The sequence below is a fragment of the Cherax quadricarinatus genome, chromosome 36 (genome assembly GCF_038502225.1).
Source record: "Cherax quadricarinatus isolate ZL_2023a chromosome 36, ASM3850222v1, whole genome shotgun sequence".
Taxonomy (NCBI): Eukaryota; Metazoa; Arthropoda; class Malacostraca; order Decapoda; family Parastacidae; genus Cherax; species Cherax quadricarinatus.
The window spans coordinates 4,073,539-4,145,627 of record NC_091327.1 but is presented as its reverse complement, the minus strand read 5'-3'; positions in this window follow the sequence as shown (position 1 = coordinate 4,145,627).

Genomic DNA, 72,089 nt, shown 5'->3' with positions numbered 1-72,089 from the left:
AAAGCAATAGGAGAAGACGACATGACCCAGCTGGAAAATTTTCGGATAATAGGGGGGTTTGTAAAAAAAAGAACCCAGCCAGTGAAAGTGACCTTCAAGGCAGAAGCGACTCGGACCAGGATCCTGCAGGAGAAAGCACGATTAAGGGACATGCCGGCATACAGGAAGGTGTATCTCGACCGCGACAGAACACAAGAAGAAAGGCAGGAACTGAGAGAGATGGTACAAAGGCGAAAGGAAGAAAGAGAGGGGATGGAGAAGACAGACAGGAGATCCCAGACACAGGAAGAAGATCAAATACAGCCTCCCTCACAACTTCCTATAGAAGCCTCCCAACCAGGTCAACCCCAGTGCAACCAAACACTCTAAATCAAAACACCCATGCCACATCCAATGCCCCCACCCACTATATTACAAACTCCACCCCCACAGCAACCACCCATAGTTCGTTACCAGGTCTCCCACTTCCCCAACCCCAATATACCTCCCAGACCACAGTCTTAGAAAGGAAGTTGAAGGTGTGGTATACAAATGCTGAAGGAATAACAAACAAGTATGAGGAGTGGCACGAAAGAATCAAGGAGACATCCCCAGACATAATAGCACTCACAGAAACAAAACACACCAGAATAATAACAGATTCAATCTTTCCATCCAGATATCAAATCCTCAGGAAAGACAGAGGGAGGAGAGTGGGAGGAGAAGTTGCACTGCTCATTAAAAACCAGTGGGGTTTCGAGAAAATGGAAGGAATGGATGGCACGGGCGAAAGGGATTACTTAGTAGGAACAATCCAGTCTGAGGGACATAAGGTGATAATTGCAGTAATGTACAACCCACCACAGAACTGCAGGAGGCCAAGAGAAGAATACGATGAGAGCAACAGAGCAATGATCGACACACTAGCCGAGGTGGCCAGGAGAGCACACATGGGGGGAGCAAAGTTACTAGTTATGGGTGATTTCAATCACAAGGAGATTGATTGGGAAAACCTGGAGCCCCATGGGGGTCCCGAAACATAAGAACATAAGAACATAAGAAAGGAGGAACACTGCAGGAGGCCTGCTGGCCCATACTAGGCAGGTCCTTTTACAATTCATCCCACTAACAAAACATTTGCCCAACCCAATTTTCAATGCCACCCAAGAAATAAGCTCTGATGTGAAAGTCCCACTCAAATCCAACCCCTCCCACTCATGTACTTATCCAACCTAGATTTGAAACTACCCAAAGTCCCAGCCTCAATAACCCAACTATGTAGACTGTTCCACTCATCAACTACCCTATTTCCAAACCAATACTTTCCTATGTCCTTTCTAAATCTAAACTTATCTAATTTAAATCCATTACTGCGCGTTCTCTCTTGGAGAGACATCCTCAAGACCTTATTAATATTCCCTTTATTAATACCTATCTTCCACTTATACACTTCGATCAGGTCTCCCCTCATTCTTCGTCTAACGAGTGAATGTAACTTAAGAGTCTTCAATCTTTCTTCATAAGGAAGATTTCTGATGCTATGTATTAATTTAGTCATCCTACGCTGAATGTTTTCTAACGAATTTATGTCCATTTTGTAATACGGAGACCAGAACTGAGCTGCATAATCTAGGTGAGGCCTTACTAATGATGTATAAAGCTGCAGTATGACCTCTGGACTTCTTTTGCTTACACTTCTTGATATAAATCCCAGTAATCTATTTGCCTTATTACGTACGCTTAGGCATTGCTGTCTTGGTTTAAGGTTGCTGCTCACCATAACCCCCAAGTCCTTTTCGCAATCTGTATGGCTAAGTTCCACATCATTTAATTTATAAGTACTAGGGTTATGGGCACTCCCAAGCTTCAGAACCTTGCATTTATCTACATTGAACTGCATCTGCCACTTTTCTGACCAAGAATAGAGTTTGTTTAAATCCTCCTGAAGTTCCCTAACATCTACGTTTGAATCAATTATCCTACCTATCTTTGTGTCATGAAGATCATTGATATATATTATAAACAACAACGGGCCCAAGACTGATCCCTGTGGAACGCCACTTGTTACAGATCCCCACTCGGATTTAACCCCATTTATGGACACTCTCTGCTTCCTGTCAGTGAGCCATGACTCGATCCACGAGAGCACTTTTCCCCCAATGCCATGAGCTGCCACTTTCTTTAACAGTCTATGGTGCGGAACTCTATCAAAAGCCTTACTAAAATCTAAGTAAATAATATCAAATTCTTTATTGTGGTCAACAGCCTCAAAAGCTTTACTGAAGAAAGTTAATAAATTAGTTAGACAAGACCGGCCTCTTGTGAATCCATGCTGAGTATCATTAATCAAGCTATGCTTATCGAGATGGCTTCTTATAATCTCAGCTATAATTGACTCTAGTAATTTGCCTACAATTGAGGTCAGGCTTATTGGGCGGTAATTTGACGGTAACGACTTGTCCCCTGTTTTAAAAATAGGAATTACATTAGCCATCTTCCACATATCAGACACTACACCTGTTTGAAGAGATAAATTAAAAATATTAGTTAATGGTTCACAGACTTCCATTTTGCATTCCTTAAGAACCCTTGAAAAAACCTCATCAGGACCCGGCGACTTATTTTGCTTCAGTCTGTCTATCTGCCTCACAACCATCTCACTAGTGACTGTGATGTTACATAATTTATCTTCTTCTAGCCCACTGTAAAAATTAATTACTGGAAAATTGTTAGTGTCTTCCTGTGTAAAAACTGAGAGAAAATAATTATTTAAAATCAAGCACATTTCATTTTCTTTGTCAGTAAGGTGCCCATAGTTATTTTTAAGGGGACCTATCTTATCTCTAACTTTTGTTCTATAGACCTGGAAAAAACTTTTTGGGTTAGTTTTAGAATCCCTAGCAACTTTAATTTCATAGTCCCTTTTAGCTTTTCTTATCCCCTTTTTAATGTCCCTCTTAATGTCAATATACTGATTCATAAGATGACCCTCACCTCTTTTGATACGCCTATAAATTCCTTTCTTATGCCCTAGTAGATATTTGAGCCTATTATTCATCCATTTTGGGTCATTTCTATTTGATCTAATTTCTTTATATGGGATAAACGCTCTTTGAGCAGCATGTATAGTGTTCAGAAAACTGTCATATTGATAGCTCTCTTCGTTACCCCAGTCAACAGATGATAAGTGTTCTCTAAGCCCATCGTAATCTGCTAAGCGAAAATCTGGGACTGTTACTGAGTTATCGCTACTATCGTACTTCCATTCAATGCTAAATGTAATTGATTTGTGGTCGCTAGCACCCAGTTCCTCTGAAATTTCTAAATTATTAACAAGGGATTCATTGTTTGCCATAACTAAGTCAAGCAGGTTATTTCCCCTTGTAGGTTCTGTCACAAACTGCTTCAAAAAACAATCCTGAAATACTTCTAAGAAGTCGTATGATTCTAAATTCCCAGTCAAGAAATTCCAATCAACATGACTAAAGTTAAAGTCTCCTAGAATTACTACATTATCGTGCCTTGTGGCCTTAACAATTTCCTCCCATAGTAGTTTCCCTTGGTCCCTATCTAAGTTTGGGGGACGGTATATCACTCCTAAAATCAGTTTTTCATACCCCTCTGAAAATTCTATCCAAACAGACTCTGTATGTGTTACTTCAGACTTAATACCCGTTTTTATGCAACAGTTCAAGCGATCTCGGACATACAATGCCACCCCACCCCCCCTCCCAATACTTCTATCTTCTTGGAACAATTTAAAACCCTGAATATGACATTCCGCAGGCATGTCCCGACTTTTTGAATTAAACCACGTCTCAGTTAAGGCAAATACATCAATGTTACCTACACTAGCAACTAATCTCAACTCGTCCATCTTATTCCTAGCACTACGGCAATTAGCATAATAAACATTGAAAGACTCTCCTTTCTCTTTACCCTTCCTGCTCATTTCTATTTTTCTACTAAACCTATTACTGTCCTTATCACCCAAGGTCCCTGGCTTTTCAATATCTATCTCGTTCTTATTATTACTAGTTCCCCTAGAACTCGTAATATTACTACACTGGGACTTCACTGTTTTCCTGCCAAAACCCATACCACTAACTATTCCTAGTTTAAAGTCCTAACTGCTCCCTCCACTGCAGTTGCCAGTGCTCCCACCCCACACCTAGATAAGTGAACCCCATCCCTAGCATACATGTCATTTCTGCCATAGAAGAGGTCCCAGTTGTCAATGAATGTTACCGCATTTTCCTTACAGTATTTGTCCAGCCAGCAATTGACACCAATTGCCCTGGACAACCATTCATTTCCAACTCCCCTCCTTGGCAAAATACCACATATGAGAGGGTTCCCACCCTTACTTCTAATTATTTCTATTGCTGACCTATACCTGCTAATCAGGTCCTCACTCCTACGTCTGCCAACATCGTTGCCTCCAGCACTGAGACAGATAATAGGATTGCTCCCATTACCTCTCATGATGTCATCCAGACGGCTAACAATATCCTCCATCCCAGCCCCAGGAAAGCAAACTCTCTGTCTCCTACTCCTGTCCTTCAAGCAGAACGCCCTATCCATATACCTAACTTGGCTATCCCCAACAACAACAATATTCGTACCTTCCTTAATGTCTTTGGTCGTGTCGTTCCCAGTAGTCGACTCACATTCGTCGGGTAGCACTGAGAATGTATTGGATGTTTCCACAACAGTTTCCACGGCAGTCTCTTTCTTCTTCATCGTTTCTACCTTTCCATTCGTCTTCTTGATCGTCAACTTCTTTCCCTGCTGTCCAGCCACTGACCAGTTTCCCTTCTTGACCTGAGGACTCAAAACAGGAGGACTACTACGAATCTTCTTGTTTTCCTCGGTCAGTCGCCGAATTTCCATATTCGCCAACCTCAATTCTTCCTTAAGCTGTTGGTAAAGTTGCTCGTTGGAGGGCATCTTGCTTCAATTCTAGAGAGCGCGCAAACAGGTCTTCACAGAGCCAAGTACACGTCAACACTCAACATGGAGAGCCAAGATGATGGATGTGGTACTGGAAAACCTCATACATCAACATGTTAGAGACACTACAAGAGAGAGAGAGAGGAGAGGATGAACCAGCAAGGCTGGACCTTGTATTCACCTTGAGTAGTTCGGACATCGAGGGTATCATGTATGAAAGGCCCCTGGGAGCTAGTGATCATGTGGTTCTGTGATTCGACTACATAGTTGAGCTCCAAGTGGAGAGAGTAGCAGGAATAGGTTGGGAAAAACCAAACTACAAAAGGGGGAACTACTCAGTCATGAGGAACTTCCTTCAAGACATTCACTGGGAGAGGGAACTGACAGGAAAACCAGTACAAGAAATGATTGACTATGTGGCAACAAAATGCAAGGAGGCAGAGGAGAGGTTTGTTCCCAAGGGAAACAGAAATAATGGGAAGAACAGAACGAGTCCTTGGTTCACCCAAAGGTGTAGGGAGGCAAAAACTAGGTGTACTAGAGAATGGAAAAGGTACAGAAGACAGAGAACTCAGGAAAATAAAGAAATCAGCAGAAGAGCCAGAAACGAATATGCACAGATAAGAAGGGAGGCTCAGAGACAATATGAAAATGACATAGCATCAAAAGTAAAGACTGACCCGAAGCTGTTGTACAGCCACATCAGAAGGAAAACAACAGTCAAGGACCAGGTAATCAGACTGAGGAAGGGTGATGGGGAATTCACAAGAAACGACCAAGAGGTATGTCAGGAGCTCAACACAAGATTTAAAGATGTATTTACATTGGAAACCAGTAGGACTCCAGGAAATCAGAACAGGGGGGCACACCAGCAAGTGCTGGATGAGGTACATATAACCAAGGAGGAGGTGAAGAAGCTGCTATGCGAACTTGACACCTCAAAGGCGGTGGGACAAGACAACATCTCTCCATGGGTCCTTAAAGGGAGAGCAGAGATATTTTGTGAGCCATTAACAAAGATCTTCAACACATCATTTGAAACTGGGCAACTCCCTGAGGTATGGAAGATGGCAAATGTAGTCCCAATTTTTAAAAAGGGAGACAGACATGAGGCACTAAACTACAGACCTGTATCACTAACGTGTATAGTATGCAAGGTCATGGAGAAGATCATCAGGAGGAGAGTGGTGGAGCACCTGGAAAGAAACAAGTGTATAATTGACAACCAGCACGGTTTCAGGGAAGGAAAGTCCTGTGTCACAAACCTACTAGAGTTTTATGACAAGGTGACAGAAGTAAGACAAGAGAGAGAGGGGTGGATCGACTGCATATTTTTGGACTGCAAGAAGGCCTTCGACACAGTTCCTCACAAGAGGTTACTGCAAAAGCTAGAGGATCAGGCACACATAACAGAAAAGGCACTGCAATGGATCAGAGAATATCTGACAGGGAGGCAACAACGAGTCATGGTACGCGACGAGGTGTCAGAGTGGGTGCCTGTGACAAGCGGGGTTCCACAGGGGTCAGTCCTAGGACCTGTGCTGTTCTTGGTATATGTGAACGACATAACTGAAGGGATAGACTCAGAAGTGTCCTTGTTTGCAGATGATGTGAAGTTAATGAGAAGAATCAAATCGGACGAGGATCAAGCAGGACTACAAAGAGACCTGGACAGGCTACAAGCCTGGTCCAGCAACTGGCTCCTTGAATTCAACCCTGCCAAATGCAAAGTCATGAAGATTGGGGAAGGGCAAAGAAGACCGCAGACACAATATAGTTTAGATGGCCAAAGACTGCAAACCTCACTCAAGGAAAAAGATCTGGGGGTGAGTATAACACCGAGCATATCTCCTGAGGCGCACATCAATCAGATAACTGCTGCAGCATACGGGCGCCTGGCAAACCTACGGATAGCGTTCCGATACCTCAGTAAGGATTCGTTTAAGACTCTGTATACCATTTACGTCAGGCCCATACTGGAGTATGCAGCACCAGTTTGGAATCCACACCTTATCAAGCACGTCAAGAAATTAGAGAAAGTGCAAAGGTTTGCAACAAGACTAGTCCCAGAGCTACGGGGATTGACCTACGAAGAAAGGTTGAGGGAAATCGGCCTGACGACACTGGAGGACAGGAGGGTCATGGGAGACATGATAACGACATATAAAATATTGTGCAGAATAGACAAGGTGGACAAAGACGGGATGTTCCAGAGAAGGGACACAGACACAAGAGGTCACAATTGGAAGTTGAAGACTCAGATGAATCAAAGGGATGTTAGGAAGTATTTCTTCAGTCATAGAGTAGTCAGGCCATGGAATAGCCTAGAAAGTGACGTAGTGGAGGCGGGAACCATACATAGTTTTAAGGCGAGGTATGATAGAGCTCATGGGGCAGGGAGAGAGAGGACCTAGTAGCAATCAGCGAAGAGGCGGGGCCAGGAGCTATGACTCGACCCCTGCAACCACAAATAGGTGAGTACAAATAGGTGAGTACACACACACACATACACACACACACACACACACATACACACACACACACACACACACATACACACACACACACACACATACACACACACACACACACACACATACACACACACGAGTGGGTCCATGGGGTGCAGACGTGGGTAACAAGACTCCAAGATCCTTAGCGTTGTAAGGCGTGCAATTACAGCTAGCAGTAATCAGTGGTAGTGGAACGTCACTGATCAATACTACGAGTGATAATTAAAGTTATTAGTTAAAGAAAGTGAGAGGAAAGCTGAAATCATAATATTTCAAAGCGCAAACCATTGGGGGTCTTAGGCGCTGTTGCCACATTGGCAGCGGTAGGCCTGAAGAAGTGACGTCACGACAAGTTTTTCCCCATTATACATATAAAGTGAAGTGTATATAATGTGAAGTGTATACTATCATCAGTGAAGAGTGAAATCGCATGAGGAAGCGGGATGTATGAGAATATATGGTTATAAACATCACGGGTGAAGGATCTCCAAAATAGGGATTTAAGGCCTACGTACGACGACTTCGTCAGCAGCAGCTGGCAACTGTCACCGCACCATTGCAGCGCAAGTTTATTCGCCTATTTGTGGTTTGCATGTTGACAGCCCTGGCTGGCCTTGCATACTGTTTGATACTGGTCACTCACTCCTGCAAGTTTTTACCAGAATTAGAATAGAAATAGCATAGACATAGAGAATATAGTGTTGATGAGTGTGAGAAGGTAGGTGGGACAAGCTTTTAAGGGCAACATTGTAAGACAGTGCTAGGGTCAAGTCCCAGGAGGATTGTGTCAGGTCACAAGAAGTTGCAGCCAGTCATTACACCGCACAAGACACTCTCACACACACAAACACTCACACACACACACATGCACACATGCACACAGGCAGTGTTACTACCGGTAGTTATTATCAGTAAGAATACTTAGGAAGCTAGGAAGTCCTCTCTCAATGTGAACAAGGAAAATGATAATAACCAGCAACAATTAATGCGTAAATCCAGAAAGGGCAATAAGTGGAGAGAGTAGCATAATTGGGAAAGATAAATGAGACTAAATTTGTGCCTACACGACGGATCTTTCAAACCACACCACCTACCCCCCCTAACCCTCCCTCCCTCACACACAAGGGTAGACACACACACACACACACACACACACACACACACACACACACATAAACACACACATACACACACATACACACACACACACATACATAACCACATACACACACACACACACACACACAAACACACACACACACACACAGGAGCTGAGTAGGCGGGGCCAGGAGCTGAGTCTCGACCCCTGCAACCACAATTAGGTGAGTACACACCACACACACACACCACACACACACACACCACACACACACCCCACATACACACCACACACACACACACACACACACCACACATACACACCCCACACACACGCACCACACACACACCACACACACACCACACACACACACCACACACACACACCACACACACACACCACACACACACACCACACACACACCACACACACACACACCACACACACACCCCACATACACACCACACACACACACACACACACACCACACATACACACCCCACACACACGCACCACACACACACCACACACACCACACACACACACCACACACACACACACACCACACACACACACACCACACACACACACCACACACACACACCACACACACACACACACACACATACACACCCACACTCCCACACACACCCTCCACCACTTGACACAAACACTTGACATAAACACGTACCCCCCCTCCCCTAACCACCTCTCCCCCTTTCCTAACCACCTCACCTTAGCCACCTACCCCTCCCCCAAATCACCTAACCTCTCCCCAAACCGTCTAAACCCCCCAACTACCTCCCTCCCTCCAATAACCATCCTCCCCCTCCCCCATAACCATCCATCCCCTCTCTCCCTCAAACCATCTAACCCCCTCCCCCCAACTATCTCTACCCCTCCAATAACCATCCTCCCCCTCCCCCACAACCATCCATCCCCTCTCCTCCTAACCATCTATTCCCCTCCCCCTAACCATCCGTCCCCCCTTCTGTGAAGCAACGGGGGAACCTAGAACCAGGATGAGGACAAGGGGCTCCAAGGACGAATCTGGGAGGGAGGAATTGGAGGTAGAGCTCAAAAAAAGGGAGTAAGACTGGGGAAGGAGACTAGATGAGCTGGAAAGGAAGATGGAAGAGAGGTTAGCAGCAGAATGCAGAAGGTGGAAGCAACAGGCCACAGCAGCAGAAATCAAGATAGAGAGATTAGAAGAGGAGCTGAGACATCTAAAACAGCACAGAGACAAAGATATTACAGAAGTAGCATCGGCAATGGCTACATCAAACACAGACAACAGGTCTGAAGGAAGCATGAAAACTAAACTGTAAGCAGAGGTCCTGTCAAACCCACATGGGGCCAAAACAAAGACAGGGAGCACACTAGGACAGAATGAGAGGTTGGAAGACATTGAAGGAACTAGGACATGTGCAAGGACCTTACCAGATACCTGTGGGGGCCAGGAACAGGTGAGCAGGAAGGACAAACCAAGAAGCATAGGGGCCATAACTAGGGAAGGGACTGAAGGAAGGAACACTCCATCGGAAGTAACAAAAACACATCAGAGGATGCAATGGGAGTCACAGTGGGAGGTGGAAAGGGAGAGACCCGTGTTTGTCTATGGGCTAGATGAAGCTAAAGGGGAAACTTATGATGAAAGAAAGCAGGAGGAGAAAAAAGCGATTGAAGATATCATAAAGGTGATAGGCGAGGGGGACATGACCCAGGTGGCAAATTTTCGGAGAATTGGGTGGTTCACAAAGAAAAGGAATCGGCCTCTCAAAGTAATTTTCAAGGCAGAATCAACCCGAACCATGATCCTGCAGGAGAAAGCACGGCTGAGAGGCAAGCAGGAGATCCGGAGTGTGTACCTCGATCGAGACAGAACACAGGACGAAAGGAAGACAATGAAAGAGAGAGTTCAAAAACGAAAGGAGAAATGGGAGGAAATGAAAAAGGAGAGCAGAATAACCCAGGATCAAATGGAAGGACAAGCGCACCCCCCAGAAACATCTGCAGAAGGACTCCAGCCACGACACCCCCAAGGCAACTGAACAATCCAAACCAACCATCACACACCGATCCGTCTGTTTCCACCCCCCTGAGTCTCAGTACTAGTAACCAGTTACCAGTAACCAGTGTACCGTTGACTCAACGACCAACCGTCTCTGCCTGAGTCACTATCTGAACTCATATTGCGCTGACCTGGCATTATTCTAAGACCCTCTATGGGTACGTGGGCGGCCAGTCAGTCAGGCAGTGTTACGAGAGTGAGCAAGGAGGCAGGTCACGGCTGTAAGGGCGCAACCCACCTTATCTGTAATTATACGTAATACCAGCCTACGTGAGTATTTCTTACCTAATCCACGTGTCGAACTCCAACATGATAAATGGTGGCAGCGGTGGGATTGAACTCTTGGATAGTCAAGGTCCATCTGGCTAACCTTCCAGTAGGTTGTTTGTTCTGGAATAAGGGTATCAGTGGAGCATGGTCTGTCAAGACATGAACAGAGTACTGATAAATAATGTCTCAGAAGTGCTTTAAAGACCATACTATTGCTAAAGCTTCTTGCTCAGTTACTGTATAATTACGTTCAGCCTTCGTAAGGACTCGGCTAGCAAATGCAACTGCGTTGTACTTGCCATCGGTCTTCTGAGCTAGTACGGCACCTATGCCAATTGAACTAGCATCAGTTGTCAGATAGAAGGGCTTAGAAAAATCTGGAAATTTCAAAATTGGAGCAGATGTTAGCTTTTCTTTTAGAGTTTGGAATGCTCTTTCTTGACGGAAGGTCCAAACAAAAAGAGCATCTTTCTTAAGCAACTCAGTTAGAGGAGCAGCTATAGAAGAAAAATTGGCAATGAAGGATCTATAAAAACCTGCTAAGCCCACAAAGGATCTTACAGCATCAGCAGTTTTGGGAGTTGGAAAATTTAGTACTGCAGTTACTTTACTTTGGTCAGTCGTAACCCCTCTAGGAGTGACTACGTGACCAAGAAACTTAATTTCTGATCTGAAAAATTGACATTTAGACAGTTTGATCTTTAAATTGGCTTCTTCAAGCTTACCAAGTACTACATCAAGTCTTTTCAAGTGTGTATCCACGTCTTTAGACATGACGATTACGTCATCTAAGTACACCATAAGTGCATTACCTATGAGACATCTAAAGATATTAGTCATGAGCCTTGAGAACGTGATAGGGGAAGATCGTAATCCAAACGCCATACGGAGGAAGTGATAATGACCTGTAGGAGTGGAGAATGCAGTTAGCTCTTGGCTGTCCTCGTGAAGAGGGACTTGCCAAAACCCTTGTAACAAATCTAGGGTTGAAAAGACTTTGTTATCTCCGATATTAAGTAAAAGATCACCCAGTACAGGGAGTGGAAAGCGATCTGGAATGGTTTTCGCGTTTAACTTCCTAAAGTCAATTACTGGGCGCCAAGTACCATCCTTCTTAGGTACTAGTATCAAGGGTGCATTCCAAGGGAATTGCTAGGTGCAATAACTCCATCATCAAACATTTGATTGATCAATTCTTCTGCGACAGCAACTTGTGAATGAGGCATTCTGTACGCAGGTATGTAGATAGGTCTAGTACCAGGTTCAAGTGGAATACGATGGGACAATAAGTTCGTTATACCCATCTTCTCACCTGGTAAAGCAATGGCTTTACGACGTTTGTTCAACAGAGTCAACAAACGCTTGACTGCATCTGGGAAGTCAGTGGGAGCTAAGTCTTTCTCTTCAACTGGTGGAACAGATTGATCCAGTGAAGTGGATGAGGTCTCCCCGGCTCTCAGTAGTAGTAACCAGTTACCAGTAACCAGTTTACCGTTGACTCAACGACCAACCGTCTCTGCCTGAGTCACTATCTGAACTCATATTGCGCTGACCTGGCATTATTCAAAGACCCTCTATGGGTACGTGGGTGGCCATTCAGTCAGTCAGTGTTACGAGAGTGAGCAAGGAGGCAGGTCACGGCTGTAAGGGCGCAACCCACCTTATCTGTAATTATACGTAATACCAGCCTACGTGAGTATTTCTTACCTAATCCACGTGTCGAACTCCCACATGATAAATGGTGGCAGCGGTGTGGAGCGTGGATTTCGTTTTTAAGGGTAATTCAAGACGTTAGAAGGCTGTTTGTACCCTCACTCACCACCTCCAGCCTGCAAACCTGTTGCAGCTTGCAGCCGTTTCAAGCTTCCTGGCTTAGTTCGTGTGCTAATTGCTCAATCTCCGAGGGGTTGACCCGGATTTTGCAATTAAGCCAGTGTAAGCCAGACTGTGGAAGTGAACGCCAGTCAGCCTATCATCCAGCCTGTCTCCTGTCATCCAACTGCTCCTCCGTGCTTTGTGCATCGTTACACATCTTCCAGCCAGCCATTCTCGTGGGGTAAGCCAGTCAGCCAACCCAGCTTCTAACCCAACTGAGAGAGAGAAGTAAGCCACGCAGTAAGAAGTAAGCCAAGTTCCTCTGCAGTATTGTCTATATCGCTTTGTGCTCCCTGTTGGATGCTAAGAGTGGTTTTCACCATTCCTGTGGCATAGAGTGGCTTATCAAGCCACCTTCGTGGGTAGAGTGGGGTGCGCGGCAGTGCGTCAGCGAGTCTCTCTCACCCACCATACTCTCACCCACCCACCATCAACCACCACCACCAGCCACCCACCTCATCTACCTGTGGTTGTTTGTACCCTTGTACCGGGTCCTACTACTGTTTTGGCTCACATAATTGGTCAAACCCAATTATGGAGTCCACCCAGTGAGCGCATTTCTTCCGACAACAGTGAGTGTAGGAGGCGTCAGTCATCACCGCGCAGGACAACCTACATCCTACCCTCATCACCAGTAATCACCCGACTACTACAGACTTCAGTGATAGTTTAGAGACATTTTTTCTTGCATTTAAAGACATTTGCATGTGTGAGACATTTATAGTAAATTGCTTGTGTACTCTAAACCTTGTGTTTTCAGTATTTCTATGACTCGTTATTTTTACAATATTTTTCAGTGTTTTCACTCATCTTATAATTTTTTTTATCTGTGTTTTTTTCTTTATGCTACTCCTGTCTCTAGTAAGTATTATTGTGTAGTGTACCAGTCAGTCACTCTGTGTGAAGTGATTCATTTTTTTTATCGTGTATTCTTTCAGCGTTGTATTCTCCAGTAATTGTCATTGTATTTCATGCAGTGATATTCACCCCAGTATACCAAATTATCCATTTATTTCTATGTGTGTCTTTTTTTTTTCTTTCGTATGCCAGCAGTGTCTCATTCTTCTAATTTTTTTTCGCAGACTGTGTATCATTATTTTTGCCAGCAAATTTTTGTCGTATCAGTCACAGCAAGATTTTGTTGTAATAATGTTGTGTGCCCCGCCACTGTAAGTGTTAACCTACCCGTTTTGTTCCTTTGTTTTATTTTATTCATATTTTTATATTTCTTGAACAAATTCACTCTTGATGCAATTTCAATTACTTTTAACGTAAAGTGTTTTCCTTACTCTGTTTGAGTAAATTGTTTTGTCTAATTTACAATTAAGAGTTAAAGTGTTCAATCAGTTTTTTTTCTTCATAATTTTATTTCATTATTTTACCTGAGTTTTCCCAGTGACACTTTATTACTGCAGTGATTATTTCTACACCTTATTTTGTTGCACTTGTTCTGCAGTGAATTATTTTGTTGCACTTGTTCTGCAGTGAATTATTTTCTTTTATTAATATTTTTATGAATTATATTTTAATCTCGTTTATGCATTCTTAGAAAATACTTAAATTTCCCAGTTAACAATTTAGTAATTTTATTTTATACTTTTACATTGATTTAAAATTTAATTAATTAATTTCTTTATTAGCAAGAGTAAAGACAGCTCATTTTGCATTTAATTCAGTCTCCAGTAATATTTTTACTTGTATATTTCAATGTAAATTTTTCTTGACCAATAGTCCTTCACATTGAGTTGTCCTTTGTCTTGCAAGTGTATCTTAGACATTTTTTTTTTTATTCCTTCTGCAGAATTAGTTGCATATCTTTTATTTCAATTCTAGAATTTTATATCATTTTTATTCTTCATTATTTTTGCCTTATTTGTTCTCGTGTTTTGCCATTATGTCTCACATACCGTCAAGTGATACTTTAGTGAATGTCGACACTCAGACCTCTCAGGCTATTGCTGCTCCTGTCATCAGTCCTCACATTCCCTTACTGACTGAAAGACAATACCTAGCCCTCGAACAATGTGTTTGTTCTCACAGCTTGTATCTGAGATTTGTTAAAGTGCTGCGAAATGTGAAGTTCAGATTAAGTTCCTATAGATCCGTGAATTACTTATTAACGTAGCCGAGCGGTCAGGCACTAGTAATACTGTCACTCCTGTCTGGACCCAGCCACATGTTGTCCTTGTGTTTCAGATTGTGATCCCATCCTAGTTGACAGTAATCAGTGCATTGTAAGAAGTTATTTCTCGAGTAACTTCCACGTTGTTAAAGTTTGTAAGTGTAGTTTCTTTATAGATGATACCTCGTGTCACTGTGTGCGACTCAGAATATCAGCATTGTTCACCGTGTTCATTTCTTTTCTCCTGTGCTTGCAGTTTGAGATAGTAGATTCGTTCTCCCTTGCTCATATTGCGTGTTATAGCGTTAATTTTTCAACCGGGGGGAGTCATCCACTCCACCGAGTTTGTTCATTCCTCCAGTAAGAAAGAACAGATCCCATGTGGTCTGGTGTGATTCGATTCCTGCTCCAGGAACTAAGCCACCAGCACCCATCAGTGACTTTGTCATGAACCAAGAATTACTGTATCGAACAGCCGAGTTGGGTACTCCTAGCAGAAGAGTATACCAGTTAGTAATTCCACAGTCACTAGTGAATGTAGCCTTACAGCTAGTTCACGATGTACCAGGTGTTGCACACCCTGGTATGGATCGTTCAGTAAAACAAGCCAGATTGAAATACTTTTGGCCTCGTATGGCAACTGATATTTCTGAGTATGTTAAGAAATGTAGTGTCTGCATGCAACATAAAGGCAATGCTAATGGTCCTAATCCAATCCAAGTATATCCAACTACTAGCGAACCGTGGGAAAGAGTTGCTCTAGATTTGTTAACTAATTTCCAATGTTCCCTCCAAGGTAACAAACATCTGTGTGTTATGGTAGATCATTTCACCAGATATTGTGAGTTAGTTCCTATTGCAGATAAGACTGCCGAGACAGTAGCTAAAGCGTTTAAAGAACGTATTATCTGCAGGCATACCACCCCTAAGTCACTAGTAACAGATAATGGAGGTGAATTCTGTAATGAGATTCTTGAAAATTTGTGTTCCTTGTACAAGATCTCTAAATCCACCATTGTTCCTCATCATCCTGCCAGCAATGGGTTAGCGGAACGAACCAATAAGAAAGTACTTGATGTCTTGAGAGCCACTATCAATCCCAACAGTGAAACTTGGGATGAAGTTATACCTGATGTGCAGTGTGCTATAAATTCTGCTTACAATGTTTCTATAGGTGACACTCCACATTATGCATTGTATGGTGTAGATAAACGTTTGCCTTATGAGTTGTTATATTCTAATCCGAAACCAAATTACAACCCTGATGATTTCATAGCAACTCGTACCAGCTTAGCTCAAAGTGTTTTTAGAAGAATCCGTGAAACACTTCATAAATCAACAGCAGAATTTACAAGAGTCGCAAACACTCGAGCAAAGCCATCCAAAATCAAAGTAGGTTCGAGAGTTATGCTGATTAACTTTAACAAAACGTCTGCAATGCCAAAGCTTGATCAAAAGTTTGTTGGTCCTTATCGAGTAGTTGAACATATCACTGGTAATAAGTATAAGGTTAGAGAGATTAGTACTGGTCAGTATAAAGAATCGCATTTAGATCATATGAAGTTAGTATGTGATGATAATGATGTTCCAACCCAGACTAATGTGACAGACTCTGACAGTCCTCCTGATCCTGTACTCTCTTCCTCTGATACTCAGTCAGACGATCAACCTGAATGTCGTTATTCCCTACGTACACGACAGGTATTGAGAAATCCTCAAGTATCATTTGTAACTTCCAATTCAGATTTGCCTCAAATACAGCATGAGTTAGCCAATGCTACAGAGTTTGATCCTCCCAGAGATGACACCCATTCTGCATATGTCAATCTCACCCTAGCAGAGTTGGGGTTAAATGTAAATAACCTGTATAGATGAATAATTACAGTATCAACTTATCAGTATTCAAGAAGTTTTTTTTTTTTTGTGTTCATGTTCTCTCCGCATTCTGAGAGTTAACAGTCTAGATTTGAGTGCACCGAATCTGCCTTTCTGTTAAACTTCTTTGTATATATTCCTTCCTCAGAATCCGTAGATCACATGAATACAGATCGATCGATCAAAATTTTTTTTTATCACTTGTAATCTCAACGTTGAGTTCGATGTTCATTTGTTGAGTTTTAAGTTGTGCTATATTATACCTTGTATTGCATTACAGTTTCAGTTACGTAAGCTTCCATTCCAATGTTTTACTTATGTATGTTATAATGTTTAATTGTTGTGTACTTTGACATTGTATAGCATCAGCCCAAACCGTATACCTGCCATCTCTAGTTTGTATTAGTTGTATGTCGGGACGACATACGTTAGCGTCGCCGAGCTCTCAGTAGTAGTAACCAGTTACCAGTAACCAGTGTACCATTGACTCAACGACCAACCGTCTCTGCCTGAGTCACTATCTGAACTCATATTGCGCTGACCTGGCATTATTCAAAGACCCTCTATGGGTACGTGGGCGGCCAGTCAGTCAGTCAGTGTTACGAGAGTGAGCAAGGAGGCAGGTCACGGCTGTAAGGGCGCAACACACCTTATCTGTAATTATACGTAATACCAGCCTACGTGAGTATTTCTTACCTAATCCACGTGTCGAACTCCCACATGATAACCCTTCCTCCCTCTGTCTTACACTCCACTATCCACTCCACATTCTCTCTCTCTCTCTCTCTCTCTCTATCTCTCTATCTATCTATCTATCTACCTCTCTCTCTCTCTACCTATCTCTCTCTCTCCCATCTCTCCTCTCTCTCCCCTCTCCTCTCTCCTCTCTCCCCTCTCTCTCTTCCATCTCCCCCTCTCTCCCAATTCTCCCATATCTTTCCCCTCTCTCTCTCCCCTCTCTTTGCCCCCTTCTCTCTCTCTCTCTCTCTCTCTCTCTCTCTCTCTCTCTCTCTCTCTCTCTCTCTCTCTCTCTCTCTCTCACTCTTTCCTCTCTAAAAAAAAAATGGATGGGACTCAAAGGAACCAGGGATCAGATGAGAATGGTTCTGGTAGGGAGGAGTGGATGGAGGAGCAGTGGAAAAGGATGGAACAAGAGTAGGAGTGAAAATTAAAAGAGCTTTCTGCAAAAATGGAGACAGAGCTTTCTGTGAAGCTGGAAAAGAGGTTGGAGAAGAAGATTTGGGAGGCACAAGCCGAAACTGCAGTTGTCAGCATAGTTGCTGATCCCTGTATTCCCAGTATTATATAGCATAGCAGTAGCATCATCCATGTGCTTTAGACACGAGACCCCTCGTAGGCCGGTGGCTTTGTGTGACGTCACGGGATGCACACGAGGAGGCTCATCCCTCTGTCCCACTCTCACTCGGCGGCAGACCATCTAGGCGTAGACAGGCAAGGCACTGGCTCCATTCCTCATCTCAGTCTGACAATATAGCTACCATCCTACAAGTGTGTCTACTTTCAACCTGCGATATCTCCATTTAAGAACCCTTACGATAAATGGTGGCATCGGAGGGCCTGTAATTCTGACGATTACAGTGATTTCTGGAGATAAAATTTCGACCAGCAAGACGGCCATTTCGTGTCACCAGTAGGCCGACCGACTACCGAGATTCACCCAGCCAGCTACTCTACCAGCTTCTACATTATTCACTGGTCAGTCTCTTTGTATTAGTGTTTCCTGCTTTTTTTGCATCACTCACGAGGGGTTGACCCGAGTTTGCAAAATAAGCCAGTTTCCAGTCTGTGGTGGGGGAGTCAGAACAACCGAGCCCAGTCCAGCCTAGCATACTCCATCCAATTAATTTGCCTGCCAAGCCAGCTTCCACCCCTGCTGTGCTCATCGTGTGAAGTTATCAAGCCATTCTGTGTGAAGGGTTAAGATAAGCCAGCTAGCAACTAACCCAGGTGTCTTACCCCAGTACTCAAGCAAGCCACGTGAGTAGTCTTCATCGCTTGTGATTCAAGCTCCAAGCATTCTGAGTGCTCTTTTTCATCCTTGTGGTGTTGTAGTATTTCGTGGGTTTATTTTAAGCCAGCCGGCTTAGAATTATCTTCGCGGCAGTGTGGGTGTTCTCAGTGAGGCTTACGACGTTCAACCCATAAGCCCAGCCACTCACGATCACGTGTGTCACCATTGCCGGTCTCAGACGCCTCGCTCAGCCATTAACCCACAAACCCAACTACAGTCAGCCATTACAACTCACCTACCTCATCAGTGTTTTGGTGCACTGCTAAGGGTTGTAGCACCATATTTTAAGGACCACATAGGGGGTCAAGAGCTAGAGTGTGTCGCGCCATCTTTAAAAGCCTCCTGTGTGTTGTCTTCGCCGATTTAAGCGCAATTCTACGATCATCTGTGCAGAGGACAGCAGCAAGACGATATAAACAATCCATCAATCTCATTCTTCAAGTGTTACAGCGATAATATTTTTTTTTTAGAGACATTTGCGAGTGTTGAGACATTTCTTTTGTGTTCCCAGTGATTTTTTCTCTCAGTGACATTCAGTGACTCTTGATCAGACTCAGTGTTTATCAGTGTTTATCAGGTGGGCTGAACTGGAATGACCTGACTAAGGGTCAGGTAGGTGGTGATGGTTGCCGATATGATGCTTTCCAGGGCATAGTTCTAGCTGCTCAGTCAAATTATGTTCCAAATAGGGAAATCAGATCAAACAAAAATGATCCTAAATGGATGAACAATAGATTAAAATATCTGATTGGTCAAAAGAGAGGCATATATAGGCAAATCAAAAGAGGAGAGGGGCAATTGAGAAATCGATATATTCAGTTAAAGAGAGAAATAAAAAAGGGAATTAGAAAAGCAAAAAGAGATTATGAGGTTAAAGTTGCAAGAGAATCGAAGACTAACCCAAAAGGATTCTTTCAGGTATACAGAAGTAAGATCAGGGACAAGATAGGCCCACTCAAAAGTTCCTCGGGTCAGCTCACTGACAGTGATAAGGAAATGTGTAGAATTTTTAACACATACTTCCTCTCAGTTTTTACACAGGAGGATACCAGCGATATTCCAGTAATGATAAATTATGTAGAACAGGACGATAATAAACTGTGCACTATTAGGGTCACAAGTGACATGGTCCTTAGGCAAATAGATAAATTAAAACCTAACAAATCCCCAGGCCCTGATGAACTGTATGCAAGGGTTCTAAAGGAATGTAAAGAGGAGCTTAGCACACCTTTGGCTAATCTTTTCAACATATCACTACAAACTGGCATGGTGCCAGATAAGTGGAAAATGGCAAATGTGATACCTATTTTCAAAACAGGTGACAGGTCCTTAGCTTCGAACTATAGACCAATAAGCCTAACCTCCATAGTGGGAAAATTTATGGAATCAATAATTGCCGAGGCAGTTCGTAGCCACCTTGAAAAGCATAAATTAATCAACGAATCTCAGCATGGTTTTACAAAGGGGCGTTCCTGCCTTACGAATTTATTAACTTTTTTCACTAAGGTATTTGAGGAGGTAGATCATGGTAATGAATATGATATTGTGTATATGGACTTCAGTAAGGCTTTTGACAGGGTCCCACATCAGAGACTATTGAGGAAAATTAAAGCACATGGAATAGGAGGAGAAATTTTTTCCTGGATAGAGGCATGGTTGACAAATAGGCAGCAGAGAGTTTGCATAAATGGGGAGAAATCAGAGTGGGGAAGTGTCACGAGCGGTGTTCCACAGGGGTCAGTGTTGGGCCCCCTGCTGTTCACAATCTACATAAACGACATAGATGAGGGCATAAAGAGCGACATCGGCAAGTTTGCCGATGACACCAAAATAGGCCGTCGAATTCATTCTGACGAGGACATTCGAGCACTCCAGGAAGATTTGAATAGACTGATGCAGTGGTCGGAGAAGTGGCAGATGCAGTTTAATATAGACAAATGCAAAGTTCTAAATGTTGGACAGGACAATAACCATGCCACATATAAACTAAATAATGTAGATCTTAATATTACGGATTGCGAAAAAGATTTAGGAGTTCTGGTTAGCAGTAATCTGAAACCAAGACAACAGTGCATAAGTGTTCGCAATAAAGCTAATAGAATCCTTGGCTTCATATCAAGAAGCATAAATAATAGGAGTCCTCAGGTTGTTCTTCAACTCTATACATCCTTGGTTAGGCCTCATTTAGATTATGCTGCACAGTTTTGGTCACCTTATTACAGAATGGATATAAATTCTCTGGAAAATGTACAAAGGAGGATGACAAAGTTGATCCCATGTATCAGAAACCTTCCCTATGAGGATAGACTAAGGGCCCTGAATCTGCACTCTCTAGAAAGACGTAGAATTAGGGGGGATATGATTGAGGTGTATAAATGGAAGACAGGAATAAATAAAGGGGATGTAAATAGTGTGCTGAAAATATCTAGCCTAGACAGGACTCGCAGCAATGGTTTTAAATTGGAAAAATTCAGATTCAGGAAGGATATAGGAAAGTACTGGTTTGGTAATAGAGTTGTGGATGAGTGGAACAAACTCCCAAGTACCGTTATAGAGGCCAGAACGTTGTGTAGCTTTAAAAATAGGTTGGATAAATACATGAGTGGATGTGGGTGGGTGTGAGTTAGACCTGATAGCTTGTGCTACCAGGTCGGTTGCCGTGTTCCTCCCTTAAGTCAGTGTGACCTGACCTGACTAGGTTGGGTGCATTGGCTTAAGCCGGTAGGAGACTTGGACCTGCCTCGCTTGGGCCAGTAGGCCTTCTGCAGTGTTCCTTCGTTCTTATGTTCTTATGTTCTTCTTATGTACTGATTGCATTAATTTCTTTTAATCTCCTTAATTCAGTGTTAATTTTCGTGCATTATTTTATATCTGTTGTGTTGTGTATCTTTTTATACACTTGAAGTAAGTACTTAGTGTTTCCTTTGTTGTGTGTGCAACATATGAGCAATATAGAACTTGTGTTTAAACTTCAGAATCACCTAGAGTTCTCAGTATTCCAGTGAATTAATTCAGTACTTTTTCACCTCATATTCTGCATCACAACTCAGTGTTGTCTGTTAATTTTTTTTCTTCCTAGCATTTGTGTATTTTTGTTTTGTTCCCTGTGTGTTGAACATTCTTGTGTTCATATTCTTTTATTCAGCCAGTGTTTAATTTGTCTTATTTCCACAGACAATAGTGCTATTTTTAAAGTCCCAGCAAGAAATCATTTTTACAAAATTTTTCACACATCAAGTTTCATTGCAAGAAAATTCTAGTACTGTGTTTATGTTGATGTGTTGTGTTCTGCATCACTGTAAGTGTTCAACCCTCTGTTTTATGTATTTTTTTGCACCTATTATTTTTCATGTTTTATTGAACAAATTCACTCTTAGTGCAATTTTTAAGTTCTCCTTTTAAAGTAAATTGTTCTTTTGCTTGTTGTTTAAGTGCAGTTAATAGTTAAAGTGTTCATTCCTTGATATATTTCTTTTCTTGTGTTTTATAATTTTTATTATTGCACATAGACTCATTTTGCAATAATTCTTGTGCAAATATTGTGTTGCTATTAAAGTTTTTCTTGCAGAAAATTTTATGCAGTGTTGTGCAATACTTTTTGATTAGCAATTATTTGATATATTGCTACAGTTTATTACAGTGCAGTTTCTTATGCTCTGTTCTGTGCATAGTCTTTTATTCTGTCTGTGTCATTTTATTTTTTTTTTATTTCAGTGAATTGTGTGTTTGTTTTAATTTTTGCACAAGTTTATTGAGTCCATTTTATCATTTTATTGTGTATTACCTTGTTGCATTGAAAGTAAAGACAACTCACTGTGCCATTTATTCAATTTAAAGTAAAAGTTGAGCATATTAGATTTGAGCAAAGTAAAAGTTCTCTTGATTTTCAGTGTTTGTTAAATTGCATATTCTTCTTGTGTGAGTTCTTTGCTTACTGTGTAACTTGTCAATTTTTAATTACTTATGCAGAATAGTTAAGCATTTTCTTCCATTTAAGTTCACTGTGCTGTGTGTTCCTCAGTTATCATTTTCTTTTGTTCTCTAAATTCTTGTTTTACATTTTGCAAACATGTCTCAAGTTTTCTCTAGCGATGCCTCAGCACATGCTGCTAGTACAACCATTAATGTGTCAGCCCAAAATTCGAGTAACTCCGTATCAAACGATAGACATACTCAGACTTCTGGCCTGCGTAACTTCACTCGTGATCCGTATGATGCTATGCCATTATTCAATGGTGACCCAGACAACCTTGAAGGTTGGTTTACTGCAGTTAGAGCCAGAGCTGACGCTTCAGTTGATGGTCCCCCATCTGAGAGTCTTTTAATAAGTATCGGAAAGGAGAGTCTAGCCCGTTCTTCAGCAGCCTCAAATGTATTTAAATTAATTCGTATGAAGGACTTCCAAGAGCTAACCAGGTGGCAAGATTATGAACAGTTAATTCTCAATTATCTTGAACCAGTGCGAGAAACCGATCCGTTCGTTGTTCTCAAAGAATTAGTTTGCACAGCCCCGAGACCAGAAGAGTCATTAGAGGAGTTTGCTCTCCGTCTTAATAACCTAATGTCCTCATTTGTTAAAGCAGGCCAAAATTCAAGATATCTTAACGATAGTGATAAACCAGCCCTTGATGGGTTTGCCAGATTAGCTGCATTTGGAGTTATTAAACAACTAATGCCACCGACATCTAAGTATGTGTACAATTCAAGTCCGCTAGATGCTAATATGGGACCGCTTAAAGCTCTAATCCATGTACGAAATTTGTGTCCCGAGGGATCCTTCCCTTATCGTAGGTCTACGCCAAACACCTTGTCCAATCCCGTACCTCCTTTAGTTTGTGCTACTACCAAACCTCCCAACCGCAATCACTCGCGCTCATCATCCAAAGCAAGTGTTAAGAGCCATCATTCCCGTAATACCCATAGTACGTACAGTAACCACAGTCAAAGAATTTGCTACAATTGTGGTTTCCGTGGCCATATCGCTAGTAATTGTTATGACAGTCACCCTAAGAAGCGTCGTACTGATGATGAGTACCAGTCAGATCTTCCCTACTGTACTCATCATAGAATTCATGGACATGACACATCTGAGTGCAATGTGCTCTACAATATGCGGTACTCTAGATCTTTCCATGGCCGTTCCAACCGCAGAGCCAGGAGAGGAAACAGACGTCGTGGTTCACATTCTAATCAGAACCAGGCTCATTCTTCCAATTCGGGGGAATTAGAGCGCCCCAGTCAAACCGCCCAATGGTGACGGTAAGTGATAATGAGTACACCATCCCCGTTCACAATTCCTTTGAAGCCTTAAGCAGTCTCGAGAATGACAATCCTGCTGATGATGTGGCTTCACACGTCTCTGACGTAGAGGAATTTGGGGATGAAGTAGAAAATGCCTTCTCCGATGACAACTCACCTTCCTGTTTGCATATAACTCCTAATGCAACGATTGGTCCATTAGTACAAGCCTCTGTCCATGGTGCGCCCGTTCATGTGTTCATGGACTCTGGTGCGCAAGTTAATATCATTAGGTCTAGCTTGTTTAAAGAGAAGCGGTTACGACGTATCCTCCTCGTTGAACCAACTACTGTAACCTCCCTTAGTGGAGTAGCTGGTTCTCTTCTGCGAGTCCGAGGTCAGACTTCACTCACCTTTACTATCCAAGGCAGAGACTTTACTGCTGCTTTTCTTGTTGTCGACCAGATTACTTTCCCTGGTGACCTTCTTCTGGGATTTGCTTCCATGCGAGACTTACGCATTGTGCTCGACCCGTACCAATGGCATGCCCAAATAGATGACTTAATTGTTCCATTCTGGGGTTACCAGCTTGGATCAGAAATCTGTCATACTGCTGCAGAGTATGATGTACGCATTAAGTCCTTACAAGCCAATGCATTCTCCAGTAGCGTACCCAAGCGGTCAGGCACTGGTAATTCTGTCACTCCCATCAGTGTTCCACCTATACCTTCAGACTTGCAGGATAGTGTTCCGTTGCCTCAAGTGTCCGAGGACACTCAGACAGCCTTGAGTGCACAGCCTATCCCTGCAATGACTGCTAGTTCGAGTAGTAGTTTCTCCACAGGGGATGCCTTGTCAGAAAACGATTACTTGGAACTAGTAATGCCATCTCTTGTTGATGTCACATGCCGTTTGCAGAAAGACGTCTCTGTTGCGGCTAGTGCTCTCACTAGAGTGTCTGTTGTTGTTCCTAATGTTCCAGATGGTGATAACGTCCTAGTTGACAGTGATTCCTGCAAGGTCAAAGGTTTATTTGTTGAACCTTCCTTACACATTGTAAGAGACAGTAAGATCCATTTACTCCTTGCTAACACTTTGGGTCACAGTGTTCGTCTCAGAGCAAATACCAACCTCGTTGACCTAGTTCACTATCCTTACCCTGTTCAAGTACAGGATGGCGTGTCACCTGACCAGTGGGTCGGTGCTATTTCTACCGGGGAGACCTCATCCACTTCTCCGGATCAATCTGTTTCACCAGTTGAGGAGAAAGACTTAGCTCCCACTGACTTCCCAGACGAAGTCAAGCGTTTGTTGACTCTGTTGAACAAACGTCGTAAAGCCATTGCCTTACCAGGTGAGAAGATGGGTATAACGAACTTATTGTCCCATCGTATTCCACTTGAACCTGGTACTAGACCTATTTACATACCTGCGTACAGAATGCCTCATTCACAAGTTGCTGTCGCAGAGGAACTGATCAATCAAATGCTCAATGATGGAGTTATTGCACATAGCAATTCACCCTGGAATGCGCCCTTGATCCTAGTGCCTAAGAAGGATGGTACTTGGCGCCCGGTGATTGACTTTAGGAAGTTAAACGCGAAAACCATTCCAGATCGTTTCCCACTTCCTGTACTAGGTGACCTTTTATGCAATATCGGAGATAACAAAGTCTTCTCGACACTAGACTTGTTACAAGGGTTTTGGCAAGTCCCTCTTCACGAGGACAGCCAAGAGTTAACAGCTTTCTCCACTCCCACAGGTCATTATCATTTCCTCCGTATGGCGTTTGGATTACGATCGTCTCCTATCACGTTCTCTAGACTCATGACCAATATCTTTAGAGGTCTGATAGGTAAAGCACTTATGGTGTACTTAGACGACGTAATCGTCATGTCCGAAGACGTGGACACACATCTGAAAAGACTTGATACAGTACTTGGAAAGCTTGAAGAAGCAAATTTAAAGATCAAACTGTCTAAATGCCAATTTTTCAGATCAGAAATTAAATTTCTTGGTCACGTAGTCACTCCTAGAGGGGTTACGACTGACCAAAGTAAAGTAACTGCAGTACTAAATTTTCCAACTCCCAAAACTGCTGATGCCGTAAGATCCTTTGTGGGCTTAGCAGGTTTTTATAGATCTTTCATTGCTAATTTTTCTTCCATAGCTGCTCCTCTAACTGAGTTGCTTAAGAAAGATGCTCCTTTTGTTTGGACCTTCCGTCAAGAAACAGCATTCCAAACTCTAAAAGAAAAGCTAACATCTGCTCCAATTTTGAAATTCCCAGATTTTTCTAAGCCCTTCTATCTGACAACTGATGCTAGTTCAATTGGCATAGGTGCCGTACTAGCGCAGAAGACTGATAGCAAGTACAACGCAGTTGCATTTGCTAGCCCAGTCCTTACGAAGGCTGAACGTAATTATACAGTAACGGAGCAAGAAGCTTTAGCAATAGTGTTGTCTTTAAAGCACTTCCGAGACATTATTTACCAGTACCCTGTTCATGTCTTGACAGACCATGCGCCACTGATACCTTTATTCCAGAACAAACAGCCTACTGGAAGGTTAGCCAGATGGACCTTGACTATCCAAGAGTTCAATCCCACTTTTGAACATTTACCTGGCAAGTCAAATGTAGTCGCTGATGCTTTATCGCGACACGTTAGTGTAGTTACTGCAGATCCTCCATTTACTGTCGAGGATGTCAAAACTGCACAAAGAATAGATCCCATGTGGTCTGGTGTGATTCGATTCCTTCTCCAGGAAGATCTCATTCTTACTGTAAAGCCACCAGCACCCATTAGTGACTTTGTAATGAGTCAGGAATTACTGTATCGAACAGCCGAGTTGGGTACTCCAAGCAGAAGAGTTTACCAGTTAGTAATTCCACAGTCACTAGTGAACGTAGCTCTACAGCTAGTTCATGATGCACCAGGTGTTGCACACCCTCGTATGGATCGTTCTGTGAAACAAGCCAGAATGAAATACTTTTGGCCACGTATGGCAACTGACATTTCCGAGTATGTTAAGAAATGTAGTGTCTGTATGCAGCATGAAGGAAATGTCAATGGTCCTAACCCAATCCAAGTGTACCCAACCACTAGCGAACCGTGGGAAAGAGTTGCCCTTGATTTGTTAACTAATTTTAAATGTTCCCTCCAAGGCAACAAACATCTGTGTGTTATGGTGGACCATTTCACCAGATATTGTGAGTTAGTTCCTATTGCAGATAAGACTGCAGAGACAGTAGCTAGAGCGTTTAAAGAACGCATTATCTGCAGGCATACCACCCCAAAGTCCTTAGTAACAGATAATGGAGGTGAATTCTGTAATGAGATTCTTGAAAATTTGTGTACTTTATACAAGATCTCTAAATCCACCATTGTTCCTCATCATCCTGCCAGCAATGGGTTAGCCGAAAGAACAAATAAGAAAGTACTTGATGTCCTGAGAGCCACTATCAACCCCAATAGTGAAACTTGGGATGAAGTTATACCAGATGTCCAGTGTGCCATAAATTCTGCTTACAATGCTTCTATAGGTGATACTCCACATTATGCATTGTATGGTGTAGACAAGCGGTTACCCTATGAGTTGTTATATTCTACCCCGAAACCTAATTACAACCCTGATGATTTCATAGCAACTCGTACCAGCTTAGCTCAAAGTGTTTTTAGAAGAATCCGTGAAACACTTCATAAATCAACAGCATAATTTACAAGAGTCGCAAACACTCGAGCAAAGCCATCTAAAATCAAAGTAGGTTCGAGAGTTATGCTGATTAACTTTAACAAAACGTCTGCAATGCCAAAGCTTGATCAAAAGTTTGTTGGTCCTTATCGAGTAGTTGAACATATCACTGGAAATAAGTATAAGGTTAGAGAAATTAGTACTGGCAAATACAAAGAATCGCATTTAGACCATATGAAATTAGTATGCGATGTTGAGGATATTGCTACCCAGACTAATGTGACAGATTCTGACAATCCTCCTGATCCTGTACTCTCTACCTCAGATACTCAGTCAGATACTCATCCTGAATGTCGTTACTCCTTGCGTACTCGACAAGTAATGAGAAACCCGCAAGTATCTTTTGTAGATACTCCTTCAGATCTCTCTCAGTCAAGGCATGTGTTAGCCATTGCAGAGGAATTCGATCCTCCCAGAGATGATAACCATTCTGCATATGTAAACCTTACCCTCGCAGAATTGGGTTTAAATGTACATAGTCTGTATAATTAGATGTCCGAGATGAATGAAATTAATAACTGTGTGTTTTGTTATTAGCTGATCAGTTTGTCAGAAATTTTCGTGTTCACGTTCCCTCCGTATTCTGAGAATTAACAGTCTAGATTTGAGTGCACCGAATCTGCCTTTCTGTTAAACACTTCTTTGTATATAATTATTCTTCCTCAGAATCCATAGAATGCATGAATACAGATCGATCGATCAATTCCATCCATATTGTATAATGATTTGTTCTTATAGTTTGTAATGATTACGTTAACACCCATTACGTCAAAATCATGTTGTACCATCCATTAGTTCTAAGTTATATATGAATTTGTTATTGTATAGAATCAGCCCAGATCCGCCTGCCTGTTCAGCCTATAGATAGTAGTGTATGTCGGGACGACATACGTAACATGACCGAGCTGTCAGCATAGTTGCTGATCCCTGTATTCCCAGTATTATATAGCATAGCAGTAGCATCATCCATGTGCTTTAGACACGAGACCCCTCGTAGGCCGGTGGCTTTGTGTGACGTCACGGGATGCACACGAAGAGGCTCATCCCTCTGTCCCACTCTCACTCGGCGGCAGACCATCTAGGCGTAGACAGGCAAGGCACTGGCTCCATTCCTCATCTCAGTCTGACAATATAGCTACCATCCTACAAGTGTGTCTACTTTCAACCTGCGATATCTCCATTTAAGAACCCTTACGATACAGTAGCCAGGATAAGGGTCCTAGAAGATGAGGTAAACAGGCTTAAGCGAGTTACAGGGGCATTGACCAGAGAACACACAGCATATGAAGCTGGGAGGCCGAACAGGAAGGAAGGAGGTATCAATTACGCTATGGTCATATCAGCCTGCCAAGAAGGACCAAGGAGTGAAAGGGGAGAGCAGCCGGGCACAGATGGAGAGGGTGATAGGTCAAATGCACACAACCATGCTACCAAGAGCTACTGGAAAAAACGCCACATACATACAGGAATCAGAGTCACAGAGGAAAAGGCAATGGGAGGAGGAAAGTGCAAAGTCAGTGTTTATTCATGGGCTTCTGGAGAGTGAGGGAAGGACACACTGAAAGACAGCGGGCAGAAAGAAAGGAGATTGAGAACATCATCACAGAAATAAGTGAAGAGGACATGGACGAGATTGTAAATTTTCAGAGAATAGGTGGATACTTGAAGTGGAGAAAACGACCGATCAAGCTGATTCTCAGGACAGAAACACTACGAAACAGGATCCTCCAAGAGAAACTAGGGTTGAAGTACTCAGCAGAGTACAAGAGGGTGTTCCGAGACAGAGACAGAACACAAACAGTACACAAATAACCAGCACATAAAAGAGAGAAGCTTACGACGACGTTTCGGTCCGACTTGGACCATTTACAAAGTCACAGTGCGACAGCAGCTGAGGGAGAGAACACATAAGTGAAAGGAGCTAGGAAAGGAGAAAAGGACGGAATCAGCAGAGGTCAATCAGAGCAGGGCAGAGCAACAAGAGCAAGCACACATAGAACCATCCCCAGAACCCCACAACCTATCACACCATCCCAACACAAACTACAATCCATACTCAAAGCACTCACCCAACACTCAGCTATAGAATCCCACAGTACACTACCAGGTCCCCTACCCTCACAGGCTCCCCAAACCACATTGTTGAAGAGGAAACTGATGGTATGGTACATGAGGCATGAAAGAGTCAAAGAGGCATCACCGGACATCATAGCTCTCACAGAAACCAAGCTTACAGGTATGATAACAGATGCCATCTTTCCAACGGGATACCAAATCCTGAGGAAAGACAGAGGGAACACGGGGGTGGAGGAGTGGCACTGCTGATCAAAAACCAATGGAATTTTGATGAGCTGGGGAGAGGCGATAGTACAGAATGCTTCAATCTGGAGGTCTCAAGGTGGTAATTGCAGTGATGTATAACCCACCACAGAACAGCAGGAGGCCAAGGTAAGTGTATGATGAAAGCAATAGAGCGATGGTTGACACACTGGCTGCAGTGGCCAGAAGGGCTCATGCGCGCAGGGCAAAGCTACTGATCATGGGTGACTTTAACCACAAGGAAATCGATTGGGAGAACTTGGAGCCACTTGGGGGCCAAGATACATGGAGGGCTAAGATGATGGAGGTGGTAATGGAAAACTTCATGTACTAACACGTAAGAGACACTACAAGAGAGAGAGGGGACGATAAACTAGCAAGACTGGACCTAGTATTCACCTTGAGTAGTGCAGATATTGAGAACATCACATATGAAAGACCCCTTGATGCCAGTGATCATGTGGTTTTAAGCTTCGAATACACAGTAGAGCTGCAAGTAGAGGGGGAAGCAGGAAGGCCCGGGTGAATGAAGCCAAACTACAAGAAAGAGGACTACATGGGAATGAGAAACTTCCTGAATGGGGTTCAGTGGGACAGAGAACTGGCAGGGAAGCCAGTAAATGAGATGATGGAGTATGTAACAACAATATGCAAGGAAGCTGAGGAGAGGTTTGTACCCAAGGGTAACAGGAATAATGAAAAAGCCAAGATGAGTCCATGGTTTACCCAAAGGTGAAGGGAGGCATAAACCAAGTGTGCTAGGGAATGGAAGAAGTATAGAAGGCAAAGGACCCAGGAGAATAAGGAGAGCAGTCAAAGAGCCAGAAATGAATATGCAAAGATAAGAAGGGAGGCCGATCGACAATATGAAAACGACTTAGCAGCAAAAGCCAAATCTGACTCAAAGCTGTTAGACAGCCATATCAGGAGGAAAACAACAGTCAAGGACCAGGTAATCAGGCTAAGGAAGGAGGAGAGACAACAAGAAACGACCGTGAAGTATGTGAGGAATCCTCAACATGAGATTCGAAGAAATGTTCACAGAGGAGACAGAAGGGGCTCCAGAAAGACGGAGAGGTGGGGTACACCACCAAGTGCTGGACACAATACACACAACCGAGGAAGAAGTGAAGAGGCTTCTGAGTGAGGTAGATACCTCAAAGGCAATGGGGCTGGATAACATCTCTCCATGGGTCCTGAGAGAGGGAGCAAAGGAGCTATGTGTACCCTTAACAACGATATTTAATACATCTATCGATACAGGAAGATTGCCTGAGGCATGGAAGACAGCAAGTGTAGTCCCAATTTTTAAAAAAGGAGACAGACATGAAGCACTAAACTACAGACCAGTGTCACTGACATGTATAGTATGCAAAGTCATGGAGAAGATTATCAGGAGAAGAGTGGTGGAACACCTAGAAAGGAATGATCTCATCAACAGCAGCTAACATGGTTTCAGGGACGGAAAATACTGTGTCACAAACCTATTGGAATTCTATGGCAGGGTGACAGCAGTAAGACAAGAGAAAGAGTGGTGGGTAGATTGCATTTTCTAGGACTGTAAGAAGGCGTTTGACACAGCTCCACACAGGAGATTAGTGCAAGAACTAGAGGACCAGGCAGGGATAACAGGGAAGGTACTACAATGGATCAGGAAATACTTCTCAGGAAGACAGCAGCGAGTCATGGTACGTGGCGAGGTGTCAGAGTGGGCACTTGTGACAAGTGGGGGTCCCACAGGAGTCAGTCCTAGGACCACTGCTGTTTCTGGTATTTGTCAAAGACATGACGGAAGAAATAGACTCCATAGTGTCCCTGTTTGCAGGTGACGTGTAGTTAATAAGAAGAATAAGAAGAATTCATTCAGTCGACTACCAGGCAGAACTACAAAGGGATCTGGACAGGCTCAAGACCTGGTTCAGCAATTGGTTCCTGGAGTTCACCCCACCAAGTGCAAAGTCATGAAGATTGGGAAGGGCAAAGAAGACCGCAGACGGAGCACAGTCTAGGGGACCAGAGACTACAAACCTCACTCAAGGAAAAAGATCTTGGGGTGAGTATAACATCAACCAAATAATGCTGCAGCATATGGGCGCCTAGCAAGCCTCAGAACAGCATTCCGACATCTTAATAAGGAATCGTTCAGGACCCTGTACACCGTGTACGTTAGGCCCATATTGGAGTATGCGGCACCAGTTTGGAACCCACACCTAGCCAAGCACGTAAAGAAACTAGAGAAAGTGCAAAGGTTTGCAAAAAGACTAGTCCCATAGCAAAGAGGTATGTCCTACAAGGAGAGGTTAAGGGAAATCGACATGACGACACTGGAGGACAGGAGAGATAGGGGGAACATGAAAACGACATACAAAATACTGAGAGGAATTGACAAGGTGGACAAAGACAGGATGTTCCAGAGATGGGACACAGCAACCAGGGGACACAGTTGGAAGTTGAAGACACAGATGACTCACAGGGATGTTAGGAAGTATTTCTTCAGCCACAGAGTAGTCAGGAAGTGGAATAGTTTGGGAAGAGATGTAGTGGAGGCAGGATCCATACGTAGCTTTAAGCAGAGCTGTGATAAAGCTCACAGTTCAGGGAGAGTGACCTAGTAGCGACCAGTGAAGAGGCGGGGCCAGGAGCTAGGAATCGACCGATGCAACTTCAACTAGGTGAGTACACACACACACACACACACACACACACACACACACAACTGGCTTCTCGAATTTAACCCTGCCAAATGCAAAATCATGAAGATCGGGGAAGGGCAAAGAAGACCGCAGACGGAGTATAGGCTAGGTGGCCAAAGACTGCAAACCTCGCTCAATGAGAAAGATCTTGGGGTGAGTATAACACCGAGCGCGTCGCCGGAAGCACACAACAACCAGATAACTACTGCAGCATATGGGCGCCTGGCGGACCTGAGAATGCGTTCCGATACCTTAGTAAGGAATCGTTTAAGACACTGTACACCGTGCACGTCAGACCCATATTGGAGTATGCAGCACCTGTTTGGAACCCACACTTGATCAAGTATGTTAAGAAATTAGAGAAAGTGCAAAGGTTTGCGACAAGGTTAGTTCCAGAGCTAAGGAGAACGCCCTACGAAGAAAGGTTAAGGGAAATCGGCCTGACGACACTGGAGGACAGGAGGGTTAGGGAAGACATAATAACAACATACAAAATACTGCGTGGTATAGACAAGGTGGACAGAAACAGGATTCTCCAGATAGGGGACACAGAAACAAGAGATCACAATTGGAAGTTGAAGACCCAGATGAGTCAAAGGGATGTTAGGAAGTATTTCTTCAGTCATAGAGAAGTCAGGAAGTGAAATAGCCTAGCAAGTGAGATAGTGGAGGCAGGAACCATACATTGCTTTAAGATGAGGTATGATAAAGCTCATGAGCAGGGAGAGAGAGAGAGGACCTAGTAGCATTCATTGAAGAGGCGGGGCCAGGAGCTGAGTCTCGACCCTTGCAACCACAATTAGGTGAGTACAATTAGGTGTGTACACACAGTTTATGGTACACTAACACTGGTGGAATAATAAATACATGGTAGGAAAAAAAGAATCACAGAGGCGTCACAAGACATCATAGCTCTCACAGGAATGATAACAAGCACCATCTCTCCAGCTGGATAGCAGATCCTGAAGAAAGACAGAGGGAGCAGGATGGAGGAGGAGTGGCACTGCTCATTAGAAACCAATGGGACTTTGAAGAGTTGGAGAGAGGGGACAGAAAAGAAGCAGGAGACAACATAATAGAAACAATTCAGACTGGAGGTCCCAAGGTGGTAATTGCAGACCTTCAGTAGTACAGATACTGAGGACATCACATATGAAAGGCCCCTCAGAGGTAGTGATCACGTGGTTCTAAACTTCGAATACATAGTAGAATTACAAGTGGAGAGGGAGGCAGGACGAATGAAGCGAAACTACAAGAAAGGAAACTACACAGGCATGAGGAATTTCCTGCACGAGTTTTAGTGGGACACAGAACTGGCTGTGAAATCAGTAAATGATGAAATATGTGACCAAAATATTCAAGGAAGCGGAGGAGAGGCTTGCACCCAAGTGCAACAGACATAATGAGGCCAGGACGAACCCTTGGTTCACCCAAAGGTGTAGAGAGGCTAAAACCAAGTGCGCTAGAAAATGGAAGAAGTATAGAAGGCAAAGGACCGAGGAGAATAAAGAGAGCAGTCGAAGAGCAAGAAATTAATATGCACAGGTAAGGTGGGAGGCCCAACGGCAATACGAAAAAGACATAGCAGCAAAAGCCAAGTTTGACCCGAAGCTGTTATACAGTCACATCAGGTGGAAAACAACAAAGCCCAGGTAATCAGGATGACAAAGGAATAAAGGGACTTATAAGAAACTGCCTTGAAGTATGTGAGGAGGTTAACATGAGATTCAAAGAAGTATTCACAGTAGAGGCAGAAAGGACTAAAGAAAGATAGAGAGGCGGGATACACTAACAAGTGCTGGACACTATACATACAACCACGAAGGGGTTGAAAAGGCTGTTAAACAAACTAAATATCTCAAAGGCGATGAGGCCGGATAACATAGCTCTGTGGGTCCTGAGAGAGGAAGCAGAGGCGCTCTGTGTACCACTAACAACAATCATCAACACATCTATCGAAACAGGGAGACTGAGGTATGGAAGACGGCAAATTTAGTCCCAATTAAAAAAAAGGACAGGCATGTAGCATTAAACTACAGACTTGTGTCACTGACATGTATTGCATACAAAGCCATGGAAAAGATTATCAGGAGAAGAGTGGTGGACGACCTAGAAAGGAATGAGTTTATGAACGACAACCAGCACGGATTCAGAAACGGGAAATCCTGTTTCAGAAACCTACTAGAGTTCTATAACAGGTGGCAGCAGTAAGACAAGAGAAAGAGAGAGGTGGGCAGACTGTTTTTTTTTCGACTGTAATAAGACTTAACACAGTTCCACACAAGAGATTAGCGCAAAAGCTGGAGGACCTGGCAGGGATAACAGGGAAGGCACTGCAAAGGATCAGATAATAGCTGACAGGAAGGTATCAGCGAGTCATGGTACGTGATAAGGTATTTAATGGACCTTGGTGATGGTGATGAAATTATTTAGTCTGCAAAACCTGAAGTAAATATAGCCAAAGATCCAGGGTTGTGGCTTGATTTCTCTGCTGATGATGTGGCTTATTGGACTGCTTGTGGACCCAGTGACTGTCAACACCACAATATGCCATTTGACAAGTCTTACCGGCATTTCAGTAGTGGCGAAGCAGTAAGATACTGTTCGCAGAAACTTTTTGTTGGGACAAAAGTCAATGGTGAGAGAGAGAGAGAGAGAGAGAGAGAGAGAGAGAGAGAGAGTGGTTATTGTATTCGCCATCAACAGGATCAATTTATTGTTTTGTTTGTAAACTATTTGCTCCTAAAAATTTCTCATATTTTGTTACAAGAGAAGGGCTCAGTGACTGGCGAAATACTGTTGTTATTGACCATCATGAAAGAAGCACTACTCACCGAGACTCTATGATAACATACTTAATTCGCAGACAAGGTGCAGAGTTGTGGCAACAGTTGGAAAAGTAAATTCAGTGATTACTGGGAACATGTCTTGAGGTGTGTCATAGCTGTTATTACTGGGAACATGTCTTGAGGTGTGTCATAGGTGTTATTTCTGGGAACATGTCTTGAGGTGTGTCATAGCTGTTATTACTGGGAACATGTCTTGAGGTGTGTCATAGCTACTATTACTGGGAACATGTCTTGAGGTGTGTCATAGCTACTATTACTGGGAACATGTCTTGAGGTGTGTCATAGCTACTATTACTGGGAACATATCTTCAGGTGTGTCATAGCTACTATTACTGGGAACATATCTTGAGGTGTGTCATAGCTACTATTACTGGGAACATGTCTTGAGGTGTGTCATAGCTACTATTACTGGGAACATGTCTTGAGGTGTGTCATAGCTACTATTACTGGGAACATATCTTGAGGTGTGTCATAGCTACTGTTACTGGGAACATATCTTGAGGTGTGTCATAGCTGATATTACTGGCAACTTGAGGTGTGTCATAGCTGTTGTTCTTAAGTTAGCTGAACGTGGATTGGCTTTCCCAGGAACAGAAGAAAGGTTTGGATCACTGCAAAATGGGAATTTTATAGTGCTGCTTGAGCTCATAAGCCGGTCTGATCCATTTTTAGCAGGTCACATTAAGAAATGTGGAAATTCTGGCAAAGGAAATAGCTCTTACCGGTCCAGAACCACTTGTGAGGAACTCATTCAACTAATGACACAAAAGGTCCACGCGCTCAATGTTAACAAAGTAAAATCTTCTGGTTATTTTAGTTTGTCAGTTGATTCAACATCAGATCTATCATATATCGATCAGTGAAGTGTTGTACTTAAGTACATAAAAGATGGGCAGCCTATTGAACGCTTTGTAACCTTTCTGGAAATGAAAAACCATACCGGGGAGAAAATGGCAAATCAGGTGTTGCAGTACTTACATGAAGTTTGTAAGCTAAACTTTTCAATCTTACGACAACACTGTTAACATGTCTGGACGTTATAGGGGGATGCAGCAAAAAAATTCTAGAAACAAACGAGTTTGCTATATATGTGCACTGTGCAGCAGTGCTGTTGACTGCTGTGAAGAGGCTGTTAATTTCTTCTCTACAGTGCAGTTGCTCTATTTTTTTTTATCCTCAACCAGACGGTGGAAAAATTCTTAAAGGCTCTATTGGAAATGTCTTAAAATACTTCATGATACCAGATGAGAGGCACATGCTATGGCATTACTCTTTGATACAAGATGGGAGGCACATGCTATGGCAACACTCTTTGATACCAGATGGGAGGAACATGCTATGGCAACACTCTCTGATACGAGATGGGAGGAACATGCTATGGCAACACTCTTTGATACCAGATGGGAGGAACATGCTATGGCAACACTCTCTGATACCAGATGGGAGGCACATGCTATGGCAACACACTTTGATACCAGATAGGAGGAACATGCTATGGCAACACTCTCTGATACCAGATGGGAGGCACATGCTATGGCAACACTCTCTGATACCAGATGGGAGGCACATGCTATGGCAACACTCTCTGATACCAGATGGGAGGCACATGCTATGGCAACACTCTCTGATACCAGATGGGAGCCACATGCTATGGCAACACTCTCTGATACCAGACGGGAGGCACATGCTATGGCAACACTCTCTGATACCAGATGGGAGGAACATGCTATGGCAATACTTTTTGATACCAGATGGGATGCACATGCTATGGCAACATTCTCTGATACCAGACGGGAGGCACATGCTATGACAACACTCTTTGATACCAGATGGGAGGCACATGTTATGGCAACACTCTCTGATAAAAGATGGGAGGCACATACTATGGCAACACTGGTACCAGATGGGAGGCACATGCTGTGGCAAAACTCTCTGATACCAGATGGGAGGCACATGCTATGGCAACCCTCTCTGATACCAGATGGGAGGCACATGCTATGGCAACACAGCCATTCTGAAGTCTTTCCTTAAAATTTTAGAAACGTTAGAATGTATAGCCGAGGATCAGTCACAAAATGAAGACACTAGAAGACCAGTCACAAAAGGAAGACACTGGAAGACCAGTCACAAAAGGAAGACACTGGAAGACCAGTCACAAAAGGAAAACACTAGAAGATCAGTCACAAAAGGAAAACACTAGAAGATCAATCACAAAAGGAAAACACTAGAAGATCAGTCACAAAAGGAAAACACTAGAAGATCAGTCACAAAAGGAAGACACTAGAAGACCAGTCACAAAAGGGAGACACTAGAAGATCAGTCACAAAAGGAAAACACTAGAAGATCAGTCACAAAAGGGAGACACTGGAAGACCAGTCACAAAAGGAAGACACTAGAAGACCAGTCACAAAAGGGAGACACTAGAAGACCAGTCACAAAAGGGAGACACTGGAAGACCAGTCACAAAAGGAAAACACTAGAAGATCAGTCACAAAAGGAAGACACTGGAAGACCAGTCACAAAAGGGAGACACTGGAAGACCAGTCACAAAAGGAAGACACTATAAGACCAGTCACAAAAGGGAGACACTTGAAGACCAGTCACAAAAGGAAAACACTAGAAGACCAGTCACAAAAGGAAAACACTAGAAGACCAGTCACAAAAGGGAGACACTAGAAGATCAGTCACAAAAGGGAGACACTAGAAGACCAGTCACAAAAGGAAGACACTAGAAGATCAGTCACAAAAGGGAGACACTAGAAGATCAGTCACAAAAGGAAAACACTAGAAGATCAGTCACAAAAGGAAAACACTAGAAGACCAGTCACAAAAAGGAGACACTAGAAGACCAGTCACAAAAGGAAGACACTAGAAGATCAGTCACAAAAGGGAGACACTAAAAGACCAGTCACAAAAGGGAGACACTAGAAGACCAGTCACAAAAGGAAAACACTGGAAGACCAGTCACAAAAGGAAGACACTAGAAGACCAGTCACAAAAGGGAGACACTAGAAGACCAGTCACAAAAGGAAAACACTGGAAGACCAGTCACAAAAGGAAGACACTAGAAGACCAGTCACAAAAGGGAGACACTAGAAGACCAGTCACAAAAGGAAAACACTGGAAGACCAGTCACAAAAGGAAAACACTGGAAGACCAGTCACAAAAGGGAGACACTAGAAGACCAGTCACAAAAGGGAGACACTGGAAGACCAGTCACAAAATGGAGACACTAGAAGATCAGTCACAAAAGGAAAACACTGGAAGACCAGTCACAAAAGGAAGACACTAGAAGACCAGTCACAAAAGGAAAACACTGGAAGACCAGTCACAAAAGGAAGACACTAGAAGACCAGTCACAAAAGGGAGACACTGGAAGACCAGTCACAAAAAGGAGACACTGGAAGACCAGTCACAAAAGGGAGACACTGGAAGACCAGTCACAAAAGGGAGACACTAGAAGATCAGTCACAAAAGGAAAACACTAGAAGACCAGTCACAAAAGGGAGACACTAGAAGATCAGTCACAAAAGGAAAACACTGGAAGACCAGTCACAAAAGGAAGACACTAGAAGACCAGTCACAAAAGGGAGACACTAGAAGACCAGTCACAAAAGGAAAACACTGGAAGACCAGTCACAAAAGGAAGACACTAGAAGACCAGTCACAAAAGGGAGACACTAGAAGACCAGTCACAAAAGGAAAACACTGGAAGACCAGTCACAAAAGGAAAACACTGGAAGACCAGTCACAAAAGGGAGACACTAGAAGACCAGTCACAAAAGGGAGACACTGGAAGACCAGTCACAAAATGGAGACACTAGAAGATCAGTCACAAAAGGAAAACACTGGAAGACCAGTCACAAAAGGAAGACACTAGAAGACCAGTCACAAAAGGAAAACACTGGAAGACCAGTCACAAAAGGAAGACACTAGAAGACCAGTCACAAAAGGGAGACACTGGAAGACCAGTCACAAAAGGGAGACACTGGAAGACCAGTCACAAAAGGGAGACACTAGAAGATCAGTCACAAAAGGAAAACACTAGAAGACCAGTCACAAAAGGGAGACACTAGAAGATCAGTCACAAAAGGAAAACACTAGAAGACCAGTCACAAAAGGAAGACACTAGAAGATCAGTCACAAAAGGAAAACACTAGAAGACCAGTCACAAAAGGAAGACACTAGAAGATCAGTCACAAAAGGAAGACACTAGAAGACCAGTCACAAAAGGGAGACACTGGAAGACCAGTCACAAAAGGGAGACACTAGAAGATCAGTCACAAAAGGAAGACACTAGAAGATCAGTCACAAAAGGGAGACACTAGAAGATCAGTCACAAAAGGAAAACACTAGAAGATCAGTCACAAAAGGAAGACACTAGAAGATCAGTCACAAAAGGAAGACACTAGAAGATCAGTCACAAAAGGGAGACACTAGAAGACCAGTCACAAAAGGGAGACACTGGAAGACCAGTCACAAAAGGGAGACACTAGAAGACCAGTCACAAAAGGGAGACACTAGAAGATCAGTCACAAAAGGGAGACACTGGAAGACCAGTCACAAAAGGGAGACACTAGAAGACCAGTCACAAAAGGGAGACACTGGAAGACCAGTCACAAAAGGGAGACACTGGAAGACCAGTCACAAAAGGAAGACACTAGAAGACCAGTCACAAAAGGAAGACACTAGAAGACCAGTCACAAAAGGAAAACACTAGAAGACCAGTCACAAAAGGAAGACACTAGAAGATCAGTCACAAAAGGAAGACACTAGAAGACCAGTCACAAAAGGAAGACACTAGAAGACCAGTCACAAAAGGAAGACACTAGAAGACCAGTCACAAAAGGAAGAAACTAGAAGACCAGGCACAAAAGGAAAACACTAGAAGACCAGTCACAAAAGGAAAACACTAGAAGACCAGTCACAAAAGGAAAACACTAGAAGACCAGTCACAAAAGGAAGACACTAGAAGACCAGTCACAAAAGGAAGACACTAGAAGACCAGTCACAAAAGGAAAACACTTGAAGACCAGTCACAAAAGAAAACACTAGAAGACCAGTCACAAAAGGAAGACACTAGAAGACCAGTCACAAAAGGAAAACACTAGAAGACCAGTCACAAAAGGAAGACACTAGAAGACCAGTCACAAAAGGAAGACACTAGAAGACCAGTCACAAAAGGAAAACACTAGAAGACCAGTCACAAAAGGAAGACACTAGAAGACCAGTCACAAAAGGAAGACACTAGAAGACCAGTCACAAAAGGAAGACACTAGAAGACCAGTCACAAAAAGAAAACACTAGAAGACCAGTCACAAAAGGAAAACACTAGAAGACCAGTCACAAAAGGAAAACACTAGAAGACCAGTCACAAAAGGGAGACACTAGAAGACCAGTCACAAAAGGAAGACACTAGAAGACCAGTCACAAAAGGAAGACACTAGAAGACCAGTCACAAAAGGAAGACACTAGAAGACCAGTCACAAAAGGAAGACACTAGAAGACCAGTCACAAAAGGAAGACACTAGAAGACCAGTCACAAAAGGAAGACACTAGAAGACCAGTCACAAAAGGAAGACACTAGAAGACCAGTCACAAAAGGAAAACACTAGAAGACCAGTCACAAAAGGAAGACACTAGAAGACCAGTCACAAAAGGAAAACACTTGAAGACCAGTCACAAAAGAAAACACTAGAAGACCAGTCACAAAAGGAAGACACTAGAAGACCAGTCACAAAAGGAAAACACTAGAAGACCAGTCACAAAAGGAAGACACTAGAAGACCAGTCACAAAAGGAAGACACTAGAAGACCAGTCACAAAAGGAAGACACTAGAAGACCAGTCACAAAAAGAAAACACTAGAAGACCAGTCACAAAAGGAAAACACTAGAAGACCAGTCACAAAAGGAAAACACTATAAGACCAGTCACAAAAGGGAGACACTTGAAGACCAGTCACAAAAGGAAAACACTAGAAGACCAGTCACAAAAGGAAAACACTAGAAGACCAGTCACAAAAGGGAGACACTAGAAGATCAGTCACAAAAGGGAGACACTAGAAGACCAGTCACAAAAGGAAGACACTAGAAGATCAGTCACAAAAGGGAGACACTAGAAGATCAGTCACAAAAGGAAAACACTAGAAGATCAGTCACAAAAGGAAAACACTAGAAGACCAGTCACAAAAGGGAGACACTAGAAGACCAGTCACAAAAGGAAGACACTAGAAGATCAGTCACAAAAGGGAGACACTAAAAGACCAGTCACAAAAGGGAGACACTAGAAGACCAGTCACCAAAGGAAAACACTGGAAGACCAGTCACAAAAGGAAGACACTAGAAGACCAGTCACAAAAGGGAGACACTAGAAGACCAGTCACAAAAGGAAAACACTGGAAGACCAGTCACAAAAGGAAGACACTAGAAGACCAGTCACAAAAGGGAGACACTAGAAGACCAGTCACAAAAGGAAAACACTGGAAGACCAGTCACAAAAGGAAAACACTGGAAGACCAGTCACAAAAGGGAGACACTAGAAGACCAGTCACAAAAGGGAGACACTGGAAGACCAGTCACAAAATGGAGACACTAGAAGATCAGTCACAAAAGGAAAACACTGGAAGACCAGTCACAAAAGGAAGACACTAGAAGACCAGTCACAAAAGGAAAACACTGGAAGACCAGTCACAAAAGGAAGACACTAGAAGACCAGTCACAAAAGGGAGACACTGGAAGACCAGTCACAAAAGGGAGACACTGGAAGACCAGTCACAAAAGGGAGACACTGGAAGACCAGTCACAAAAGGGAGACACTAGAAGATCAGTCACAAAAGGAAAACACTAGAAGACCAGTCACAAAAGGGAGACACTAGAAGATCAGTCACAAAAGGAAAACACTGGAAGACCAGTCACAAAAGGAAGACACTAGAAGACCAGTCACAAAAGGGAGACACTAGAAGACCAGTCACAAAAGGAAAACACTGGAAGACCAGTCACAAAAGGAAGACACTAGAAGACCAGTCACAAAAGGGAGACACTAGAAGACCAGTCACAAAAGGAAAACACTGGAAGACCAGTCACAAAAGGAAAACACTGGAAGACCAGTCACAAAAGGGAGACACTAGAAGACCAGTCACAAAAGGGAGACACTGGAAGACCAGTCACAAAATGGAGACACTAGAAGATCATTCACAAAAGGAAAACACTGGAAGACCAGTCACAAAAGGAAGACACTAGAAGACCAGTCACAAAAGGAAAACACTGGAAGACCAGTCACAAAAGGAAGACACTAGAAGACCAGTCACAAAAGGGAGACACTGGAAGACCAGTCACAAAAGGGAGACACTGGAAGACCAGTCACAAAAGGGAGACACTAGAAGATCAGTCACAAAAGGAAAACACTAGAAGACCAGTCACAAAAGGGAGACACTAGAAGATCAGTCACAAAAGGAAAACACTAGAAGACCAGTCACAAAAGGAAGACACTAGAAGATCAGTCACAAAAGGAAAACACTGGAAGACCAGTCACAAAAGGAAGACACTAGAAGACCAGTCACAAAAGGAAAACACTGGAAGACCAGTCACAAAAGGAAGACACTAGAAGACCAGTCACAAAAGGGAGACACTGGAAGACCAGTCACAAAAGGGAGACACTAGAAGATCAGTCACAAAAGGAAGACACTAGAAGATCAGTCACAAAAGGGAGACACTAGAAGATCAGTCACAAAAGGAAAACACTAGAAGATCAGTCACAAAAGGAAGACACTAGAAGATCAGTCACAAAAGGAAGACACTAGAAGATCAGTCACAAAAGGGAGACACTAGAAGACCAGTCACAAAAGGGAGACACTGGAAGACCAGTCACAAAAGGGAGACACTAGAAGACCAGTCACAAAAGGGAGACACTAGAAGATCAGTCACAAAAGGGAGACACTGGAAGACCAGTCACAAAAGGGAGACACTAGAAGACCAGTCACAAAAGGGAGACACTGGAAGACCAGTCACAAAAGGGAGACACTGGAAGACCAGTCACAAAAGGAAGACACTAGAAGAGCAGTCACAAAAGGAAGACACTAGAAGACCAGTCACAAAAGGAAAACACTTGAAGACCAGTCACAAAAGGAAGACACTAGAAGATCAGTCACAAAAGGAAGACACTAGAAGACCAGTCACAAAAGGAAGACACTAGAAGACCAGTCACAAAAGGAAGACACTAGAAGACCAGTCACAAAAGGAAGACACTAGAAGACCAGGCACAAAAGGAAAACACTAGAAGACCAGTCACAAAAGGAAAACACTAGAAGACCAGTCACAAAAGGAAAACACTAGAAGACCAGTCACAAAAGGAAGACACTAGAAGACCAGTCACAAAAGGAAGACACTAGAAGACCAGTCACAAAAGGAAAACACTTGAAGACCAGTCACAAAAGAAAACACTAGAAGACCAGTCACAAAAGGAAGACACTAGAAGACCAGTCACAAAAGGAAAACACTAGAAGACCAGTCACAAAAGGAAGTCACTAGAAGACCAGTCACAAAAGGAAGACACTAGAAGACCAGTCACAAAAGGAAAACACTAGAAGACCAGTCACAAAAGGAAGACACTAGAAGACCAGTCACAAAAGGAAGACACTAGAAGACCAGTCACAAAAGGAAGACACTAGAAGACCAGTCACAAAAAGAAAACACTAGAAGACCAGTCACAAAAGGAAAACACTAGAAGACCAGTCACAAAAGGAAAACACTAGAAGACCAGTCACAAAAGGGAGACACTAGAAGACCAGTCACAAAAGGAAGACACTAGAAGACCAGTCACAAAAGGAAGACACTAGAAGACCAGTCACAAAAGGAAGACACTAGAAGACCAGTCACAAAAGGAAGACACTAGAAGACCAGTCACAAAAGGAAGACACTAGAAGACCAGTCACAAAAGGAAGACACTAGAAGACCAGTCACAAAAGGAAGACACTAGAAGACCAGTCACAAAAGGAAAACACTAGAAGACCAGTCACAAAAGGAAGACACTAGAAGACCAGTCACAAAAGGAAAACACTTGAAGACCAGTCACAAAAGAAAACACTAGAAGACCAGTCACAAAAGGAAGACACTAGAAGACCAGTCACAAAAGGAAAACACTAGAAGACCAGTCACAAAAGGAAGACACTAGAAGACCAGTCACAAAAGGAAGACACTAGAAGACCAGTCACAAAAGGAAGACACTAGAAGACCAGTCACAAAAAGAAAACACTAGAAGACCAGTCACAAAAGGAAAACACTAGAAGACCAGTCACAAAAGGAAAACACTAGAAGACCAGTCACAAAAGGAAGACACTAGAAGATCAGTCACAAAAGGAAGACACTAGAAGACCAGTCAGAAAAGGAAAACACTAGAAGACCAGTCACAAAAGGAAGACACTAGAAGATCAGTCACAAAAGGAAGACACTAGAAGACCAGTCACAAAAGAAAACACTAGAAGACCAGTCAGAAAAGGAAAACACTAGAAGACCAGTCACAAAAGAAAACACTAGAAGACCAGTCAGAAAAGGAAAACACTAGAAGACCAGTCACAAAAGGAAGACACTAGAAGACCAGTCACAAAAGGAAAACACTAGATGTTACAAAAAACGCGATTCTAAAAGCTTAGAGATCTCCAGTGAATACTAGAAAGGACTGCCCTTCTAGCATCCAGCCTGTTACTGGGTTTTCGTAACAATTAGTCAGTATCCTTGTCCAATTATCCATTAGAATTTAATATGATTCAATAGTGCTTCAGAATTACAACTGGTAGGCTACTAACTAGAGAAAATAAAATTTAATAAAATTATTAAGTATCGTCTAGAGGTATATTATCAAAGTAAATTAAATTAATAATAATCAAAATAATAATAATCACTTCTCTCGTGTACAGTAGTATTGTGCTGAAAGCACATATCACATATTATGTCTTAAGTACCGTCTGGTACATTAACATTTAATAAGATATTATAAATATGTACAAGTAAGTTTGTGTGTATGTGTGTAAGTGCTCTAAGTAGTTCACTATGTCTCACACCTCGACTAGACTTAAACAAGTGACTGACAAAGTCCTCCAATAAACTAACTTTTTGACCAACTGGCAATCATAACAGTCTGCTTGAACAATAAAACGACTGATAAGCTGAACAACAATATAACAAGCAACTGCGACACAATCAGGATCAAGGAGATAATATAACGACACTAAGTAGGGACCATCAGCAGATCCTCCACAAAAGTCACAAAACTCCCATACTACTGAACCTAAGTTCAGCATAAGAAAATCCCCGACTGTGACAGTACACAAAAACCAGTACAAATTAGGTCAGAAGCTACAGCTCAGGACCTGAGTTGCTCAGAGTGTCTTTGCGACACACAACCTCAGTACAATGTTGAAAATCACTAAGTCTATACAATGTTCTGTGAACAGAGTCCCACAGACCCTACAAGAAAGCTAGAGACGATCTTCCAACAAGGGCCTATAAGAGAGATTTAGGCACTTTGTCTGGAATACGTCCAACCACCAAGAGAGTCTAGACCAGACTGAATACTTCAGGCGAGGTGAGAACACCTCCCCCCTCGATCACGTGATAGCTCCGTGGACAGTTACTGCCCAGCAACAGAAGCCGGCAGGGAAACGAGCAAAGAGCAATACTTACAGTAGTTAGACAATCAAGACTTGAACTTTGAGCACATAATATATGTTACATCCTACCTAACAAAAGGAACTAAGACAAATAATAATATAAAGTCATATATTTATGATTTAGCTATTCTCGCAAATATAAGCAATATAAAATTATATGAAAAGGTAATATACATGCAATATATATTATATAAATTGTAACCCATTCAGGGGTTGCAACACCCCCCCAACACGACAAACAGTCACACTAGGAGTTGCACTAATGTCTTTCACATTATTACTGATTACTCAGGTTACTTTACTAACAATATAATATAAACATTAATCAGAGTCACTCTTGTACCAAGCACTTCTATAATTTTACAGTGTGTCTATTTCACTAAGATATACCCCTAGTACTAAGGCAGTACACAGTATCGTATCTCTGCATACTTGTGGTTATGTACATCAGTGTAGAGACAGGATAGCATAGACAAGCATGGCACATTGAGGCTCGATCATAGTAGAGGAGACTGCATTCCACTCTTAAGTAGTGGTTGTGGAATGCTATGCAGTATGGACATCTGAGTATGAAACAGCTTAAGGTGTGTAGTGAAGGGGGGGGTCTGCGGCAGGACAGTGTCAGTCACGCAGTACATCGCTCACACCACACTACCCACTCATCACTCAGCTTCTGTCTCCTCCTCACATACATCACTACTGTGAATATATAAATATAATAATTAGACATGACATGAGTATACATAGTTAATATGGGCTGGAGGGATTACATTACTTTTGTGGAACATTGCATTTATCTGAATGTAACTCATTATGTACATAACAGTAAATGATAACAAAGATAATTATTATTTATCAGAGTTACATAGACAAGTAGGAATTTGGGACACCTAGGTCGCAAAAATGTGCCCCTTCAATATCTACCACTGTCATATCCACAAGTTGCTCCGGACCTATTAATTATCAAATGAAAAATACATCACCAGGAATGCTGGTAAATATATAAATTTGTGGACTGTATATTAAAAATAATAAATGGTTATATATATACACAATTACATAACAGAAGGAAAATATATCTTAATATCACTCACCAATTTGACTGGAGATTAATGTGTATCATACTCAGAAAACCTCACTCTAACTAAATCTATGAAAATAATGCTGGCCAGAATTACACACAAATCTAGAGAGCTTATCTGAGGTTCCTGGAGCTGTCTTGTCCAGTCGTCTGATATCTCAAGTTATGCAGGAATGGACATCCACCAATTTCGCCTCCTATTTGAGAGGTGTCAACACAATTTTAACCTCTAGAGCATGAAAAATTCTTCCCATTATACCAACGTTTGTACAAAATTCAAAACCAAGATGGCGAGTCTCGTCTGCACCGACGCAGGCTTTCCGTTTTCTATGACATAAATATTATTAAATACAGTATGGCCATCTATTTACATATAAATACTGAATTTCTGGAAAATATAAACAGTATTTTCCACAACTTTACTGAATTTGACATAGCAAGTAGCAAAAGGTATTTGGGCATAAAATTACTTTAATTTAAAATGGGGAAGTGCCCAAATACACGTCAAAATGTTCCAAAGACACCACAAGAGCTAGAGCCTCTTTCTCAATAGTGGCATAATTTTCCTGGTGTCGTTTGAGATTAGATGAATAGTAACATACAGGATGGAGAATGTCAGTGGATGTTGAGTGTTGGAGCAGCACAGCACCCACTGCCTAACTCGCATCTATATGTAAAAAGAAGGGAAGATTGAAATTAGGACTCCTCACAAGAACAGAGGAAAGCAGATGCTTCAACCTTTTGAACAAATCTGAACAATCACCATTCCAGATGAACTGAACTTTGCTACAAGTGAACACAGTGAGAGGTGTAGGTGGAGGTGTGTGTGCTGGCTTGCCTGTCACTTGACACACGTGGCAACTTCGCGCATGATCAGCTACTGTTTCCTTCATTTTAGGCCAAGTAAAATGTTTTGCCAGTTTACCGAGTGTCTTCTTGACACCCAAATGTCCTCCTATGGGATTATTGTGAGCAAAATCAATGGCTTGTTCATGAAATGTAGCTGGTAACACTACGAGATGCTTGACTGTGGTGCAAACACTATCAGCTGACAACTTACATGTATTTTTCTCCTTAAGTACACCGTTACTATAATAGTAACAATTATCGAGATCCTTTGCTTCACTCTCAGTAACTGCTATATCTCTCAGTCTTTCTAGTGACTGATCAACAAACTGATCCTTGATTAAATCATCATGAGTTAGAAATTTATCGTCAGCTGTGTCCTGACTAGGTTGATGACTGGGTGGAGTCAGTGTTAATGACCCTGGACGCAGAGCGTCACTAAATAACATATTCAAGCCCAAATTATTGTCATCCACTAACTCAACAGGAGACAAGGATGGTTGTTGTATCTTTGACATAGCTCTAGTAATTGCGCTGAGAGAAAATAAAATAGGTTTCTCTCTACAAGCTTCAATGGCATAATTATCATCAGTGTTATTATCAATCACATGTGGTTCTTTACATATACCAGAATGAAGGATATCGTTCCCTATCAACAAGTCCACTGACCTGATGGGAAATACACCACTGGATATACCCACTGAAATATAACCAGTATAATAGCTTGTTTCAATATAAACTTTGTGCAGAGGCACTTTTATAACAGCCCCACCATAGGCTTCTAACAATACATCTATCTTGCAATATGTATCATCAGTTATGGGCAGTACATCTTCTCTTAATAACATGAGATAACTGCCAGTGTCTCTGAAAGTAATTGTCTCACTTAGATGTGATTTGTCAAATCCTACTTTACCTCTCGAAAAGTAAGGACTCATCGCTGAACGAATCTTTTCGTCAGATGCACTTTCTGACGCTAGTCATCTGTCCTGAGTAATATTATCTAAAACAGTACGATCAGAGGTATTACTAGGATTTTGGAGCCTTTGTTGCTCTGAAGAGGATACGACTTGTGTGGGGGCGCCAGCCGCACGACTGCTTCTCGTATCTCTTTCTAACTTATAGCAATACTCTCTAGCATGTCCTTTTCTGTTACAATAGGTACATTTAACTTTCTTCTTCTCGATATCAGATTTCTGTCTAGCCACAGAGACAGATACAGGATTGTGAGTTTTCCTGGTAAAGGTACGAGAAGTTACAGTAGCAGATACATCAGGCCGGCAATGAGCAGCTGATTTAGGTTGCCAACTTCTAGGAGAACTTTTAGTTACCTTGTTTCTGGGTGTTTTAGTACGTACAAGTTTTTGAGAGATCTCGTAATTGTCTGCTAATGCTGCAGTTTCCAGAATATCCAAGGTAGTATGATCGATCAGATATTCATGTATGTCAGCAGACACACAGTTGTTAAACTCTTTGTGTAGTAACAACTGAACAAGGCTGTCATAGTTGTTACACTTGGCAATCCTACACCACCTCTCAAATGCAACTTTTTTCTCATGAGCAAACTCTACACAAGTTTGAACTTGTCGTCTTTGTAACGTACGAAATGCGCGTTGATAACTTACAGGTAACAAGTTATATGTCTCTAGAATAGTTTGCTTGACAGCATCATAACTAATGTACTTGGCAAATGGTAAAGCAACAGAACAAGTTTGAGCTCTTCCTGTCAAAGCTGTGTGCAACAAGGTAGCCCAGTGCTTAAGTGGCCAGTTCATAGCACGTGCCTGGTTCTCAAACACATCAAAATAGGTGTCTAAGTCACTTTCAAAAAACTTAGGAACAATGGATGCAGCTTTCTGCACATTAAATGTGTCCTGAGATCTATCAGTCCGTTGTCTTCTCAGACGAACATTTTCTCTCTGGAAATCTTCTTCATTCAATTTCCTCTGTGCCTCTATTTGTGCAGTCTGTAACATAATGAGGCATTCAAACCTCTCAAACTGTTCCTGAGAGATAGGACCAGTGGGTAATGGAGGAGTAGAGAAATTAACATGTCTTTCTGTACGGTCCTTAGGTCGGGCACCTCGTCCAACCGTCCCTAGAGAGTCTAGATCTGGTCTAGAATAAGTAGATACAGGTGTAGCATACACGGTACTAGTATGAGGCTGCGTCATACTAACAGTTAGGAGGGAAGGCGTGAGCGAGGTTCACTAGGCTCAAACACTTCTGCCATAGTTGCTCTTTCTTCTAAGTAATCAAATAGAGTCATACTTCCTAATTGTGACACTAGGCTTTCTGAATCTGAATCATAATCAAACATCTCTGTATGAGCAGGAAACAATTTATCTTTAATTAACGCTCTGACAGTTTCTGCGGTGTAATTTCTGTTATACGTCACATCGAGATATTTGGCTACTCGCCAACACGTCTGAAGTTTTAATGTACTCAACTCAGACAAAGTCAGAGTATCAATTAACTGTTTCACTTTGGCATACATCACGAAAATAATTGTACTACGAGAGAGTGATTATGGGAAACTATAATCCTGATAGGAATTTTAGTGTTAGTTGTCTTAGAGCTAGAGCTCAAACAGTATTTCCATCTCCTTGGATCAAGAGACTCAGTCAAGTACATACATCCACCTAGTATGTTGTACAAGACTTGCAACCCCTGAATGGGTTACAATGATTATTATGTATATATATAATGTATATTACCTTTTCATATAATTTTATATTGCTTATATTTGCGATAATAGCTAAATCGCAAATGTATTGCCTTATATTGTTATTTGACGTAGCTTATGTTGTTAGGATGTACATAATATGTGCTCAGTTCAAGTCTTGATTGTCAAACTACTGTAATTATCGCGTGTCGCTCGTTATACTGCCGGCTCCTGAGCTGTGCTGTCCACGGGGCTATCACGTGATCGAGGGGGGGGGTGTCCTCACCTCTCGTGAAGTATTCAGTCTGCTCTAGACTCGCTTGGTGGTTGCACAGATTGTCTGTCTCATTATTCTTGTTAGTTCTGTAGAACTCTGTTCACAGAACATTGTATAGACTTAGTGATTTTCGACGTTGTACTGAGGTTGTGTGTCTCATAGACACTCTGAGTATCTCAGGTCCTTAGCTATAGCTTCTGACCTAATTTTGTACTGGTTTCTGTGTATTGTCACAGTCAGGTTTTTCTTATGCTGAACTTAGATTCAGTAGTATAGGATTTTGTAACTGTTGTGGAGGATCTGCTGATGGTCCCTACTTAGTGTCGTTATATTATCTCCTTGTTCCTGATTCTGTGTCGCAGTCGCTTATTGCATTGCTATTGGGCTTAGCATTCTTTGTTGTTCAAGCCTACTGTTTGGGTTGCCAGTCGGTCAAGAAGTTTGTTTATTTGAGGACTTTGTCAGTCACTTGTTTAAGTCTAGTCAAGTTGTGAGACATAACGAACTACTTAGAGCACTTACACACATACAAACTTACTTGTACATATTTGTAATATCTTATTAAATGTTAATGTACCAGACGGTACTTAAGAATTTTAAATGTGATATGTGCTTTCAGCACAATAATATTGAACTCGAGAGATTGATTTTATTTTGATTGCTGTGATTAATTTAATTTGATAATATACCTCTAGACTTAATAAATTTATTAAATTTTAATTTCTCTAGTTAGTAGCCTACCAGTTGTAATCCTGAAGCACTACTGAATAATACTGAATTTTAATGGATAATTGGGGAAGGATACTGACTACTTCTTACGAAAACCCAGTAACAGGCTGGATGCTAGAAGGGCAGTCCTTTCTAGTATTCACTGGAGATCTCTAAGCTTTTAGAATTGCGTTTTTTGTAACAAATGGGGGCCTGTCCGGGAGGCTCTTGATCCAAGGTGTGGGAGAAATTGTCCAGTTTGACATACTAGTACTTCTATGATCAAACACTTTGAGTACTTTCCTAATCTGAAGACTTTGAGTTTAGTCTTGTACAACATACCAGGTGGATGTATGTACTTGACTGAGTCTCTTGATCCAAGGAGATGGAAATACTGTTTATGAGTTCTAACTCTAAGACATCCAACACTAAAATTCCTATTAGGATTATAGTTTCCCATAATCACTCTCTCGTAGTACAATTATTTTTGTGATGTATGCCAAAGTGAAACAGTAAATTGATACTCTGACTTTGTCTGAGTTAAGTACATTAAAACTTCAGACGTGTTGGCAAGTAGCCAAGTATCTCGGTGTGACGTATAACAGGAATTACACCGCAGAAACTGTCAGAGCATTAATTAAAGATATATTGTTTCCTGCTCATACAGAGATGTCTGATTATGATTCAGATTCAGAAAGCCTAGTGTCACAATTAGGAAGTATGACTCTATTTGATGTAGAAGAAAGAGCAACTAAGGCAGAAGTGAGCCTAGTGTCTGAGCCTAGTGTAGCTCAGTTCTCGCTCACGCCTTCCCTCACTGACACATTAGTACAGAGTATAGCTGGTATGACTAAGCCTCACGCTAGTACTGTGTATGCTACACCTGTATTTACTTATCCTAGACCAGATCTACAAGATTAACGACCCCAATGGAAATAAGTTAGACAGTCCTCGATGACGCACTGACTTTCTTGGGTTATCCTGGGTGGCTAACCCTCCGGGGTTAAAAATCCGAACGAAATCTTATCTTATCTTATCTTATCTTATCTAGACACTCTAGAGACGGCTGGACGAGGTGTCCGACCTAAGGACAGTCCAGAAAGACATGTTAATTTCCTTACTCCTCCATTACCTACTGGTCCTATCTCTTAGGAACAGTTTGAGAGGTTTGAACGCCTCATTATTTTGCAGACTGCACAAATAGAGGCACAGAGGAGATTGAACGAAGAAGATTTCCAAAGAGAAAATGTTCGTCTGGGAAGACAACAGACTGATAGATCACAGGACACTTTTAATGTGCAAAAAGCTGCATCTATGGTTCCTAAGTTTTTTGGAAGTGACTTAGACACATATTTTGATGTGTTTGAGAACCAGGCACGTGCTATGAACTGGCAACGTAAGCACTGGGCAACATTGTTGCATACTGCTTTGACGGGAAGAGCTCAAACCTGTACTGCAGCTTTGCCATTTGCCAAGTACATTAGTTATGACGCTGTCAAACAAACTATTCTAGAGACATATAACTTGTTACCTGTAAGTTATCAAAGAGCATTTCGTACGTTACAACGACGACAAGATCAAACTTGTGTAGAGTTTGCTCGTGAGAAAAAAGTTGCATTTGAGAGGTGGTGTAGGTCTGCCAAGTGTAACAACTATGACAGCCTTGATCAGTTGTTACTACACGAAGAGTTTAACAACTGTATGTCTGCTGACATACAAGAATATCTGATCGATCATACTACCTTGGATATTCTGGAAACTGCAGCATTAGCAGACAATTACGAGATTTCTCACAAATTTGTATGTACTAAAACACACAGAAACAAGGTAACTAAAGATTGTCCTAGAAGTTGGCAACCTAAATCAGCTGCTCATTGTCGGCCTGATGTACCTGCTACTGTAACTTCTTGTACCTTTACCAGGAAAACTCACAATCCTGAATCTGTCTTTGTGGCTAGACAGAAATCTGATATCGAGAAGAAGAAAGTTAAATGTACCTATTGTAACAGAAAAGAACATGCTAGAGAGTATTGCTATAAGTTAGAAAGAGATACGGTTGGCGCCCCCACTCAAGTCGTATCCTCTTCCGAGCAACAAAGACACCAAAATCTTAGTAATACTTCTGATCCTACTGTTTTAGATAATGTTACTCAGGATTGATGACTAGCGTCAGAAAGTGTATCTGACGAAAAGATTCGTTCAGCGATGAGTCCGTACTTTTCAAGAGGTAGAATAGGATTTGACGAATCACATCTGACTGAGATAATTACTTTCAGAGACACTGGCAGTTATCTCACGTTATTAAGAGAAGATGTACTGACCATAACTGACGATACCTATACCAAGATAGATGTATTGTTAGAAGCCTATTGTGGGGCTGTTATAAAAGTACCTCTGCACAAAGTTTATATTCAAACAAGCTATTATACTGGTTATATTTCAGTGGGTATATCCAGTGGTGTATTTCCCATCATGTCAGTGGACTTGTTGATAGGGAACGATATCCTTCATTCTGGTATATGTAAAGAACCACTTGTGATTGATAATAACACTGATGATAATTATGCCATTGAAGCTTGTAGAGAGAAACCTATTTTATTTCCTCTCAGCGCAATTACTAGAGCTATGTCAAAGATTCAACAACCATCCTTGTCTCCTGTTGAGTTAGTGGATGACAATGATTTGGGGTTGAATATGTTGTTTAGTGACGCTCTGCGCCCAGGATCATTAACACTGACTCCCCCTGGTCATCAACCTAGTCAGGACACTCCTGACGTTAAATTTCTTACTCATGATGATTTAATCAAGGATCAGTTTGTTGATCAGTCACTAGAAAGACTGAGAGATATAGCAGTTACTGAGAGTGAAGCCAAGGATCTCGATAATTGTTACTATTATAGTAACGGTGTACTGATGGAGAAAAATACATGTAAGTTGTCAGCTGATAGTGTTTCCACCACAGTCAAGCATTTCGTAGTGTTACCAGTTACATTTCGTGAACAAGCCATTGATTTTGCTCACAATAGTCCCATAGGAGGACATTTGGGTGTCAAGAAGACACTCGGTAAACTGGCAAAACATTTTACTTGGCCAAAGATGAAGGAAACAGTAGCTGATCATGTGCGACGTTGCCACGTGTGTCAAGTGACAGGCAAGCCAGCGCACACACCTCCACCTGCGCCTCTCATTCCTATCACCGTGCATGGTGAGCCATTCTCACGTCTTATTATTGATTGTGTTGGTCCTTTGCCTAGAACCAAACTAGGAAACCAATACTTATTTACTATTATGGACGCGCAACACGCTATCCCGAAGCTATTCCTATGAGAAAAATTAATGCTCGTGCTATTGTGAGAGCGCTGATGAAATTTTTCTCCCAGGTTGGATTGCCACGAGAGATACAATCAGATCAGGGATCTAACTTCACTTCTAAGATCTTTCGAGAAGCATTATCCCACCTAGGAATAAAGTCTGTACTTTCAACCAGTTATCATCCACAGTCACAAGGTGCTCTAGAGAGATTTCATCAGACACTGAAATCCATGATGAGAGCTTATTGTGAACATTTTTCTAGAGACTGGGATGAGGGTATACCTTTTCTTCTGTTCGCTATGAGAGAAAGTGAACAAGAAAGTCTCGGATTTAGTCCGTTTGAATTAATATTCGGACACCAAGTGCGTGGTCCTCTCGCAGTGTTGAAAGACGTGTGGACAGGAAAATCAAATCCATCATTGAGTACTTCACCTTCATTAATGCAGCAACATTTGACAGCCACTAGAGAGCTAGCTTCGAAAAACCTAGTTTCAGCCCAAGCTAGAATGAAGCAACATTATGACAAGCGTGCTGTCTCTCGTTCTTTTAAAGCAGGAGATAAGGTGATGGCTCGGAAATTAGTACCAGGTCGTGCTCTACAAGCCAGGTATGGAAATATAAACACAAATGCAGTATAATGTGATCCTTTATTGACAACGTTTCACCCACACAGTGGGCTTTCTCAAGTCACACACGGATCTACCTGGGGTTGGAAGGTACGAGAGTATTTATAGTCTGTTGAGAATTTGGCCTTACCTGCTGTGTTTATTATAACTATATATAATGAACACTTAGCTGATAAATGACAGCAAATCGTCTACACAGCCGCCCCTGCAGACGAGGTCTAGAAGCTGTCGAAACCATCACAACATTGGGCTGTCAAGAGATACAATTTGTAAGTATAAATTACCCCTAGGGGGTGTTATGTCAGCATATTTCATTCGATGATGGCTGACGAAATGCCTACTTGTTTGGACTCAAAAGTCCACACCTTACTGCCGCGGCAGCGGCAGCAACGGTATCCTACCAGCTCTTCTTTCTCAAAAAAACATCGCTCATCAAAACTTGTGATGGCCTAAGTGAAAGTTCAACTACATGAACCCACGTAGACCACAACATGACCCAAGAATACTAAGAATGTAACCCAAATCTTGACAAAATTAGAAGATCTAAGGAAGACAGCCCTGCTAACCCAAACACTGCCTCCGCTGCCAGACAATCATTTAACCCAAGCTCCGAGAAAACAAGTCTTCTCCTCCATTGCTACACAGTATCTACTTCAGTGATACTATGAAAGGATATCGCAGAAGAAACAACACCAGTAATAAAAGAATAACAGCAAGGACCCTAGAACTCAACTTGTCTACCCAGCAGGACGCCAGTGTATCATCAACCCCCCCTCACCGCCGCCACCCAAGGAACAACAACATCAACAACAAACATGGCTGACTCCCCCTCCAACTCCACTCCCTTCAAAGGATTCACCCATGATAACTCAGGTATGATTATTCCTGACAATATCAAGGACTACATCGTTTCTCTAGAAAATGAAATCAAAGATATCAAAGCAACACTCGAGCGACGAGAATCCAAGATAATCAACCTCGAGAATAAGATCCAAAACCTTGAAGAGAAGATTACATCGGGAAGTGTTGACACAGAAAATACTCTAAAAGCAGCTATAGCCAGTCACACTGAGCAAATAACAACAATAAATATGAAGGTTGAAGAAGCAATCAAGGACTGGAATCTGAACATGCACACTCGACTAAATGAATACCTTGATTTCCAAGACGACAAAACTGAACAAGATAAGTTGTCTGATGCAGTAATAATAAACAGTCCACACATTCCTAGTGACATAACACAAGCACAGTGCAAAGAAACTGCTATCAGGATAATACAGAACCACGTACAAGTCATCGTGCAAAACAATGAAATCAAAGAAACACGTTTGTTAGGAAAACCAGGAAGTAAACACAGTATAATGATCAGACTTCATTCATACGATAAAAGAAAGGACCTAATTAAATCAGCAATTACAATGAAAAATGGAGTGTACATAAATGAGTGTCTAACAAAAAAACGTCAAAACCTTCTGTTCAGGCTGAGAAAACTTAAACAGGAAAACAAATTACACCAGTGTTTCACGCGAGATGGGAAAATACTAGTAAGGAAAACATCAACAGGACAACAATATACCATCTCAAATGAACACGATTTCTCTACCTTCCTTAGAAAAGCTGACATTTCTGTAACAGATTAGATAAGTGCCCTTAATACATATATACGTGTGGTACATATAGTGTACGTTACTATTATATTGTGCATAATTATTTTTATTATTTTTCATCACTAGCTAATGCCAACTACCTCCAATACTCTATACTTCTTTCTTACTGCTATTAATTGCTCATAATTTTAAACTACAAGTCAAATCTTACTCCAAATTAATAATATTCATTATTCTTACCTGTCCATTTAATTTTGTTTATCACTACTTGTTGTTTTAGTCACTTTTCATTGTGTATGCAATTAGTGTATATTCCAATTACTTTTTTGCAAGTACCAAAACTATCTTTTGCTAGCTAGTACCAACTACCTCATTTTTTTTTACTTTTATTGTGCAATAAACTGCTCAATTTATTTAATATTACAAATCAGATCTTACTCCTAAACCAATATTATTTCATATTGACCACCTGTCCATTTAACTTTGTTTACCATTACTTAATTTTAGTCCCTTATATATTTTCTCCTTTATTTTAGCTTTATATAACTACCCTAGTTTATATATTCACAATTGTTAAAATAATCAAGGTGCTATTCTCAGGTGCTAAAGTAGAATAAGTTCACAATTTTGCCATTATATTCCAAAGCTCATTATTTGATTACCACTTTATTGTTCACCACAACTTATATTAGTCCCTTTTATATTATTATTTTATACTATAATTCTAACTTTAAAGAATTACCTTTATAGTACTACCTACTATCATATTCCCAAGCTCCATTATTTGATCATCACTATATTTGTATTAGTCCCTTTTATATTGTCTCCTTTATTTTAGCTTAAAAAAAAAAAAAAAAAAAAAAAAAAAACAACCTTAGCTCATTATTTTACATTTGTTAAATAATTCAGGTGCTATTTTTTAGCTTAAGACTATTTACTTTGGTTTATACTTAATTCTAACTATAGATTCACTACAAATCTTATGATTACAAGCATTGATCCTGATACCAATCTCTTATTTAATGACTTAAATGAATCAAACAGTTACTGTAATTACTACACTGCAGAACAATCAAAGGCACTTCTCAGTGCCAACAACAACATAACTATCTTTAACTACAATATCAGATCTTTAAGCAAGCATTACGATGACCTCATAGCATTACTAAATTCCTTACATGCCAATATGTCCATCATTACACTAACTGAAACCTGGCTAAAGCCTGATAGTACAGATGTCTATGCCATTCCTGGTTACACAGCCATACACAACTGTAGGCCAGACCAACAAGGGGGTGGCACAGCCATATACTACTCAGACCAACTAGAATGTATCACTAATACTTGCACAAGGGATGAACATGGGGAATATATAATAGCCAAATTCAAATCCAAATACCTACAAAAACCTCTCACATTGATAAACATCTACAGAGTTCCACAGTCAAACATTAGCCAATTTAGTCAAAACCTAGGAAGTATGATAACTGATGCACGCATGAACAAAGATCACTTACTACTCTCAGGTGACTTCAATATAAATCTCCTGCAAGACCAGGACCCACACGTTACTGAATTCACAAACACAATGAGTAACTGTATGTTGCTACCAACAGTAACAAAACCTACAAGAGTTACAGAGACTAGTGTTTCCCTACTTGACCACATCTGGACCAACACCATATCCCCTTTAAAATCAGGCATAATTACAGATAATACCACAGACCACTACCCGACTTTCCTCATAACAACTCTTGGTAAATTACCCCAAGACACTACTAAAGTCACCTTCAGACTTCACAATGAGGCAGCCATTAATAACTTCACAACAGCAGTAGCAAACATTGACTGGCACACTGAGCTAGAAATCTATACAGATATTGACGAATGTATTAATAATTTTCTAAAAAAGACCCAATACCTCTATAACAAGCACTGCCCTAAAAAAACTAAACAGATGACAGCTAAGAGACTGAACAGTCCCTGGCTAACACCCAGCATTCTCAAATCCATAAATACAAAACACCAATATGAAAAACAGTACAGAATGGGTCACATAACCAGAGACCAAACAAAACGTTACTCGTCAATCCTAACCAGCCTGATAAGAAGGGCAAAAAAATTGTATTATGAGAACAGATTATCCAACTTACGAGGTGATATAAAAAAGACCTGGAAAACCCTATCAGAAATTCTAGGAACAAAAAAGATATCACGAAATAGCGAAATAAAATTAACAAAATCAGATGAACCCCAACTCCCACCAACAGAAACAGCAAACAGACTCAATGATTTCTTCTCCACTATAGGACAAAACCTTGCCAATAAAATCCCAAGCTCAGATACCCCACCAAATGACTACCTCACCGGCAACTACCCGAACACACTGTTCCTAGCTCCGACTAACCCATACGAAGTCTCCCTTATTATCAACACACTAAAAAACAAGGCAGGAGATTTAAATACCTTACCACCCTTTATATACAAAAAAGTGTCACAAGTGCTTTCACCAATCATTGCAACACTCTTTAACAAATCCATTGAATCCTCCACCTTCCCTACAGTACTCAAAATAGCAAGGGTCACCCCGATCCACAAAGGAGGAGACCAAACAGAGTTGAATAACTATAGGCCAATATCCAACTTACACCCTCTCTCAAAAATCTTCGAAAAATTAATTCATAAACGAATCTACTCCTACCTTATCTCCCAAAACATACTCAACCCCTGCCAATTTGGATTCAGGCCTAATAAAAATACTAATGATGCTATTATACACATGCTAGAACATATATACACTGCAATAGAGAAAAAAGAAGTCCCACTGGGGATCTTCATTGACTTACGTAAAGCTTTTGATACAGTTGACCATGACTTGCTCCACGTAAAATTTTCACACTATGGTATAAGAGGGCACTCCCTCAACTACCTCAAGTCATACCTCAGCAACAGAAGCCAATATGTGTATGCAAATGGGGCAAACTCCTCTGCACAACCAATTACAGTTGGTGTCCCACAGGGAAGTGTCCTTGGCCCTCTTCTCTTTCTCCTATACATAAATGACCTACCAAATGCTTCGCAATTACTCAAACCCACACTATTTGCAGATGACACTACATACGTCTTCTCCCACCCGAGCCCAGTCACGCTAGCCAATACTGTAAATACCGAATTACAGAAAATATCTACCTGGATGAGAACTAACAAACTTACACTTAACGTTGACAAAACCTACTTCATTCAGTTTGGTAACAGAGCTACAGATGTCCCTCTTAACATAATGATAAACGGATCACCTATCACAAAGCTAACAGAGGGAAAATTCTTAGGAATCCACCTTGATAATAGACTCAAATTTCATACACATATACAACAAATTTCTAAGAAAATTTCCAAGACTGTAGGCATACTATCGAAGATACGGTACTATGCTCCACAGTCAGCCCTCCTGGCCCTATATCACTCTCTTATTTACCCCTATCTCACCTATGGAATTTGTGCATGGGGCTCAACAACAAGTAACCATCTCAGACCACTAATTACCCAACAAAAGGCTGCAGTTAGAATGATAACAAATTCTCACTATAGGCAGCACACTCCACCAATATTCAATACACTAAACCTCCTCACCATACAAAACATCCATACTTACTACTGCACCTATTACATACATAGAACACTTAACTCTGATATTAACCCTCCCCTCAAACATCTCCTTGCCAACCTCAACAGAACACATGACCATAACACAAGGCACAGATCACTCTTTGATGTTCCTCGTGTCCATCTCACACTATGTAAAAACTCAATGCACATAAAAGGCCCTAAAATCTGGAATTCATTACCTGTAAATATAAAAGAAACACTACATGTTTATAAATTCAAGTCTCTTCTCAAAGATCACTTACTCACCCAAAACCAAATAAATACTGAATAACTGAACCTTATAAATTGTATATCTTAAATGTTTCTCACAATTATATCACATAAATGTTAAACCTAAAACCCAATCTAACTTTATTATTTTTTAAATACACTACCTAACAGAATACTCCATTCTACTGAATGTACAACAATGCATACAACCATATGACCTGTCTTTGTAATACTCACTTGTGCTTTATAGTAACCTGTTTACATTAATGTTTTATCACTGATTTCATCATTGCTTAGTTAATCTTAAGTTAATTTTAAGCCAGCCCGTAATGCTATGCATAGTATAAGTGGCTTTGGCATACTGCTCTTACCTGGATTTGTTGTACCTCTGTAAGTGTGCTCAAATTTTTAAATAAATAAATAAATAAATAAATAAATAGGTTGATTACAAACTCCTTGTGACTCAAGAATTGCGCAATCCCCCGATCTACAAGAAATTCGTAACATACCTTGCTCTTTGTAACGTGAGCTATGGTGTTCTCAACACCTTCGACAGGTATCGGTGACTTGATAGAAGCTGAAGTGTCCTTGGATGTCCACGTCTTCCATTGTCTAGGAAACGCACACTGGTACACTATGTTCCACAAGATTTGTCTTTATTGTTCACAATGTATCACAAGAGAAGCTGATCACACTTCTCTTAAGTGTTTGTGTTAGAGACACTTTGTTCACACTAACGCACAGATCAGTATCCTGGCGTCAGTGTCACTCTCCATAGAGTCAAAGATAGTCTGCCAGAAGCCACAGCGCTCCATGCCGTCACTGCCCCCAGCACAAAAAAAAAAAAACGCTGACCTAGTACCTTGCATCCTTGTCACCTCCTCGATGAAGCAAAGCAGAATGTTTGTTTCTTGCTGTCTTAATCATAGACAACAATGTACACTATCTTTACTATGGTAATAAAGTGGGAGCAGGATTTTCCTTAATTGTCCTGCTAAAGTAAAAATGTATTGTCTCTTATAAAAATACACTTTGCAACACCGCTGCAAGGAGCAGAGGTCACTTGATTATGTGGCATAGCATCTGTGATCAATTACTCACTCTAGCAGTAAACAAGACGCTTGCCCCTTCTGAGTGGCCCCTCAGGGCTGAGAGGGCTTGGCCCCTCAGGGCTGAAAGGGCTGAAGGGGGCTGATACCCCCCTCCTGGAGAAAATTTCTCCACACTGGGGGGCAGCGGAGGTTCGCTGCAGGTGAACTATTCATCACTTAACATTAATTTAATTTTCTCACTCGCCACCACTGCTGCTTGTCTTTTCTGAACAGCTTTAGTCTGTGTGGTTTCTGGAGAATCACTAATTTTGTTTTCAACACTGTGTAATTCTAACGGCACTAGTTTATTTACTGTCCGCTTATTCACTACACCTTTGCTCAAAACATCAATTGTCCTGATGATTCCATTTGCATCAGGATATATGGTCACAATTTTTCCAAGTGGCCATTGGGACCTCGGACCATCATTGTCGATAATCACTATGTCACCAGGTCTTAAGGACTTACGATTTTCAGGAACACCAGCTCCATAGAAGTGTTCTCTCAATGAGGTGAGATAGTCTTCTCGCCAAATTTTCTCCCAACGTTCAATCACTTTATTAAGGTGTTTGAATTTACGTCTGAGTTGCTCAGGTTCGAAATAAGTAGGATCCTCTATGATTTCTTTATCATTCATGGGAGGAACAGGTTCGAGCCTTCTGCCATGGAGTAAATGAGATGGACTTAACACATCTAAATTGTCCAGATCATCGGTAACATAAGTTAGAGGTCTGTTGTTGACTCTATTTTCTATTTCAGTCACAACTGTACGGAATTCTTCTAAGTCTATTCTCTGACGATGAAGAGTCTTCCTTAAACAACGTTTTACAATGCCGATCATTCTTTCATAAAATCCGCCGTGCCATGGAGATTTAGGAGGAATGTATCTCCAACGACATCTGCGTTGATTCAGCATCTGTTGTACTTCTGGTTGATCAAAGATCTTGCTTATATAAGCAGCACCAGCAACAAAGTTCGTTGCATTATCTGAAATCATCAGTCTGGGACATGCCCTTCTGGCTGCAAACCTTCTGAATAATTTGATAAAAGTTTCAGCAGACATGTCAGTGGCTACTTCTAGATGTACTGCTCTAGTTGTAGCACAAGTGAACAAACAGATGTACACCTTGATGGGAACTTTGTCAACTGTTTTGGTTAAAATTATTGGTCCAGTGTAATCTACACCTGTCACCTCAAATGGAGTGACATGACAAACTCTTTCAGAGGGATATGGAGGTGGACCTGGATACTGACATACTCGCATATCATAGTGACGACAAGTAATACAGTCCTTTATTTGTTTTTTCACACTTTGTCGACCTTGAGGTATCCAGTAGGATTGTCGTATATGACAAAGTGTGTCAGCTACCCCACCATGTAACACGTTACTGTGGGCGTTTTGCACAATCAGTTTTGTCAGCCAATGATTCTTGGGGATCAATATTGGATGTATGGCTTCTTTAGGTAGTGAAGAATTATGAATTCTTCTTCGACATCTTATAATCTTTTCTGAGTCGAGATAAAGTCCTAAAGAATTAATCATAACAGGTTTCTTTGGGGATTTATCTTGTGTTTCTAGAAATTTATATTCTGTAGAGAAAACGTCTTTCTGTATTAGTTTCACCCAGTATTTAATGGGTTCAAGACATTCATAATCAGGTTTTATTCCTTTAATGAATTTATGGACAAGAGCTGTAACTCTTAAGAGTTTACCCAAAGATGAGTATTTAGATCCATCAATGACTATTTCTGTTGTGTCTGTAGTATTTACACAACTTATTTCTGCTGTGTTCAAGCAGACTGTTTCTTCTGGCATAATGTGAGCTTTTTGCTGAGAGCCAGTTCGGTCCGTGGAGCCATAATTTATTATACACAAATTTCTTAAGTGGGACACCACGTGACAACATGTAAGCTGGATTCTCTTGGGTAGAGACGTGGAGAAAGAGATAATCTCTCTGCATCTCTTTTATTTCTGCTACTCTGTTCTGTACATAGACCAACTTACTCTTATTATTTCTTAACCACTGGAGAACTGCCTCATTATCACTCCAGATCACGGTTTTCTCAATAGTGAGATGAGCAAGTGCTTTGTTGAGATAGACAGCTAATTTTGTACCTACATAGAGTGCTGTCAGTTCCAATTGTGGTACTGTTCTGACCTTCAAGGGTGCTACCCTGGCCTTTGAAGTAATTAGTGTACTTCCTTCAGCATTACTCATGTAAGCTACAGCGCCATAACCTCTGGTTGACGCATCACAGAACACATGTAATGTGTACTTGTTTCCCTCTTGACCTATTTGTCTGGGAAATTTAATTTGATGAAGTTGTTTAAACTCCTTGGATATTTCATCCCATGCTTGACTCATTTCTAGAGGCAAGTTCTCATCCCATCCAATTTTGATTTTCCATGCATCTTGCATAAGCATTTTACCCTTTATGGTAATTGGTGAGACGAGTCCTAGAGGATCAAACATTGTGATACCTCTGACAGTAAACTACGTTTAGTGAGTGGACTGCATGATTTATTGTTTATCTTTTTGAGACTCAGAGTATCTTCCTGTGTGTTCCAATTAAGTCCCAGCATATTGTTGCAATCAGGAATTTCAGTTTCAGGGAAATCTTCTTTGATAAGTTCCCTGAATTGCTTTGAATTTGTATTCCACATCCTTAGAGGCATATTTGCTTCTTTCATCTCCTTGTTAGCTTCTCTGTATAAGGATTTCAAATCCTCCTCTTTATTCACAGTACCTTGAAGATTGTCCACATAGAAACTTTTCTTTAAGACTTCTTTGAAGGGACTTTCAGATTTCTTCAAATGTGTATTTAGAGTAGCTTCTAGTAAGAATGGAGAGGATGTTGCACCAAATAATACTGATTTGAAACGATAAGTTTTCACAGGACTTTGAGGATCATGTGGATTTTCAGGCCACAAGAATCGAGTATAATCTCTATCTATTTCTTGTAGTCCTACTCTTAAGAAAGCTTTGGAAATATCAGCCGTGTAGGCATATGGGTTTGTGCGAAATTTCATAAGCACGTCTCCAAGCTTCTCAGTTAGTGAGGGTCCGGTCATCAGACAGTCATTAAGACTTGCTACATCTTTATTTGCACGTGCGCTGCAATTATATACAACACGTAGTGGAGTGGTTTCAGAATCTTTTCTGACTCCATGGTGCGGGAGATAATGAGCGTTTGTCTTCAACTTATCTTCGACTATTTCCTCAATGAATTTATTGTCCAACTGTTCTTGTATGATATTATCATAGACAGTCAGTAACTCTGGATTCTTCCTGAGCTCATGTATTTGTGCTTTCATCTGTCCGAAAGCCATGCGATAATTGCTAGGTAGATGTGGTGGATTTAATTTCCATGGTAACCTAACCCAATACTGTCCATCTTTATATTTGACAGTGTCCAAATATTGGTTATAAGTCTGAGACTCTTGTGGGCTTGGTTTATTTACATCAATACCTATCGCATCTAAATCCCACAACTTATCAACTGGTTCATTCATTTCTTCCAGTAATGATAATTTTTGCTGTGGTACATGATCAGCGGTTATTCTCGTAACTAGTACATTTTCCACTGAATCAATATCAGCTTCTTTCCCATTTTGAGAGGGAATGGGACCACATATCATGTGGCCTCCTGCTGTTTTCAGCAAGTGAACATCATGTTTACTTACTATATTTTGCACAAAACAGTGATAATAATCACTTCCAATGATTAAATCAATTGGACTAATTGTGTCCGTCTGTATGTCAGGACAGGCTAACTTGACCTTAGCTGCTTTCAGTGCTGCAACTGTTTCTTTTAATCCCTGGATCTGCACAGACTTAGGCAAATCATCTACTACCACAGCTTCTACTGTCTTTTTCCTGTTTCCTAGACCGACAGTGATTTTGGCTAGGTCATATGTCTGTTTACCAGAATTATGGAAAAAACCAGCTATATCTAACTGTATTTTGGCATAGGGTTGTTTATTCAGTTTCTGCAACACTGATCTTCTTATGAAGGACCTTTGTGAGCCTTGATCAAATAGTGTTAGCACATTGGTTTTGTGTAATTTATTAGATAACTCAACTCGAGCTATCGGGAGAGCAGTTGCTTTAAACTTATCTCTCACATTTAATGCTGTTGCTTGTTGACTTCCTGATTCTGTGGAAGTCTGCTGCTGTTCAGCAAAAGTATTTGGGCATAATGCTGTATGATGCATACCCTTGCATTTAAAACACTTCTTCAGTGAGCATTTTCCTCCCTTGTGTTCACCTAAACACTTGATGCATCTTTTCAGCTGATGAACACGTTGTTTACGTGCCTCCATTGATGTGTATTGAATACAATACTGTGCCCAATGTGTTCCATCACAAAGTACACATTTTGGAGTACGTTTATGTGTGACAGTCTGTTTACTGTCTATTGTATTCACAGCTTGATAAATGCCTATATGGGATTTCCCATTATGTGGTTTAGTGGGAGTAGTTATACTCTTTTTATACTGAGTTGAAGGTTTATTATCCACTGGATTTGTGGATTTTTCATCTTGTCTCGTTGCTTGCATGCATGAAATTATTGTTTGTAAACCATTGCTAATTTCTTCACAAGTGAAATAACGTTTATTGAACATAATATTTAATCGTTCAATAGTTTGTGGTGACAACTTATCTTGTACAATATCACTGATAAACCAATCACATTGTCTTAGGTCATATTTAGCACCTAGAGATATGAGACTATTGTCTAATGTGATTCTAAATGCCTGTAAGTCTGAATAACAATGTTTGGGTGGCTTCAAGCTTGATATTAAGACTGCATGTCTAACTCTAGCCTTGTCAGCATCGAAGTAATTGTCTGCTAAGACACGTAAGGCTATTTGATAATTACCTTTAACCACCGGAAATGACTTAATCAGTTCATAGGGTTCTCCCTTCACAAGACATTTAAGGTAATTGAACTTGGCAATCTCATCTATGTCAGTTCGTGAATTTACTATGGATTGAAAACCACTAATGAATTCTTCATAATTATGACCTTGGAAAATAGGTAATGACAATGTAGGTAAGCTTGGTAAAGGGACACTTGTTGTTGTTACAGGTGTAACAGGTGGTTGCCCACTAGTTATAGTAGGTCTCTGTGACAGAGTTTTACGGCAGATAGCCTGTACTCCTGTCCACCTTAATTGTTGATCACTAAAAGTATCCAAAACATTTTTAATTTCATCCTCAGATGGATCTGATTCAAGAAATTTATTTTCATAATGTGTATAGTCTGAATTAATTATTTTCATACGTTGTGTAAATAATCCAAACTTGACCTCAAGATCATCAAAATCTATGTTTGTATCTTGAGTTAATCCTAGACAGACTGAAATTAGATTTTCTAATTGTGTAATCTTAGTCTGTAAAGACTGAAACTGAGTTTTCAAACAAGCCATTTTAATGGTATACTGAAAATTCTAGCACCACACTTAGAGTGTTTATAAAACACTGTACTGCTATAGACAGCTGAGTTTTTGTTATGCTTAAGTCAGCAATAATCGAGTCAGACACTACTGACCCACTAAGCTTAACCTCAGGGTCAATGACCATGAAGGGTACAGGGTACATGTGTCTGGTGTTTATGGCTTAGAGTTTTGCTGTGTCAGCCTGCCCATGATGATTAATCGTAAATAACGATGTTATACACTTCATTCACTATACACTATAAATGTCACTGTATAACTGTAAATCACACGTGAATATTACTTACACATATATAAATTTCACTGTTAATATATATTTGAAAGCTTACACTTTATATATAAGTTCCTTTAATAACAGGTAGATCTATAAGAAACAACTTGAACACAATCTTGTCTCTTAATTTCTGTCTATAAACATTATAAACACTATGTGTATATATACACTCAGACAAACAACATCACTTGGGTTGTCTTAATCAGCAATTTCGAGATTGGAGCAGTTGATGGAGGGTGCAGGATACCATCCCCCATCTTCTTGTTGGGTGAGTCACCCAGCTCCCGTTTTCGTTGGGTGAATGCTGGGTGAGCGCCCGTTTTCTTTTGGCTGCCCATTCTCTGTGATTGAGTCTGGAGGGACTCATTTATACTGATTTATATTGTAAAACACTAGTTTTACAGCTTTTTTCGAAGGACCTTGGCTCATAGGTTATTTGTACACTGTAGTACAACATATTTGGACCACAGTGTGGTCTTTATCCGGTTCGAGCACGACCAAAATTCTGTTGAGAATTTGGCCTTACCTGCTGTGTTTATTATAACTATATATAATGAACACTTAGCTGATAAATGACAGCAAATCGTCTACACAGCCGCCCCTGCAGACGAGGTCTAGAAGCTGTCGAAACCATCACAACATTGGGCTGTCAAGAGATACAATTTGTAAGTATAAATTACCCCTAGGGGGTGTTATGTCAGCATATTTCATTCGATGATGGCTGACGAAATACCTACTTGTTTGGACTCAAAAGTCCACACCTTACTGCCGATTATAGGTTGATTACAAACTCCTTGTGACTCAAGAATTGCGCAATCCCCCGATCTACAAGAAATTCGTAACATACCTTGCTCTTTGTAACGTGAGCTATGGTGTTCTCAACACCTTCGACAGGTATCGGTGACTTGATAGAAGCTGAAGTGTCCTTGGATGTCCACGTCTTCCATTGTCTAGGAAACGCAAACTGGTACACTATGTTCCACAAGATTTGTCTTTATTGTTCACAATGTATCACAAGAGAAGCTGATCACACTTCTCTTAAGTGTTTGTGTTAGAGACACTTTGTTCACACTAACGCACATATCAGTATCCTGGCGTCAGTGTCACTCTCCATAGAGTCAAAGATAGTCTGCCAGACGCCACAGCGCTCCATGCCGTCACTGCCCCCAGCACAAAAAAAAAAACGCTGACCTAGTACCTTGCATCCTTGTCACCTCCTCGATGAAGCAAAGCAGAATGTTTGTTTCTTGCTGTCTTAATCATAGACAACAATGTACACTATCTTTACTATGGTAATAAAGTGGGAGCAGGATTTTCCTTAATTGTCCTGCTAAAGTAAGAATGTATTGTCTCTTATAAAAATACACTTTGCAACACCGCTGCAAGGAGCAGAGGTCACTTGACTACGTGGCATAGCATCTGTGATCAATTACTCACTCTAGCAGTAAACAAGACGCTCGCCCCTTCTGAGTGGCCCCTCAGGGCTGAGAGGGCTTGGCCCCTCAGGGCTGAAAGGGCTGAAGGGGGCTGATACCCCCCTCCTGGAGAAAATTTCTCCACATAGTCAGAATGTTGAGGTCAGGTGAAGAATGCTGCATCTGATGATCCACCGGGTGGGGTTATAGAGTCTTGGGTAGCTTGGCAGGGGTATTGGACAAGTTGTAGACCTTCTGCAGTGTTCTATGTTCTTATGTGGGATAGCGATGAAGAAGTTTCTTGGCGAGTGGTTCAGCTATGTTATAGAAGCCATTGTTCTGGTTGAAATTGTTCGTTATAGAGATAAGCGATGATTCCAGGATTCTTCTGTATTGAGTGTTGTCTTCTGTGGCTATAAGTCTTGAGTTTCTGTAGTTAATTAAATGGTTGTGTGAATTGCGATGCTGTACACAGGCATTCCTTGTATCGTCAGTCCTGCTTGCATATTGGTGTTCTGAAATGCGTGTTTGGAGGTCTCTTGATGTTTTGCCCACATATAATTGGTTGCAGTCATTACAAGGGATTATGTATACCCCTGCAGAGGATGGAGGCTTGTCCTGTCTACTACTGGTGATGTCCTTGATGGTCGTGGTTGTGGAGGTAGATACTTGGAATGATGTTTTGGCAAAGATGTTGGAAACATGTTTGGCAATGGAGTTGTTGGGGAGGACTATGTATCTCTTCTCGGCATTGTCTTCTCTGGGTGTGTTGAAGATGTTTAATGCCCGCCGTCTGCAGTCTCTGATGAAGTGACTAGGATAGTGGAGTTTGGAAAATACTTGTTCAATTATAGTGCATTCTTCCTCAAGGAACTCATTGCTGCAGATTCTGAGTGCGAAACATCAAGAGACCTCCAAACACGCATTTCAGAACACCAATATGCAAGCAGGACTGACGATACAAGGAATGCCTGTGTACAGCATCGCAATTCACACAACCATTTAATTAACTACAGAAACTCAAGACTTATAGCCACAGAAGACAACACTCAATACAGAAGAATCCTGGAATCATCGCTTATCTCTATAACCAACAATTTCAACCAGAACAATGGCTTCTATAACATAGCTGAACCACTCGCCAAGAAACTTCTTCATCGCTATCCCACATAAGAACATAGAACACTGCAGAAGGTCTACAACTTGTCCAATACCCCTGCCAAGCTACCCAAGACTCTATAACCCCACCCGGTGGATCATCAGATGCAGCATTCTTCACCTGACCTCAACATTCTGACTATAAATACTCTCGTACCTTCCAACCCCAGGTAGATCCGTGTGTGACTTGAGAAAGCCCACTGTGTGGGTGAAACGTTGTCAATAAAGGATCACATTATACTGCATTTGTGTTTATATTTCCATTGTGTCGGTATTTTATACCATTTATTACCATCGTGTCAAACACTGCAGTAGAAATGGATCCTTCACACAGAGAATACCTGGACCTTCTTCTAAAGGCTTACTCACTTCGCAACAGACAATTTTCTTCGTGATTGCATCCAAGAAATGGTCTTACCAAGATCCACACCTCCTCAAATTGCCAACATCAACCCACCTTTCTCCGCTACAGCTCGGACCTACCTTGAAGAGTGTGCAGATGACTTAAACAATGCTACAAAGGAAGCTTTTCTCCAAGCCGGAACACTAGGCACAACACTCCGGGGCAACATGAACAGACGCACCGCCGAAATCATTCGCAGCAGAGTTACCACAGCGAATGTTCAACAGAAGATCAGACTTACTAGAAAACTACAAACACTCTGCGCTAATAGTAACTGGAAAAGTTTAGGAAGACCTGAAATTATTCAAAATCTTTCATCTCGTCCACTGTCAACCACAGAAACTGAAGCCCTCAGCTTAGGCCTCAAATTCGCAACAGGAATTACGAAACCAAAATAAGACCTCAATTTCATCGCCAAAAACTACAGACACAATGACTCCGACTTCCAAAAAGGCTATCTTCAAGGCATCATCTCAGCAGCCATCTCAACACACAGCTCCCCAGTCATACCTCGACGTTACATCAATGCACTCAAAGGTTTAGCAGAAGACACGACCATCAGGGTCACCACCGCTGATAAAGGAGGTGGTGTTGTTATCATGAACACTGACGATTACAGGAACAAAATGCTCAATCTACTAATGACCCAGATACCTACAAACCTCTCACAACTAACCAAGTGGACAACCTTACTAAAACTTTTCTTCAAAGGACTCGCCGCATTCTGAGGGGCTCAGAACAAGGGAAGAAACTTCTGCACACCATGCCCAGCAACCCCAGACCTCCCAGAATGTATGGCCTGCCAAAGACTCACAAGCCTGGTATCCCACTGAGGCCCATATCCTCGGGAATAGGCAGTGCTCCCCACCAGCTCTCAGGAATTCTCGCCAAACACCTCTCTAAACTCTTGGGCACTATCAGTCCAGCACATCTCAAACACTCGGGTGATCTTCTCAATCGCATTCGCAACATCAACATCAGGAAC